The sequence below is a fragment of the Pseudophryne corroboree genome, chromosome 2, assembly GCF_028390025.1.
Source record: "Pseudophryne corroboree isolate aPseCor3 chromosome 2, aPseCor3.hap2, whole genome shotgun sequence".
NCBI classification, from domain to species: domain Eukaryota; kingdom Metazoa; phylum Chordata; class Amphibia; order Anura; family Myobatrachidae; genus Pseudophryne; species Pseudophryne corroboree.
The window spans coordinates 160,756,861-160,817,808 of record NC_086445.1 but is presented as its reverse complement, the minus strand read 5'-3'; the positions used below and the strand labels follow the sequence as shown (position 1 = coordinate 160,817,808).

Here is a 60,948-nt window from a genome sequence, read left to right as displayed (position 1 = left end):
TGTTTTGGATTCGGTTCCGCGGCCGTGTTTTGGATTCGGACGCGTTTTGGCAAAACCTCACCGAAATTTTTTTGTCGGATTCGGGTGTTTTTTTTTACAAAAAAACCTAAAAAACAGCTTAAATCATACAATTTGTGGGTCATTTTGATCCCATAGTTTTATTAACCTCAATAACCATAATTTCCACTCATTTCCAGTCTATTCTGAACACCTCACACCTCACAATATTATTTTTAGTCCTAAAATTTGCACCGAGGTCGCTGGATGGCTAAGCTAAGCGACACAAGTGACCGACACAAACACCTGGCCCATCTAGGAGTGGCACTGCAGTGTCAGGCAGGATGGCACTTCAAAAAAATAGTCCCCAAACAGCACATGATGCAAAGAAAAAAAGAGGCGCACCAAGGTCGCTGTGTGACTAAGCTAAGCGACACAAGTGGCCGACACAAACACCTGGCCCATCTAGGAGTGGCACTGCAGTGTCAGGCAGGATGGCACTTCAAAAAAATAGTCCCCAAACAGCACATGATGCAAAGAAAAAAAGAGGCGCACCAAGGTCGCTGTGTGACTAAGCTGAGCGACACAAGTCGCCGACACAAACACCTGGCCCATCTAGGAGTGGCACTGCAGTGTCAGGCAGGATGGCACTTCAAAAAAATAGTCCCCAAACAGTACATGATGCAAAGAAAAAAAGAGGCGCACCAAGGTTGCTGTGTGACTAAGCTAAGCGACACAAGTGGCCGACACAAACACCTGGCCCATCTAGGAGTGGCACTGCAGTGTCAGGCAGGATGGCACTTCAAAAAAATAGTCCCCAAACAGCACATGATGCAAAGAAAAAAAGAGGCGCACCAAGGTCGCTGTGTGACTAAGCTAAGCGACACAAGTGGCCGACACAAACACCTGGCCCATCTAGGAGTGGCACTGCACTGTCAGGCAGGATGGCACTTCAAAAAAATAGTCCCCAAACAGCACATGATGCAAAGAAAAAAAGAGGCGCACCAAGGTCGCTGTGTGACTAAGCTAAGCGACACAAGTGGCCGACACAAACACCTGGCCCATCTAGGAGTGGCACTGCAGTGTCAGACAGGATGGCACTTCAAAAAAATTGTCCCCAAACAGCACATGATGCAAAGAAAAAAAGAGGCGCACCACAGGTATAGTATGTAGATGGATAGTATACTTAATGACGACACAGAGGTAGGTACAGCAGTGGCCTTCCGTACTGCTATATATAGTATACTGGTGGTCACTGTGTCAGCAAACTGCAAAACTAAAATGCACCACAGGTATAGAATGTAGATGGATAGTATACTTAATGACGACACAGAGGTAGGTACAGCAGTGGCCTTCCGTACCGTACTGCTATATATAGTATACTGGTGGTCACTGTGTCAGCAAACTGCAAAACTAAAATGCACCACAGGTATAGAATGTAGATGGACAGTATACTTAATGACGACACAGAGGTAGGTACAGCAGTGGCCTTCCGTACCGTACTGCTATTATATATAGTATACTGGTGGTCACTGTGTCAGCAAACTGCAAAACTAAAATGCACCACAGGTATAGAATGTAGATGGATAGTATACTTAATGACGACACAGAGGTAGGTACAGCAGTGGCCTTCCGTACTGCTATATATAGTATACTGGTGGTCACTGTGTCAGCAAACTGCAAAACTAAAATGCACCACAGGTATAGAATGTAGATGGATAGTATACGTAATGACGACACAGAGGTAGGTACAGCAGTGGCCTTCCGTACCGTACTGCTATTATATATAGTATACTGGTGGTCACTGTGTCAGCAAACTGCAAAACTAAAATGCACCACAGGTATAGAATGTAGATTGATAGTATACTTAATGACGACACAGAGGTAGGTACAGCAGTGGCCTACTGTACCGTAATGCTATACATTATTATATACTGGTGGTCACTGGTCAGCAAAACTCTGCACTGTACTCCTCCTATATAATATTATACTGGTGGTCCCCAGTCCCCACAATAAAGCAGCACACTGAGCACAGATATGGAGTGTTTTTCAGGCAGACAACGTATACTGGTGGTCACTGTCAGCAAAACTCTGCACTGTACTCCTGCTATATAATACAGCTGCTCCCCAGTCCCCACAATTAAGCAGTGTGAGCACAGATATATGCAGCACACTGTGAGCACAGATATGGAGCGTTTTTTTCAGGCAGAGAACGGATAACTGGTGGTCACTGATCAGCAAAACTCTGCACTGTACTCCTCCTATATAATACTGCTCCCCAGCCCTCCCCACAATTAAGCAATAGTGCACAATCAAGTTCAACAATAACAGAGAGGACGCCAGCCACGTCCTCTCCCTAACATTTCCAATGCACGAGTGAAAATGGCGGCGACGCGCGGCTGCTTATATAGAATCCGAATCTCGCGAGAATCCGACAGCGGGATGATGACGTTCGGGCGCGCTCGGGTTACCCGAGCCATACGGGAGAATCCGAGTATGGCTCGGACCCGTGTAAAAAGGGTGAAGTTCGGGGGGGGTTCGGTTTCCGAGAAACCGAACCCGCTCATCACTAATATAGACTCATTACATGCAAAGTGAGATATTTCAAGCCTTTATTTGTTATAATTTTGATGATTGTGACTTACAGTTTAAGAAAACCCCAGATCCAAAATCTCAGAAAATTAGAATATTACATAAAATCAATAAAAAAAGGATTTTAAATACAGAAATGTCGGCCCTCTGCAAATGTCGTCCCTCTGCAATAATCATGCATATGTACCAAATACTTGGTTTGGGCCCCTTTTACATGAATGACTGCCTCAAAGCGGCGTGACATGGATTCTATCAGCCTGTGGCACTGCTGATGGAAAACCAGGACGATGCTTCAATAGCGGCCTTCAGCTCTTCTGCATTGTTCTGTCTCATGTCTCTCATCTTTCTCTTGGCAATGGCCCCTAGATTCTCTATGGGGTTCATTTCAGGCGAGTTTGCTGGCCAATCCATTACAGTAATCCCACGGTCATTGAACCAGGTTTTGGTACTTTTGGCAGTGTGGGCAGGTGCCAAGTCCTGCTGGAAAATGAAGTCAGCGGCCCAGATGCATCATCGTTTGGAAAGTGATAAATTGGAGAGTGAAAAAGTACCAGCCAATCAGCTCCTAACTTCCATGTCACAGGCTGTGTTTGAAAAATGGCAGTTAGGAGCTGATTGGCTGGCACTTTTTCACTCTCCATTTTATCACTTTCTAAGCAATGATGCATCTAGCCCAGCATCTCCATATCTTGTCAAGCCACTCCTGAACAACAAACAACATCAAAAAAGTCTTACCAGGGCTAAAGAAAAAAAGAACTGGTCTGTTGCTCAGTGGTCCAAAGTCCTCCTTTCTGATGAGAGCAAATTTTGCATCTCATTTGGAAACTAAGGTCCCAGAGTATGGAGGAAGAATGGAGAGGCACACAATCCAAGATGCTTGAAGTTCAGTGTGCAGTTTCCACAGTCTGTTGATTTGGGGAGCCATGTCATCTGCTGGTGTTAGTCCACTGTGCTTTATTAAGTCCAGAGTCAATGCAGCCATCTACCAGAACATTTTAGAGCACTTCATGCTTCCTTCAGCAGACAAGCTTTCTGGAGATGCTGACTTCCTTTTTCAGCAGGATTTGGCACAAGCCCACACTGCCAAAAGTACCAAAACCTGGTTCAATGACCGTGGGATTACTGTGCTGGATTGGCCAGCAAACTCGCCTGACCTGAGCCCCATAGAGAATCTATGGGGCATTGCCAAGAGAAAGATGAGCGACATGAGACCGAACAATGCAGAAGAGCTGAAGGCCGCAATTGAAGTATCCTGGTCTTCCATAACACCTCAGCAGTGCCACAGGCTGATAGAATCCATGCCATGCCGCATTGAGGCAGTAATTCATGCAAAAGGGCCCAAACCAAGTACTGCGTACATATACAGGATTATACTTTTCAGAGGGCCGACATTTCTGTATTTAAAATCCTTTTGTTATTGATTTTATGTAATATTCTAATTTTTTGAGAGTTTAGATTTGGGGTTTCTTAAGCTGTAAGCCACAATCATCAAAATTATAATAACCAATAAAGGCTTGAAATATCTCACTTTGCATGTAATGAGTCTATATAATATATTAGTTTCACCTTTTAAGTTGAATTACTTAATAAATGAACTTTTGTACGAAATTCTAATTTTCTGAGTTTCACCTATAGTAGCTGATGGGTTACTATGGGCAAATTCTCCACTTTGTCACTCTAACATTTGATACATCTCCCCATGTCTGCTGTGAGTGTGGATCTGAATGCTCAATCGGCAAAATCAGAGTATAGATCCGAAGTCTCTAGGTTGGAAACCTGGACTGGGATGTAATGAAGTCCGAGTTTGGCAGGGGGTGCGGGATGCCGGCTGAACTCAGGCGTTTCTTTACAGGGACAATCATGTACAAGGCTAAACCATGCATGGTACATCCTGCACGACCGCCAAACTCAGACTTCTTTACATCCCGCCCCTGGAGTCATGATAATCATTTGGTTTTAAATGTAAAAAAAAGACCAAGGAAATGATCGTAGATTTTAGGTAATCATAAAAGTAGGTTTATTGGGGGTCATTCTGACCCGATCGCACGCTGCAGTTAATTGCAGCGGTGCGATCGGGTCAGTACTGCGCATGCACCAGCGCATGCCAGCCGGCCGAAGGCCGTTGCTGCCTAGCGATCGCCTCTGGCAGAAGCGGTCACTGAGCGGGAGGGGGCTGGATGGCGACGTTAAGCCGCCGTTTAGGGGACGCGGTCCGGCCAACGCAGGCATGGCTGGACCATTGGGGGGGGGGGGGGGGCGCGGCAGCTGGGTGACGTCACATGCAGCCGCTGCGACCCGGGCAGCGAAGAGGTTCTCCCGGCCAGCCGCAGGAGCTGCACTGGCCGGGAGGTACTCCTGAAATGCAAAAGCATCACCGCTGTGCGATGCTTTTGCACTTCTGCGGGGGGAAGCCGGCACTGACATGTGGGGCAGACTAGCCCTGTGCTGGGCGTCCCCCCGCATGTCTGAGTGCCTGATCGTAGCTGTGCTAAATTTAGCACAGCTACGATCAACTCGGAATGACTCCCTCTGTTCTTTAGTCCTAAATAGTCAGGAAGCAGAGGTGGTGGCGTTCTTTACATTTTACCATTACTGTTACTAGGGATTTGTCATAGAGTGTCTACACTCAAAGCATTATTAAAAAGACCAGGGCCGGCGCTTCCATTAGGCAGCTTTAGGCAGCTGCCTATGGGCGCCAGGACCTGAGGGGGCGGTATGCTGAGGCTGTCAGGAGCCCTGGTCGTTTTGACTGTTAGCCGCCAACCGGCTCTCCCCCCTTCGCCCTTTACTAGCCCCCATGAAATAGCAGCAGCAAGGCACCCGGCGGCATGGAGACACATAGCAGCGCTGCGGGTAGTCCTGCAACGATGCTAATTTGACTGACAGGCAGCTAGACAATTCACTGCCGCACCGCTATGCAGTGGGAGCAGAGAGTTGGTTTCCCCCTCGGCCAGTCCCGTGTCCCCCATCTGCCGGGCCGGCTCCATAGCCTGCTGCTTGATGGGGTTTTTTTGGTGGATTTTTTTAATAAAAGGGGCGTGGCCACACCTCCGTGATTAGGCCACGCCCCCCGAGTATGCTAGGTCCTCGGCGGTCTTTCTATGGCTCTGCTGCCTGTTCTTTCAGACTTGCTCCTGTGATATACTGTAAGCTGGAGGTAACTACTGTGTGTGTGTGTGTGTGTGTGTGTGTGTGTGTCTCAGTATCAGTGTGTGCCTCAGTATGAGTTTGTCGTCTCAGTATGTGTCTCAGTATGAGTGTGTGTGTGTCTCAGTATGAGTGTGTGTCTCAGTATGAGTGTGTGTCTCAGTATCAGTGTGTGTGTGTGTGTGTGTCTCTAACTTAGTATTAGTGTCATCATACGCGGATTCAGGGGGGGGGGGGCACCAAGGCACGTGCTCCCCCTGTCATTTAGGAGGTGTTTTTTTTTTAATGCTGCACTGCACAATGAGGCCGCCGGCTGTCGGTCCCTCCTTCCTGTAGCAGCTTACCTAGGAACGAACAGCCCAGCTCCGCCTTCTGCATTCTGATCCGCGGGCTGGGCCTAATTCGGACTTTAGTGTCACCCTCTCCCTGGCTGCACTAGTACACGGGGGAAGAGGGGCTCCGCGCTACGCTGATTGCGGGGGAGTGAGAGCCGTCAATGCCGCCGCCTGTTAGATGGAGCAAGCTGCCGCCTGATGGAGCCAGCCGGACCCGCCACCAGGAGACAGATCCCTGCACAGAGTTGGCAGTGCAGGGGTGATTGAGCTGAGCTGGGGACCGAGGAAGCAGGTAGGGTGCAGGGACACGGGAAGGGCTACTGAGTGAGTGTGCGGTGCTGCACTCGCATGTGCAGGGCCAGACAGAAACAGTGCTCTCTCAGTGTCTGCTCCCTTCTCCAGCCTGGTGCCGCCACCTTTACTGCCCCTAGCCCCAGTGTCTCCCATCCTGCCAGCCCAATGTTTCCCCTTCCCTCCCCAACCAGCCCACTGTTCCCATCTCACTGCTCTCCCATCTAGAACCCCCCAGTGAGTCTAGACATACTGATCCCTCCTCACCAGCCCAGTGTTACCCCTTTCACTGCCCCCTTCCCATCCTGCCAAGTGCCTCCCCACTCATAGTGCCCTGGGCCCCCCAATCCAGCCCAGTGTCCCCCACCATCTCACTAACTCCCTTATCCCAGTATCTACCACCCTGTCTGCCCAGTGTCTCCCCTCTCCCAGCCCCCATCTCACTGCCCCTCAGCAAGGACATCCCCTCATTCAGCCCAGTGTATCCCCTTCTACAGCCTAGTGTTTCCCCCTCCCACCACCATCTCTCTGCCCCATTTCCATCTAGGCCGGTGTCCCATATATAGATCCCACTGCCTGTCACCTACTGCCTTTCTGTCTCCAGCTATCTCTCCCCATCACTTTTCTCCCGTTACCCATTGCCTTCTACTCTCAACCTGACATCACCCACTGCCTCTCCCCGTCACATTCTCCCTGTCACCTACTGCCTTTCTGTCTCCAACTATCTCTCCCCATCACTTTTCTCTCCTGTCACCCATTGCCTTTTACTCTCTACCTGACATCACCCACTACCTCTCCCCGTCACATTCTCCCTGTCACCCGCTGCCTTTCTTTCTCCCACTATTTCACCCCATCACTTCTCCCTCCTGTCTGCCTCTCCCTGTCACCCACTATCTCTCCCCGTCATCCACTATGTCACAAACAATCTCACATTCTGTGGCGTCACCCACTGCCTCATGGATATGGCATTCTCTTTGAAGCCACAACCATTGTTGCAAGGCCAAACCCACTTTTCTGGAGCACGTGCGTCTTATGTGCGCACTAAAGTACCTCCCCCTCATTTCCTCTGTCATGGTGCCCCCCCCCCCCCCCCCCCCCGTCATTTTGTTCTGGATCCGCCCCTGAGTGTCATTGTGTTTCTCAGTATGAGTGTACATGTGCCTCTACCTCAGTATGAGTGTCAGTGTGTGTGTCTCAGTGTGAGTGTCACTGTGTGTCTCAGTATGAGTGCCACTGTGTGTCCTTCCCAGTATGAGTGTCAGTGTGTGTGTGTCTCAGTATGAGTGTCACTGTGTGTGTCTCAGTATGAGTGTCACTGTGTGTGTGTGTGTGTGTGTGTGTGTGTGTGTCTCAGTATGAGTGTGTGTGGGCCTCAGTGTGAGTAGTTGTGTATGTGTTACAGGGCTCACTGGGAAACATCCAGTACCTGTAATGCTATACCTCACACTCTGTTAAAGGTGTGGCATTTGATATGCCGGCTGTCGGGATCCCAGCGCTCAGCATACCGACGCCGGAATCCCGACAGCCGGCATACCGACAACTATTTTCCCTCTTGGGGTGTCCACGATCCCCCTGGAGGGAGAATAACAAGCGCCACTGTGCCCGCAAGGGGCTCTTTTGTGCTCGCCCCGCTGCCGGTATACCAGCGGTCAGGATCCCAGCGACGGTATGCTGGGCGCTGGGATCCCTAGCACTGTCATACCGTAGTACACCCAGTTAAAGAAGTTCCCTGCACACATACTGTATCACAAAAGGCCTGCAGTTGCTGAGAGTATAGGCAGATTCAGTGGCAGCACCGAGCACTGAGCCCCCCCCCCCTCACAGCAACAGGCGTGCTGCACTGGAGGGAGGGGGGGGGATATGCCCCAGGCCGCTCCGTCATTTATGTCCTGGTCCGCCTCATCTACAGAAAGTGGACCAGTGGTTTATGCATCTGCAGCCTGATCCAACTGTCATTGTGGGACCAGCACCAGCATGTGATACTACTATAGACTTTTTTTTACTTTGTCCTACAGACCTACGGAAGACCTGTAGGTCCATAGGCTGTGACGGATGCCGACTGATTGCTTCTCCGTCTGACAGTTACTCCTTGCAAGTAAGTAGTGGAGTTTTTTTTCCATGCGTCAGCTGTAGCTGGTGTGAAACTACATTGTCCAGTATGCCCTGCTTCTTTTTTGGCAGGATATGCTGGGACTTGCAGTTCCACATTGGCTGGGGGTGCCACATTTCACCTATATTTGCAACATAAAAACTGTCAATGAACCAACATAGTATATCACCAGATATATAGTGTATGGCTGAACAAGACATCCGTACCTGCTGCTCAGAAAACGTATTTGTCAGTTTGTCGTGTTCTATTTTTTTTGCCATTTATCAGTACTGAAATCTAACTGCACACACTAAAAATAAGCTGCCCAACAACAATCAGAATCCTGATGCCGGAATCCCAAGAGTCAGCATACTGAATGTAAGTATGCCGGGGAGGGTTACAGTTAGGCTGTGGGGGGAGGGGGTTAGGGTTAGGCACCATGGTAGGGTTAGGTTGCAGGGGGGGAAATTAAAGTTAGACTGCAGGAAGGGAGGGTTAGGCGGCAGGTAGGGGAGGGAAGGGGGTTAGCATACTTTCCTACGAGGGGTTGGGATTATGGGGGTCATTCCGAGTTGATCGCTAGATTAAAATGTTCACTGCGCTGCGATTAAGTGAAAAAACAGCACTTCTGCGCATGCGTATGCACAAAGTACTTTCACAATGGCCGATGTAGTTTCACACAAGGTCTAGCGTTGCTTTTCAGTCGCAATGGCGGCCTCAGAGTGATTGACATGAAGTGGGCGTTTCTGGGTGTCAACTGACCGTTTCCAGGTAGTGTTCGAAAAAACGCAGGCGTTCCAGGAAAAACGCAGGCGTGGCTGGGAGAACGCAGGGTGTGTTTGTGACGTCAAATCCGGAACTGAATGGTCTGAAGTGATCGCAAGCGCTGAGTAGGTCTGAAGCTACTCTGAAACTGCACAATTTGTTTTTGCTGCCGCTCTGCGATCCTTTAGTTCGCACTTCTGCTAAGCTAAAATACACTCCCAGTGGGCGGCGGCATAGCGTTTGCACGGCTGCTAAAAACTGCTAGCGAGCGATCAACTCGGAATGACCACCTATAAGCAGCAGGATGCTGCTGTCATTCTTCTGACTACCGGCATCCTAAGCGTCAGGATCCCTTTCCCAAACTGCTGTAGGGTGTATTCTCTATACAGTCTGCAACATTTTTGATACGTTATTATCCAATTGGCGGAACAGTAGCATAGGGTAAGCATTACTGCCTCACAGCACTCAGGTCATGAGTTCAATTCCTGGTCATGGCCTGTCTGTGTAGAGTTTGCATGTTCTTTTTATGTTTCTATGGGTTTCCTCTGGGTATTCCTGTTTCCACCCACACTCCAAAAACATATGGTCAGGTTATGTGGATTTGTCTGTGTGTGTTTGCATTTTAGAGAGTATCACTCCCATTCCAGTGGAACAGGGAGAGATATGAATTCTGATGTTCTGTGTACAAATTAGTGGCACTATATAAGTAAATAATAATAATAATAATTTTGATATTAAGATAGGGCCTTGCACATATGTTGGAGAAGCCATCACGTTTTCCCTTTGTACTTAGCAGGAGCACATTAATTTGCTGTTCTGACAATAATAAAGGGCTATATGCAAGTTATGTACTGGGGAGCATTGTGTTTTGGTTTTTCCTGTCAGGGCAAATGTGTGTTTCTTTTACCCTGTGGAAGCCAATGTGTTTTTTTCTTTTTTTCCTGAAAGGGGTCATTGTGTTTGTTATTATTTGTTCCTGTGGATGCCAATGTGTTTTATTTTATCCTGTGGTGGCTGATAGGTGTGATGGTGGGGGGGTGGGGGGAGGCTGAAGTCTTGCCTAGGGTGCCGAGAAACCTTGCTCCGGCCCTGAAAAAGACCCAACAGCGTCTATATTTATTTCAAGGAAAATGCGGATGTTGGTAATAAGCAAGGACAGTTTAGTTAACTAGATTTGTCTCACACTAATTATGGGATGTTTTCTTTGTTGTCCTCAGATATGTGATAAAAATCAATATTATACAACCAGACGATTGAGAGGAAGCTTCTTTCCGACAGCAACAGCTATGTTGAATGGTATTAACTGTAGATAAAGAGGTTTTAGGTGATGATGTTCTTATGCTTTTATGGTTTCTGTATTTGTTCACATATAAATTGAATTGATTGTTCATGCAAGTAAGCCCTTAATGACAATAAAGTTCAAGTTCAAGAGAGCAACTGCCAGCAGGAAGCGACAGGTATCTTACCATGAGGTGGGAGAATGTGTACTTAGAAAACTCAGTTCTGTCACTTGGATATTATTATTATTATTATTATTATTATTATTAATAACTGTTATTTGTAAAGGTGCCACAGAGTGTACACAGCAACATACATTGTAAATATATATAAAGTATGGGCTTCATGGTTGGTGTAATGGCTAGCATTACTTCCTCACAGCACTGAGGTTATGGGTTTGATTTCCACCACAGCCCTAACTGTTGTTTGTATATCTCTGCGTTCTTGCATGGGGTTCCTCCGGGTACCCCAGCTTCCCTCACCAACCAAAGAGTATAATATCCAACACCGGACAAAATACCCAATGAGAAACCAGCATAAAGTAAAGGTTTAAAGAAAGGCAAAATTGAATCCCCATACATATCAAGCTGGAGGTGCTCCTAGGAAATGAATTTACATTACTCAAAATAAGCTGATATTGGCACAAACCAATAACAGAAAATATTTCTTTTTCATAATGAAGGTTATATGATAAATGTAAAACTTTGACTATTGAAAAATAAATTAGTTAGTCAACCCTTACAATGGAAAATGCATCTCATGTAAAACATAAATAAATATTTTTACAGCATGTATAAGGACACAAATCGTCTCCTGGTGAGAATATTGGTTTAAATTACCCATATTCATATACTTTAATTAGCAAGGGAGATACAGCGGTATATTCAATTAGTGCCGAATATTCCGTCAGTCGGAAAATCTGCACTAATTCGACCTCCGTGTAGTGAGCGTTTCTCCAGCAGGGTCCACAGGTTATCCACAGGATAACATTGGGATATAAGGTAGCGACTGCGGATTGGCACCAAACAATCAAAGCTATCGGCCTCCCAGCATGCAACGGGCCCGTCCCTATAGCCACACCTCCTAACTCAGGCAGATCAGTTTTTGGTTTGGTGCGGCAGGAGCCTGACCATGGTCAACGGGCTGCTGGTTTTTAGCAGCCATAAGCTTTTTTATCTTATTTTTATAGTCTTACTATGTTTTTGAGCGATCTTTCTAAAAAGCATCTTATACTGTATGTACCTTGGAAAGAGTTGCTCCAACAACTCCCCGCTGGGTCGCGACAACGCTTACCCACGTGTACAGTGCTGTTTCGGCGGGCGTCTGTGTAGGATGTACTAGTAAGTAGTGATGAGCACCGGAAATTTTTCGGGTTTTGTGTTTTGGTTTTGGGTTCGGTTCCGCGGCCGTGTTTTGGGTTCGAACGCGTTTTGGCAAAACCTCACCGAATTTTTTTTGTCGGATTCGGGTGTGTTTTGGATTCGGGTGTTTTTTTCAAAAAACCCTAAAAAACAGCTTAAATCATAGAATTTGGGGGTCATTTTGATCCCAAAGTATTATTAACCTCAATAACCATAATTTCCACTCATTTTCAGTCTATTCTGAACACCTCACACCTCACAATATTATTTTTAGTCCTAAAATTTGCACCGAGGTCGCTGGATGACTAAGCTCAGCGACCCAAGTGGCCGACACAAACACCTGGCCCATCTAGGAGTGGCACTGCAGTGTCACGCAGGATGGCCCTTCCAAAAAACACCCCCCAAACAGCACATGACGCAAAGAAAAAAAGAGGCGCAATGAGGTAGCTGTGTGACTAAGATAAGCGACCCAAGTGGCCGACACAAACACCTGGCCCATCTAGGAGTGGCACTGCAGTGTCACGCAGGATGGCCCTTCCAAAAACTACTCCCCAAACAGCACATGACGCAAAGAAAAATGAAAGAAAAAAGAGGTGCAAGATGGAATTGTCCTTGGGCCCTCCCACCCACCCTTATGTTGTATAAACAGGACATGCACACTTTAACCAACCCATCATTTCAGTGACAGGGTCTGCCACACGACTGTGACTGAAATGACGGGTTGGTTTGGACCCCCACCAAAAAAGAAGCAATTAATCTCTCCTTGCACAAACTGGCTCTACAGAGGCAAGATGTCCACCTCATCATCATCCTCCGATATATCACCGTGTACATCCCCCTCCTCACAGATTATCAATTCGTCCCCACTGGAATCCACCATCTCAGCTCCCTGTGTACTTTGTGGAGGCAATTGCTGCTGGTGAATGTCTCCACGGAGGAATTGATTATAATTCATTTTAATGAACATCATCTTCTCCACATTTTCTGGATGTAACCTCGTACGCCGATTGCTGACAAGGTGAGCGGCGGCACTAAACACTCTTTCGGAGTACACCCTTGTGGGAGGGCAACTTAGGTAGAATAAAGCCAGTTTGTGCAAGGGCCTCCAAATTGCCTCTTTTTCCTGCCAGTATAAGTACGGACTGCCTGACGTGCCTACTTGGATGCGGTCACTCATATAATCCTCCACCATTCTTTCAATGGGGAGAGAATCATATGCAGTGACAGTAGACGACATGTCCGTAATCGTTGTCAGGTCCTTCAGTCCGGACCAGATGTCAGCATCAGCAGTCGCTCCAGACTGCCCTGCATCACCGCCAGCGGGTGGGCTCGGAATTCTGAGCCTTTTCCTCGCACCCCCAGTTGCGGGAGAATGTGAAGGAGGAGATGTTGACAGGTCGCGTTCCGCTTGACTTGACAATTTTCTCACCAGCAGTTCTTTGAACCCCAGCAGACTTGTGTCTGCCGGAAAGAGAGATCCAAGGTAGGTTTTAAATCTAGGATCGAGCACGGTGGCCAAAATGTAGTGCTCTGATTTCAACAGATTGACCACCCGTGAATCCTTGTTAAGCGAATTAAGGGCTCCATCCACAAGTCCCACATGCCTAGCGGAATCGCTCTGTGTTAGCTCCTCCTTCAATGTCTCCAGCTTCTTCTGCAAAAGCCTGATGAGGGGAATGACCTGACTCAGGCTGGCAGTGTCTGAACTGACTTCACGTGTGGCAAGTTCAAAAGGTTGCAGAACCTTGCACAACGTTGAAATCATTCTCCACTGCGCTTGAGACAGGTGCATTCCACCTCCTATATCGTGCTCAGTTGTATAGGCTTGAATGGCCTTTTGCTGCTCCTCCAACCTCTGAAGCATATAGAGGGTTGAATTCCACCTCGTTACCACTTCTTGCTTCAGATGATGGTAGGGCAGGTTCAGGCGTTTTTGGTGGTGCTCCAGTCTTCTGTACGTGGTGCCTGTACGCCGAAAGTGTGCCGCAATTCTTCTGGCCACCGACAGCATCTCTTGCACGCCCCTCTCGTTTTTTAAATAATTCTGCACCACCAAATTCAAGGTATGTGCAAAACATGGGACGTGCTGGAATTTGCCCAGATTTAATGCACACACAATATTGCTGGCGTTGTCCGATGCCACAAATCCACAGGAGAGTCCAATTGGGGTAAGCCATTCTGCGATGATCTTCCTCAGTTGCCGTAAGAGGTTTTCAGCTGTGTGTGTATTCTGGAAAGCGGTGATACAAAGCGTAGCCTGCCTAGGAAAGAGTTGGCGTTTGCGAGATGCTGCTACTGGTGCCGCCGCTGCTGTTCTTGCGGCGGGAGTCAATACATCTACCCAGTGGGCTGTCACAGTCATATAGTCCTGAGTCTGCCCTGCTCCACTTGTCCACATGTCCGTGGTTAAGTGGACATTGGGTACAACTGCATTTTTTAGGACACTGGTGAGTCTTTTTCTGAGGTCTGTGTACATTTTCGGTATCGCCTGCCTAGAGAAATGGAACCTAGATGGTATTTGGTACCGGGGACACAGTACCTCCAACAAGTCTCTAGTTGGCTCTGCAGTAATGATGGATACCGGAACCACGTTTCTCACCGCCCAGGATGCCAAGGCCTCAGTTATCCGCTTTGCAGCAGGATGACTGCTGTGATATTTCATCTTCCTCGCAAAGGACTGTTGGACAGTCAATTGCTTGGTGGAAGTAGTAAAAGTGGTCTTACGACTTCCCCTCTGGGATGACCATCGACTCCCAGCAGCAACAACAGCAGCGCCAGCAGCAGTAGGCGTTACACGCAAGGATGCATCGGAGGAATCCCAGGCAGGAGAGGACTCGTCAGAATTGCCAGTGACATGGCCTGCAGGACTATTGGCATTCCTGGGGAAGGAGGAAATTGACACTGAGGGAGTTGGTGGGATGGTTTGCGTGAGCTTGGTTACAAGAGGAAGGGATTTACTGGTCAGTGGACTGCTTCCGCTGTCGCCCAAAGTTTTTGAACTTGTCACTGACTTATGATGAATGCGCTGCAGGTGACGTATAAGGGAGGATGTTCCGAGGTGGTTAACGTCCTTACCCCTACTTATTACAGCTTGACAAAGGCAACACACGGCTTGACAAATGTTGTCCGCATTTCTGTTGAAATACTTCCACACTGAAGAGCTGATTTTTTTGGTATTTTCACCAGGCATGTCAATGGCCATATTCCTCCCACGGACAACAGGTGTCTCCCCGGGTGCCTGACTTAAACCACCTCACCATCAGAATCCTCCTGGTCAATTTCCTCCCCAGCGCCAGCAACACCCATATCCTCCTCATCCTGGTGTACTTCAACACTGACATCTTCAATCTGACTATCAGGAACTGGACTGCGGGTGCTCCTTCCAGCACTTGCAGGGGGCGTGCAAATGGTGGAAGGCGCATGCTCTTCACGTCCAGTGTTGGGAATGTCAGGCATCGCAACCGACACAATTGGACTCTCCTTGTGGATTTGTGATTTCGAAGAACGCACAGTTCTTTGCTGTGCTTTTGCCAGCTTAAGTCTTTTCATTTTTCTAGCGAGAGGCTGAGTGCTTCCATCCTCATGTGAAGCTGAACCACTAGCCATGAACATAGGCCAGGGCCTCAGCCGTTCCTTGCCACTCCGTGTGGTAAATGGCATATTGGCAAGTTTACGCTTCTCCTCCGACGATTTTATTTTAGATTTTTGAGTCCTTTTTTTACTGATATTTGGTGTTTTGGATTTTACATGCTCTGTACTATGACATTGGGCATCGGCCTTGGCAGACGACGTTGATGGCTTTTCATCGTCTCGGCCATGACTAGTGGCAGCAGCTTCAGCACGAGGTGGAAGTGGATCTTGATCTTTCCCTATTTTTGGAACCTCAACATTTTTGTTCTCCATATTTTAATAGGCACAACTAAAAGGCACCTCAGGTAAACAATGGAGATGGATGGATACTAGTATACTTATGGATGACGAGCGACTGCCGACACAGAGGTAGCTACAGCCGTGGACTACCGTACTGCGTCTGCTAGTATAGACTGGATGATAATGATATAAAAAATATATATATATCACTACTGCAGGACAGGTATATATTGTATAATGACGGACCTACTGGACACTGTCAGCACTGCAGACTCCTAAACTACTAGTATGAAGAAGATAGAAAAAAAAAAAACCACCACAGGTAGGTATACAATTATGGACGAGCGACTGCCAGTGCCGACACAGAGGTAGCTACAGCCGTGGACTACCGTACTGCGTCTGCTAGTATAGACTGGATGATAATGATATAAAAAATATATATATATCACTACTGCAGGACAGGTATATATTATATAATGACGGACCTGCTGGACACTGTCAGCACTGCAGACTCCTAAACTACTAGTATGAAGAAGATAGAAAAAAAAAACCACCACAGGTAGGTATACAATTATGGACGAGCGACTGCCAGTGCCGACACAGAGGTAGCTACAGCCGTGGACTACCGTACTGCATCTGCTAGTATAGACTGGATGATAATGATATAAAAAAAATATATATATCACTACTGCAGGACAGGTATATATTGTATAATGACGGACCTGCTGGACACTGTCAGCACTGCAGACTCCTAAACTACTAGTATGAAGAAGATAGAAAAAAAAAAAACACCACAGGTAGGTATACAATTATGGACGAGCGACTGCCAGTGCCGTCACAGAGGTAGCTACAGCCGTGGACTACCGTACTGCGTCTGCTAGTATAGACTGGATGATAATGATATAAAAAATATATATATATCACTACTGCAGGACAGGTATATATTATATAATGACGGACCTGCTGGACACTGTCAGCACTGCAGACTCCTAAACTACTAGTATGAAGAAGATAGAAAAAAAAAACCCACCACAGGTAGGTATACAATTATGGACGAGCGACTGCCGACACAGAGGTAGCTACAGCCGTGGACTACCGTACTGCGTCTGCTAGTATAGACTGGATGATAATGATATAAAAAATATATATATATCACTACTGCAGGACAGGTATATATTATATAATGACGGACCTGCTGGACACTGTCAGCACTGCAGACTCCTAAACTACTAGTATGAAGAAGATAGAAAAAAAAAAAACCACCACAGGTAGGTATACAATTATGGACGAGCGACTGCCGACACAGAGGTAGCTACAGCCGTGGACTACCGTACTGCGTCTGCTAGTATAGACTGGATGATAATGATATAAAAAATATATATATATCACTACTGCAGGACAGGTATATATTATATAATGACGGACCTGCTGGACACTGTCAGCACTGCAGACTCCTAAACTACTAGTATGAAGAAGATAGAAATATAATGAATGACGGACCTGCTGGACACTGTCAGCAGAATGCGTTTATAGAATTAAAAAAAAAAACACCACACGAGTGTTTAACTTTTTCAGGCAGACAATATACTGGTGGTCACTGCTGGTCAGTCACACTGGCACTCTGGCAGCAAAAGTGTGCACTGTTAAATATGTACTCCTGCTATAACTGCTCCCCAGTCTCCCCCAGAATTAAGCTGTGTGAGCAGTGAGCACTACTCAGCACAGTCAGATATACATAGATGATATTATCATGCAGCACACTGAGGCTGAGCACAGATATGGTATGTGACTGTATCGTTTTTTTTCAGGCAGAGAATGGATTATATTAAATAATAAATAAAACTGGTGGTCACTAGTATAACTATCAGCAAAACTCTGCACTCTCTGAGTACTCCTAATGCTCCAGTAAATCAAGTGTCTCACTCTCTATCTAAACGGAGAGGACGCCAGCCACGTCCTCTCCCTATCAATCTCAATGCACGTGTGAAAATGGCGGCGACGCGCGGCTCCTTATATAGAATCCGAGTCTCGCGATAGAATACGAGCCTCGCGAGAATCCGACAGCGGGATGATGACGTTCGGGCGCGCTCGGGTTAGCCGAGCAAGGCGGGAAGATCCGAGTCTGCCTCGGACCCGTGTAAAAAGCGTGAAGTTCGGGGGGGTTCGGTTTCCGAGAAACCGAACCCGCTCATCACTACTAGTAAGTCCAGCAGACATTACCAGGCTATTGCCAAATCATGGGGAGAAGGTAAGGCATCGGTTCCGCTTAGTAGGGAAAACGCGAGACACAACCGCACTGTTTCGGGATTGATACTACTTAACAGTCACTGACCCAGCTGCCACCTCGGGTGCACCAGCGCTAGGCCTCAGGGATCTAAGGCTCCAGGGGTAGTATGAGGCCACGATCCCCCCGGTTCATGACCAGTTTTCTCTGAGTTTCCCGCCATGAACTGAGTTCCGTATGAGATGCTGTGTATCTAAAAGGACCCAGTCGCAGCATAGACAGCTGTATAACTGGTGCGTCGGTGTTCACTTGGGCGTCTGTGTTCACTGTAGGTTCACGGGGCGATTGTGTATACTAATAGCGTCTGGATCCACTCAGCGTTCACTAACGTATTGATCAATCCTGGAAGTGGGGTAAAGTCTCCCTGTATCCCACTCTCCTGAGCCAGGTATACAGCACTAAGGGGGTAATTCCAAGTTGATCGCAGCAGGAAATTTTTTAGCAATTGGGCAAAACCATGTGCACTGCAGGGGGGGCAGATATAACATTTGCAGAGAGAGTTAGATTTGGGTGGGTTATTTTGTTTCTGTGCAGGGTAAATACTGGCTGCTTTATTTTTACACTGCAAATTAGATTGCAGATTGAACACACCTCACCCAAATCTAACTCTCTCTGCACATGTGATATCTGCCTCCCCTGCAGTGCACATGGTTTTGCCCAATTGCTAACAGAATTCCTGCTGCGATCAACTTGGAATTACCTCCTAAGTCTCTTTCTACCTTTGAGTACGAATAGTTGATAAGTGCCTGATGCTTATGAGTCTGCAAACTATTACTGCTGTTTCTTTCGCTGTGCGACTGAATACATTTAAACTCCTATATAAGGTAATGCAGTAATATATTTCTCCTACATACTTGAAATGTATCTGTAGTTGATTATGTGCTCATACTGCTTATTATACTAATGTATAACCTGTGACTAATTGCTAGTGTTATTGCTAACTTATCTAATAATTCTGTCAGTCTTCTCTGTATTCCGATCCTCAATGCTGGTGCAAAGCAGGGAGGGATCGGATTGTATGTCACTTGAACAAAACTTAAAGTGATTGCAGTCACAAATTGTGTAGTAACACTGTACAGGTGTGTGATTTATTTATCATGTCAAAGAGAGGCAAGGGTAAGGAGGATACACTCTCCACAGCAGCACCAACAACACTCATGTCATGTTTGTCCTGAAAAGCTGGGTTAACCTCTCAGGATCTGGTTCAAAATGGATTATGTGCAAATTGTTTTAGCTTTCACGAAAGCCTCTTAAATAATCCGAGGCAGACACAGGTTCAAGTTGAACACCCATGGGCTACTTTTGCACAGACATTATCCAGTATAGCTGAGAGGATAATGCTATCTCCTATACCAGGGATAGGTTGCACTATTAACTCTTTCATGCAACATTCCACCTGGGGTTTATCACATCCAGCACAGGAATTGGCAGCCTCTCAACAAAAGCAGGCTGAAAGGCCGATGGTAAGTAAATCACATACACGTGAAATAACATCTTCACAGTCTACACATGTTTCAGATGAGGACTCGTGAGAGGATGAGGACTCATCGCACTCCAGGTCTGCATACAGAGACGAGGAGGAAGGCCTCAGCACAGTGGACATACCTGAGCATATTAGTGCTATGATAGCCATTCTATCCTTAGAGGAGGCAGCAGAGCCTTTGTTAAAATCAAAGGCACCTGTGTTTAAACGTCCCGAAACAGTTAGTTGATCTTACCCAGGAAACTCGGTACTATCGGAAATTATGCAAGAGGCCTGGGATACGCCCAGTAATAAGTTTAGGTTCCAAAGAAATGGAATTTCCATTATCCTCTCCTGGCTGGGGACTGTTTAAAAAGGGAGGTGGCTCCCAAAGTAGATACGCATGTCATTCGATTGGTGCGAAAATCTACATTACCTCTGCCTTCAACATCACTAAATGGGGTGGTATTCATGTGACCGCCGGTCTGCTGACCGACAGTCACATGACCTCCTACACCATCCCGCCGGCTCAGTATCCCGATGGTCAGCATGCCGACCAACAGGGACTATTTCCACTCGTGGGTGTCCACGACACCCATAGAGTGGGACTAGAACCCGTGGCGACCGCAGGTCGCCACCGAGCCCGCAAGGGGCTTGCTGCACTCGCCCCTCCCCGCCGGGATCCCGGCGTCGGTATGCTGCCGGGATCCCGGCGTCGGTAAGCTGACCGCCGGTCAGCCATACTACACCCCACTAAATGTTGTCACGGATAGGAAAATAGATGGTTTTCTAAAAAACATTTTCTCTTTGTCTGGGGCAAAACATAAGACCAGCCGTGGCTTCAGCCTGGATGGCAAAAGCAGTGGCAGCCTGCGCAAATATCCCATATTGCACATATCAGAGCAAAAATCCCATATTGCACATATCAAACAAGCGGCTATTTTTTATGGAAGAAGCAGCCTTGGATATGAGTAAAATTGCCTCTCAGGCATCAGCCTCAGCGATAGCAGCTTGCAGAGTGGTTTGGCTACGTACATGGAAAGCTGACTCAGAATCCAAGAAGGTTCTGGAGTCTTTGCCTTTTACTGGAGATATTCTTTTTGGTAAAGAATTAAACAGTATTTTGGAGTCAGAAGCAGATTCCAAGAAAGTAAAGTTTCCTTCCACACACAAACCCAAGTCTATATTTCCAGCTTTTTGGCCCTTTTCGGACTCAAGGAAAAGCAAAAGGAAAGGGTTATGGCAAACAGTCTCAATCTGACAAATCTGGTAAGCCTAAAAAGCATTAGGCTACCAGAGGACCGGCTTCCAAATCAGAAGATAAGCCATCAGCCTAATGGTACGGGCCTCCACCTGCGGAACCCCAGGGTGGGAGGCCGACTTCTTCAGTTTGCACAAATCTGGCAGCAGTCTACCACAGATGCCTGGGTGCAAGAAGCAGTATCTCACGGTTCTGTAATTGTTTTCAAGAAACACCCTCCTCAAAGGTTTCATTTTACCAGCCCATCTTCAGTGGAAATGAAGACCAGGGCTTTGCAAGAGGCAGTTCAGAAGTTGCTTCAGTCAGGAGTGATAATTCCATTTCCTCCTGCGCAACGAGAACAAGGTTTTTATTCCAACCTGTTTCTAGTCCAGAAGTCAAATGGGTCGTTCCGACCCATACTCAATCTCAAAGTGCTGAACAAGTACATTTGGGTGCCTCGGTTTCATATGGAGACTTTACATTCCATTATTTGGCTATGGAGCCGGAGGATTTTATGGTATCCCTGGATATCCAGGATGTTTACCTAGATGTTCATATAGCACTGTCCCATCAGCGCTATCTCAGGTTTGCTATCTCCAGCATCATTTTCAGCTTCAGGCCCTACCATTTGGACTGGCCACAGCTCCCAGAGTATTCACCAAAATTATGGTGGTAATGGCAGCTTATCTCCATCAACAGGGGATAATGATTTTTCCATACCTCAATGACTTATTAATCCTTGCACAATCTCAGGAATTGTTTCAGTGTCATCTGCATCAGACAATAGCTTGTTTACAGAGACATGGTTAATAGCTTGTTTACAGAGACACGGTTGGCTCATAAATTGTGCAAAGTCGGCCCTGGTTCCGTCACAACGAATGACTCATTTGGGGGCTGTGCTGGATTCAGGTCTACAGAGAGTAATTCTACCTCTGAACAAAATATCTAAAATTCAGTCAATGATTCAGGAGCTGCTACACAGTCAAAGGGTATCCATTCATGCCGCAATGCGTGTGATGGGGTTGATGGGGTCGATATTTGACATGGTGGAGTATGCTTAGTTCCATTCAAGGCCCCTGCAACGTCTGATCCTTTCCAAATGGAATGGTTTTCATCAGACATTAAAAACGCAGACTATGGTCCTTTCTCTGGAAGTAAGGAGGTCATTAGCCTGGTGACTACAGACATCCCATCTGGACAAAGGGAGACCCTTTTGGATTTCAGATTGGGAAATTCTGACAACGGATGCCAGTCTCCAGGGCCGGGGTGCAGTGTCAGGAAGGAGTTGCTTACAGGGGCGGTTGACCAAGAAAGAAAGTTGCCTGTCAATAAATATATTGGAACTTCGGGCCATATATATGGCACTTATTCAGGCAAAGGACATCCTTCAGGGAAACCCAGTCCAAATCCGCTTGGACAATGCAACGGTAGTAGCGTACCTCAGCCATCAAGGAGCAACTCGCAGCCAGAATGCAATGAATGAGGTAAGTCACACGTTAAAGGGGTAGAACTTCATCATCCAGCCTTGTCCGCAGTGTTTATTCTGGGAGTCCTAAACTGGGAAGCGGATTTCCTCAGTCGACACACCATTCATGCAAACGAATGGGCTTTATACCCAAATGTCTTCCAAATTCTGGTAGACAAATGGGAGTTACCAGAGATAGATCTCATGGCATCACATCAGAATAGCAAAGTTCCCGCATACGTGTCAAGAATAAAGGATCTCAAAGCGATCTTTGTGGATGCCCTGTCAGTAAGATGGGACTTTTTTTCTGACCTATGTGTTTCCACCAATTGCCCTGTTACCCAGGGTGAAGCGAAAGGCAAAACAATGAAGGGGCACCGTGATACTAATTGCTCTGGCTTGGCCCAGAAGACATTAGTACACAGATCTGCAGAGGATGTCGATGGATGCTCCATTCCTACTCCATCAACGCCCAGATCTACTGTCTCAGGGTCCATACTATCACAAGCACCTGTATCGACTATCTTTGACGGCGTGTCTCTTGAAACTTCCATCCTGAAAGCAAGAGGATTCTCACAACAGGTAATTCAAACAATGCTCAGAGCAAGGAAACCAGAGAAAGGACCCTACCCTTCACACTGTTAATTACAATACCGGCACGGGAAAAAGCCGTCCGGCCTTTTCCCGACCGGCAAAAGCCGGCACGTGTGCTTCAGCCCTAACCCTTGCTTCCGGACAGGGATGGACTAGGGCACCTCCATATTTCTTAGAAATGGGCACACGCAGCCTTCCTGGCTCTATGTGTGACCGAACCGGCCCACCGGCCCTTCTGGCATTCACCAGTAGTGCCAGATGGGCATTCCGGCCCTGCTTCCAGAGTTACAGCAATAATTGTAGTCTATTAGATCTTTGAAAGACCTGTGCATCTGGTGTGTTGATATTTCTAATACCCCTTTTCCACTGCTGTTAAAACCAAGGTTATTTCTGCGGCCTAATGGAAATGGATTAATACGGGTCCAGTGACCCATGAAACCTGGCTAACTTGCAGGGTTGGTCCCAGGAAGGACCTGGATTAAGGAGCAGTGTAAACGGGTAAAATGGGTCACCTGACCAGGCTCCCGTTTACAGAATGGTGAGATCCACGGTGGGGATGCTGCTTCCTGCAATGCTGACACACATCCAGGGGCAGGGCAAGTGATTTCAGGGGGCGGAGCCGGGAATCTCTTCTACTGCTGAGAGACTCCTGATGCTACTGCACCCGTGTGCAGTGTAAACTGCTCCAATTTGGGAATAATCCGGGTCGGAGCAGTGGTGGAAAGGGCTCAGTCCTGGGGTCTGCTCTGGTTTGGAACTGTGTGCTTATTCAGGTTTGTAAGCAAACTAAAAAAAAAAAAAGCTCACAACGCACTGCAGATTGGCCAGATGTAACGCGCAGAGAGTTTTATATTTGGGTGGGGTGTGTTCAAACTTAAATCTTAATTGTAGTGTAAAAATTAAGCAGCCAGTACTTATGCACAGAAACAAAATAACCCACCCAAATCTAACGCTCTCTGCACACCTGCCGCACCTGCAGTGCAACATGATTTTGCCCAGTTGCTTGCTTTTCTGAGTTCCAAATCTCGGGTCAGTCCCGGGACTTAGGTGGAAGAGGGGTATAAGTAATACTTTGTCATGTACCAAATTGTCACAAATTGTACTTGCTATTCCCTTGAATAGGGATGGCCATCGACCATCGATGATTCTAAATCAATGATGGTTTATGGCTGATGTAGAATACTTCTGTCATCGATGGGGGAGACCCAGATGGTTTCCCTCCATCGATGGCAAGGCATAACCATTTTTTTTTTTATACGAGGTGACGGGATTTGGAGCATAGCTCCGCCCCTTATTTTGATAGGCCCAGGGGCCAGTGAGTGAAAGAACAGGGATGACCATCAGTTGTGTAAACCATCAATGGTCGTAGTTGGCAGCCATCAATAGTTACCTGTCATATCGCCATTGATGGCAACCACACTGATGGCCATCCCTAGCCTTGAGAGTAGAAACTATGTGGGAGGTAGGACCCAGGCTGATCTACTCTGCAGACATCTCTAGCTGCTATCTGCAATCTACCTGCACTTTTCCATGCTCATTAGTATCCGCATTTGCTTATTCCTGTCTGTAATGTCAAGGATGAACATGGAAATGTTTGCAGCTATGCTTTCTGTATTAAACTGAAAATGAGTGATGATTTTAGGCAGATATAAAGCTGGGATAGAGATGCAGAGACAGCAACTAATATGGCTAATAGCTACCAGAATATGTAAATGTAACCCTGTGATGCCACTTGTCAGCCAACACTTTATCCTTCTGCAACAATTAGGCGTAAATTATATAAAATGTTCCTTTTCAGTATTTATTTCATCATTAAATTGCTTAACCCCAGTGCGCCAGCACCATCCCGCAGAGCAGTTCTGGGCATACCCACTGGCCCGCTACAGGATCTACGCTTGCTGAAAAGGCCATATGAACTGTCGCTCTCCTGTGGTCTTAATTCTCCAGTTCACAAGAACAATATGCCCTGCCAGGGAAGGATTAGCTATTGTACTCTGTGGCCTAAACCTGGACTGCCAGTTCAGTAACAGCTGAAGTCCTGCATGCCTGATCATTCCTGCAAATAGTACAGCTCAGTGTCTGCTGAGTCCTTCCCAGCTCCTGTGCTATTCAAGAAAGAACTTCTATATCCTTAACCTTTAATTATTGGCATTGCTACATATTAATTGCTTGGGTAATAAAGTAGGTAATAAAACACGGCAGGGTGTGTAATTATAGGAAGATAATTGCACAGCTCAATATGGAGCTACTTAGCACCAGCAATTAGTCCTTGACACCTTTGAGGTGATGTAGTGAAGCATATTCTATATAGCAGAGAGCAAAGAAACTCTTATTGTTTGTACAGAAATATAGATAATTGAATTCATTTTAGTATATAAATGAACACTCGCTATTCAAATGTAAATCAGCGGATCCATTTGAGGCTTTGCTGGTTCTTCTGATTTTGTCAGAGGAAAAAAAATATTATTTGAATGACAGTTTTTTTAAATTAGATTTATGTCACAGTAACAATAGGTGTGATAATAATGGGGCTCATTGAGGTGCGGCTGTTCTTGCTATCTTTTGCGAATATGGGCAGAAGCTAACCTGAGCATAGGGATGCCTACTGCTGTCACATCATTTCCGTCCGACGGTGTATAATTGCTGATACATCGGTACCAGTTGTTGCAAATCGGAACATGTCGCAGAGTCTGAGTGCTTCTGAAGACGCGCAGGCCGAGTTGCTCTCCCAGGACGCAGAGGGCTCTCTAGTAGCAATTAAGATTGCAACTGCTCATTTCTGAACGGCCATGACACGCCTGCGTTTGTCTGACCACTCCCCGTTACCACCCCCAAACGCTGTCTTCCTGTCACTCACTTTGCAACTAATTCCTTGGTGCGACTGCAATCGCAATTAACTTGCTGCGCATGCACACTGTGGCTAGATGCATGTGCAGTAAGAAAACATTGGGGTTGATTCCGAGTTGTTCGCTCGCTAGCTGCTTTTAGCAGCATTGCACACGCTAAGCCGCCGCCCTCTGGGAGTGTATCTTAGCTTAGCAGAAGTGCGAATGGAAGATTAGCAGAACTGCGAAAATAAATGTCTAAGCAGTTTCTGAGTAGCTCGAGACTTACTCACAAACAGCGATCAGTTCAGTCAGTTTCGTTCCTGGTTTGACGTCACACACACGCCCAGCGTTCGGCCAGCCACTCCCCCGTTTCTCCAGCCACTCCCGCATTTTTCCCTGACACGCGACATGCCTGCGTTTTTCCACACACTCCCAGAAAACGGCCAGTTTCCGCCCAGAAACACCCACTTCCTGTCAATCACACTACGATCATTTCAACGATGAAAAATCTTTGTTCGAGCGTGAGTAAATCTACTAAGTTTTGAGTTAAAATACTAACCGCATGCGCACTGCGAACCATGCGCATGCGCATTTTTGCCTTAATCGCTCCGTTTCGAAAATCGGCAATGAGCGCACAACTAGGAATGACCCCCATTGACCGATGTGCATACAATAGCCACTTTGTGACCACACCTGAATGAGCCTCAATATGTCTTTTCAGAGGGCTTACCTCCAAGGCCTGTCAGTATCAATGCTCTTTAAGTGGCCTATACATCAACAACCAATCAAACCAATTCTGTGTTTTCGGCAATGTTTAGGTGAATGAAATTGCAAATTCAGACGCAAAGTTATTGGAATCTGCATGTCGAGGATTTCTAATATGTAGCACCGGAGGACACAGTAGGAAGCCCCGATGACCGGCAGCCCTCCAGGAGCTCTAACCACCGATCCCTGTGTGTGGGTGAGTATGATCAGGGTTAAAGGAAGGACAATACCTCCCAACTGTCCCAATTTTCACGAGACAGTCCCATTGTTTTGGGACTGTCCCGCTGTCCCACCCGCGGGCCGTAGTGTCCCCCAGTGGACAGCTAGGCAGAGCAGCGGTGAACAGACACTGTGTGCTCATGGGAAACAGAGGGTCTGGGGGCATGCCAGCAGCATGGGGGAGTCACGATTGTGAGCCATGCCCCCTTTTCTGTAGGCCACGCCCTTTCGGCCTCAGCATGGCTTAGCCACACCCGGGAGTCCTGCCTCCCCATCTCTAAATGTTGGGAGGTATGGGAAGGACGGGGGGGAGGATGATCATTTGGAGCACAGTCTACTGGACACTTGTGTGCATGGTGCATTTAATATATAGCTGTTTAACAGTTCTATACCATTGTCCTTTATAGGTGAACAAGATCATGTATGTGCACTTATACTGCCAACTGTCCTGCACCTAGACCAATACTGAATTGCCCCAGTATTTTAACATCCATCACTGTAACTCAGAGTCAGAGCGTAGCATGGAGACATAACACCCGGAGCAGGGTCATGTCACGGCGCCCCCCACCACTACATGTATGTATGTATGCATGTATGTTGTGTGTATATATATATATATATATATATATATACATATACACACTGTTTTCATCCCTCGCTTAAGGCACCCCCCATTGTTCAATCTTACAGTGAAGAGTGTGGGTTCAAACAAACACACACAAACACACACACACACACACACACACACACACACACACACACACACATACACAAACATACACATATATACACACACACATACACATACAGACATAAACTCACACATACTGTATACAAAGAAATATACACATTACCACACACATATACATACATAAGCACACACATATGCACACACATATACACAGACATATACACGTATACACATAAACACACACATATGCATACAGACACACACACACACACACACACACACACACACACATAAACACATTTACACACAAAGACTCACATTTGCATACACACACGCAGTATACACAGACATAAACACATACAAATATACACACATCAATTCTCAGCATGAAGAGGGCAGCAGTTAATCGTTCTAGCCTGGAGGGGCAGAGCTTCTATGTATTCTATGTAATTGAAGTTCTTCTGATAAGCCTCCAAACCTCCCCTCTTCCCTAACAACACACCACACTGCACTGCACTGCACTTGACTCTATGCACTTCAATCAGTGACATGGAACATGCAGACAGTGTGGTGGCCACCCCTTCCCTCTCGGAGAGAGAATTGACTGCATAGGAAAGGAATGAGTTAAACATCTTGGGAGGGGTGGACCTAGCTGTGAGGAAAGTACAGCCTTTGGGAAAGGGGAGGGTTTAATATATATAGGGAAGGCTAGGCCATTTTGCTCTCTCTTGTCTGGTGATTTGCCTTTGAGTGGGTGAGTGCTGCAGTGCAGAATTCCTCACTTGATTCGGTTCCCCCACTGTTTTTGGGTGATTTTTAGTTCCCTGCATTCCTGCATATAGCTCCCCTGCATTCCTTTGTTAATATGGCTTCCCGCCCTCGTCGTTCCGCCGGGCCCCCAGCTCGGTACCGCGCTTCTGGCGGTGGAGCTGGACCGGGGGAAGGGGTGGCAGGCCTGGGGGACGGGGCTCCGTTCCCCGGGGCCTCCACGGGCTCGGGCGGGAGCACAGTGCGGCGGACCAGGTCGGCCCTGCCGCTGGGGGCCGGGCCGGCTGTGCCGGGCGGGCGCGGGCGGCGGGTGGGATGGAGGTCCGTTTAGGCCACCCGGAGGTAGACGGGCATCGGCCCTCGCCTCCGGGAGCAGCGGATGAAGCGGCGGTGTCCGGCGCCCGGGGGCGCGCGCATGCGCGCCGCGGCGGGCGCCGGCGGTGGATCCACGCTCGGCCTCTATCACTCCCCCCTTGCCGCGGCCGGCTGGAGGTGCCGGGCGGGGGGGGGGGGGATGCCGGACGGGGGTCGGCTGTCCGCCGCGCGGGGCTTGTTACGGAGCCTCGCGCGGCGGGTCTTTCAAGTGCGGCAGGCGGGAGCTCTGTGGCGGGAAACAGTGGGACGCGCGCACGAGGTGCGCGCGCACCCACACTCGCCTCCGGCGGCGCCAGCCGCGCATGTGTGCGCGCAGCGAGCTCCTTTGTCTCCCCAGATCACTCCCCGGCAGCCGGAGTCCAGCAGGGGCCGGGGGGGGGGGGGGAGAGGCAGGGGGGTGCAGCAGGTGCTGGCAGTGGAAAGGGGTGCAGCAGCAGGCGGTGACGGGGCGCGCGCACGGGATGCGCGCGAGCCCGTGCCCACTGCGAGCGGCGCCGTGGGTTTTCCCTGTCTCCCCAAAACACTCCCTGGAGCCGGCGTACAGCGGCCTGCGGGGGAGGAGGGGGGACAGGGAGGGGGTTGGTGGCCGCAGGCTGCTGCACGCGCTGCTTGGTCTCGCGGCGGGCCCTCCCCAGGGGCGGGGGATAGTTCCGATCCGCAGGGGGAGGGGGCGTATTCGGAGGGGGAGAGTCAGGGCAGCGCGGGTACCGACAGGGGTGCCCCCGCTTTCCCGCCGGGGCAGCGGGCGTCGGGTGCCCGGTTCACGCCTGTCGGGCGGCGGGGTCGCGCGCGGGCCCCGGCTGGAGGTCCCTCGGGGTCCGATGCCGCGTTTTGGGGCGGTCACGACCCCTCCGGAGCGCTGGCGTCGGCCCTGGCCACGGTGGTGGAGGCATTAGGGCCGCTAGCCGCGGCTGCCTCCCTGAGGGCGGCGGCAAGTTCCGGCGTGCCTGCGGGGACAGGCGGGCGGCGGGCTTCGGCGGCGCAGTGAGTGGCACGCGCCTGCCGGGAGCTCGGGGCGGCCGCTGCAGAATTGGAGCAGGGTCCGGGGCCGGACGCGCAGGGGCGCGCGGCGGCAACGCCCCCCTCACGTAGGGCTCGGCATGCGCCGCAAGTGCTGGCTGGGTCCCCCGCTTCTTTCTCTTTTACAGGGGATCACGGGGAAGTGGAGATGGCAGAGTACGAGGAGGAAGACGTCGGGGTGGCCACGCCAGAGGATTCCATGTCGGGGCAGTCGACGGCATCAGGTGAGGTGGTGCAGTCGGTATCGGGTTCCCCCACGAGCTCTAGTTCTCGTAGTTCTTCCTCTTCCTCCTCTTCATCTTCTCTGTCGTCACAGGCGTCCGCAGTCAGTAGCACGACTAGGGCAAAGAAGCGGGCGACGAAATTCGCCAAGAGGGCAGCGGGCCAGCAGAAGAGGCGGAAGAGGCGCAAGCGGCTTAGCGAGGAAGCTCGTAGGGCCAAGAAACGCCGCGATTTGCCCGGGGTCGTTCGCTGCGACTACACTGCCATAATGCGGGGGCTGCGAGATAGCTGCCACAGGAAGATTCGCAGGGGTGACTTCGTTGATGTGTTCGTCTTGACGAAGGACGCGAAGAAGGGCATCGGGGCTGAGGCATTCCGGACTTTCGATAATTGGCTGGCCGGGTTTTGGGTCTTCGCGGCGTGTTACCTGGAGGACAGGCCGGAAGAGCACATGAACATAATTCGGTACCCGCATCTCATACACGACATGCAGCGCACATCTTCAGGATCGGAGTGGCGTAGGTATGACCAGGAATTCAGGGAAAAGCAGGACGGTTTGCAGGTCATGGACTTTGGGTTCAAGGACGTTGAGGTCTGGCTCAAGGTCACTCGGGCTTCGCAACAGGCTGAGGAGCCCCGGAAACCGGGGGCGGACGGGCACCGCGCAGGGTCGTCCGCCCAGGGGTCCGGCGCGGACAGCGGATTGGCCAAGCCAGGTAGGGTGGCCGTCCGTACAGGGGGGCGAGCCGCCACAAAAGGAAAATGTTTCGCGTTTAACAACGCGGCATGTTCCTTCGGCAAGCAGTGTCGTTTTCGACACTCGTGCCTGCAATGTGGCGGATCCCACCCAGCCTCCTCCTGCTTCAAAGGCAGTCGGCAGGGTGCCCGGGGTAAGCAAACTTACCCCAGACAGGCCGCAGGGGGGAACGCTCCGCAGAGCTCCAACACCAATTAATTTGGAGACTATGGGCCGGTGGTTGGACTGGTATCCGAATAAAGAGGATGCAAAATTTTTGTTTTCCGGTTTTCAGTTTGGGTTTCGCTTGCCTGTTGCGAGCGAGGTGTCCGTGCGGGCCCAGCGGAACCTCCAGTCTGCCCGAACCTTGCCGTTAGTGCTGCGGGAGCAAGTGGATAAGGAGGTCGGGTTGGGCAGGATGGAGGGACCGTTTACATCGCCCCGGTGGATGGCTTGGTCATCTCTCCGGTGGGGGTGGTTCCCAAGAAGACTCTAGGCGCTTTTCGGCTCATTCAGCATCTTTCTTACCCGTCGGGGGCGTCGGTCAATGACGCGATACCGCCGGCTCATTGCTCGGTGGTGTATCAGTCGTTTGACGAGGCGTTGGAGCTGGTCCGCAGTTACGGGGCTGGGGCCCTCATGGCTAAGATTGATGTTGAGTCCGCTTTTCGGTTGCTGCCGTTACATCCGGACTCATGCCGCTTTATGGGTTTTCGGATAGGAACGGAGTATTTAATCGACAAATGTTTGCCGATGGGATGTTCAGTTTCATGCTCGTTTTCGAACGGTTTAGCACGTTTCTGCATTGGTGTGTGGAGTCTTCGTCAGGAGGTCACGGGGTTGCACATTACCTCGATGACTTCCTGTGTGCGGGTCCGGCAAATTCTTCACGGTGCGGCGACTTGCTCTTCAGCATCCAAGCTCTGTTTTTCCACTTCGGCGTTCCCGTGGCCGAGGATAAAACAGAGGGACCGTCCTCCTGTTTGTTCTTTTTGGGGATTGAGATTGACACGGTGGCGGGAGAGTGTCGGCTACCTCGGGACAAGGTGGCGAAGCTCCGCGTTGCCATTTGCCGGTTCGAGGGGTCGCATAAGGTCACGCTGCGGCATGCGCAGTCCTTGCTGGTCATGTTGAACTTTGCTTGTCGGGTAATCCCGATGGGCAGGGTTTTCTGCCGGAAGCTAGAAAGGGCGACTGCGGGGTGTGCCAGACCACACCTTTTCGTGCGATTGTCCTCCGAGATTAAGAGGGATTTGGCCGTATGGGCCTCGTTCCTGGAGGACTTCAACGGGGTGTGTATATGGCAGGCGCCAACGGTGGACAGCGCTAGGTTGCAGCTGTTCACCGACGCAGCGGGTGCCTCTGGATTCGGTTGCTATCTGGAGGGATATTGGTGCGCGGCCTCGTGGCCGGCGGAATGGCATCGCGAAGGTTTAACTAAGGACCTTTTGCTTTTGGAGCTTTTCCCCATTATGGTGGCGCTGGAGGTCTGGGGCGATCGGCTGGCTCATCGCAGCATCTTGGTTAGATGTGACAATCTGGGCGTGGTGCACGCGATAAATAACCAGAGAGCAAAGCCGCTGGTGGTTCTGCGGGGGCTGGGACAGTTGTTAGTGACGTGCCTACGTAGGAACCTGTTGTTCCGCGCGCAGCATGTGCCCGGTCTGGAGAACGGCATTGCCGACGCTTTGTCGCGAGGGCAGTGGGAAAGGTTTTGTTTGTTGGCACCCGAGGCAGACAAGCATGGTTTTCATTGTCCCGGTTATGTTTGGCAGGTGATCGAGCCGGACTGGAGGGTCTAGCGTTGCGGTCAGTCGCGCCAACCACGCTTAAGGCTTACGGACAAGCTTGGAGCGAGTGGGAGGAGTTTGTTCGAGGACGAAATCAACAAGGTAAGAGCGGGCATCGGATGATGCTTTCTTTTATTTGGCAGCTGTAGGTTTCGGGTAGGTCCAGAGCGGGGGTATCCCGGTACTGGGCTGGCATTTCGTTTTTCAGCAAGATAAAGGGCGTCCCTGACGTGACAAAAAGCGGGATTCTGCTGAAGGTAATGAAGGGATGGGCGCGGGTTGCGCCGACGGCGCCTGACAAGAGGCGGCCCATTGATGCGGCTTTGTTGCCGGCTGTCATCAGGGCGGTTGGAGGCGTCGCGTCGTCCGTGTTTGAGTCGCTGTTGTTCAGTTTGGCGTTCTCAATGGCTTACCACGGGGCCTTTAGGGTTTCGGAATTGGTGGCGCCTTCTAAGCGAGCAGATTCGCGCATGCTGGTCGGAGATGTGGTGGGTGAGAGGTCCTTGCTATGCAGATCGCGGCGCTCTAAGACGGACCAAGGGGGGAAAGGTCGATGGGTTACCTTGGTTCCGGCAATTGAGGAGAGCATTTGCCCAGTAAGGTTGGCAGTGCAGTATGAGGCGGTACGGCCCGACGGTCGGGGGTCATGGCTGCTGCATTATGACGGGCTGCCGGTGACGAAGTATCAATTTCGTTGGATGCTGGGTCGCTGTCTTGCGAGCTTGGGCCTTCCACCCGCTGCGTTCGGGACGCATTCCTTCCGCATAGGAGCTGCGACGTCGGCTGCGGCGGCGGGATTTTCCAGGGCTGAAATCCAGGCGGTGGGGCGATGGAAGTCGTCGAGTTACAGACGATATATTCGCCCCGTTGCATGAGATGTTGGCTTGCGCGCGTTTTTGTTTAATTACAGTTGTATAATCATGTTGTACAGTTCAGTGCGTTATGGTGTTGTGCGTCTGTTTGTCCCCCCCTTTTTTTATCCCACTCAGGGATTAGCTACTCGCCGTTGCTGGCATGAGCCGGCAGCGGGGGTCTGGAGTTCTTTTGCGATTTTTTGCCTGACTTGACGGACTGAATTCTAATCCACAATTTGGCTGATCATTTTCTAATCAAAGTCCCTCAGCAGGTTTTACGCTTTCACCTCCAGCTGAGTTCTTACATGTTTTTCCCATTTTATACCCCCCCTCCCCCCCACCACCCGTTTGATTTCTTATTTTAATTTGATTTTTCCCATTGTGTGTTCATGTTCGCTTCAAATTGGCTAGAAGCTTGTGCAGATCGGCTAGGCCGTGACTTCTGCAATAGACAAAAACTCACTTTTTTCTTTTTGGCAGATCCTTCAGGTTAATGCATTTAATAAACAAGATATTGATAATTAGTAACCAATTCTACCCCTTTTCCTCCTCTTCAGGTTGGTTTGAAGATGACTTGGCTATTTGGGTGGTTGGCCACTCTTATGTGTATTGGGCCGCCAAGTTTCTTGCCTCGGAGGGGGCTCAGATGTTTCCTAGGGCTCAGGGAGTTCGTTGGCTTGGTTGGCGAGGGATGATGTGGAAAGATCTGAGAAGTAGACTAGTCAGTCAGGCCAGCAAGCATGGAGTCCCTAGGGTGCTAGTTGTCCATCTTGGTGGCAACGACCTGGGGAAGAGGACGTCTTTGGAGCTGCGGTGGGCCATGATACAGGATCTGGTAAGTGTGGCCGCAACATGGACCAATTGCGTATTGGTGTTCTCCTTGATGGTGCCAAGGTTGAGTTGGCGAGGTGTGGCGGACGGACGCGTAATTGATGTGGCCAGGAAGAAGGTGAATGGGGCGGTGGCGAAGTGGGTGTTGTCCCACGGAGGCAAAGTAGTTCGCCACCCTAGGGTTCGGTTCCGAGACAGTCACCTTTTTCGGCATGATGGGGTACATCTATCCAATGAGGGGATGATGTTTTTCCTGGAGGATCTGTGTCTTGTGTTGCAGGAGTTAGGGTGAGGTTATGGTGGCGGTGCGAAGACTCTGGGGAAGAGTCTTTCGCTGTTGGCGGAAAAGAACGGCAGTTTGTTGTTGTATGGTAAGCTGTAGTGATTTACAGTTTGGTGTGGTTTAAGTGCACTCACCTCCATCGACTTAGTGGCCGCTCGACCACCCGTCCGGGAAGGCAGCGGCAGGGCACCCATCAGGGTGGGTAGTCACTGTGGGGGTTGAGTTGTCTGCTATTACCGATTTTGATAGTTCGTAGTTAAATTAGGATGGTTTTCGAATTTTAGCATTTTAAGGTTAGCGTTAGTTTAATAGAGCCGTTCTTTTTTCTGCCACCATATGCCGGCTGAATCGGCATCTTAATAAAATTTTCTATTACAGGTTTGCTATGGTTAGGGTCAGCAATTTTTCTGCCAAATTCAAGTCTCCGTGTCTTTATTTATTGGTATAGGGGTAACAAATGCTTTACTTTGAATGTAGGGGTCCACCGAATATCACTAGGATGTTTATTCCAGTCCTCTCCTCCTACTCTGAGTCCCTGCGCCCAGCTCTGTTACAGAGAGCCGGTGCCCTCTGTCCCTGACGGCGCCTGGAGCTCCAGCTCCACTCGCTCTGCCCCTGTGCAGAGTGCATCCATTGAGGAAAACAACATATGACAAAATCCTTTATTTATTGTCAGCGCCAGGACTGGATTAAGGGCCACATGGGCTTATGGCTGCAAATGTGCAAGGGCGTATACTTAGATGGGGGGAGCTGTGACCAGTGCTGTGTGGGTGTGGCCAGAATACCATGGGTGTGTAACCCCTACACTATCAGCCCATATGTCTCTCTATAAGAGAACATTTGCATAACGTTGTGAAAAACTAGAACTACAATATTAAAAATAAAGATTCAAAAACTTCTAATTTATGGGCAACTAGGCAGCTGGTCGTTATCATACTGCTATAATGATGGGTTTATTTTTATATGGAGGCCTGGAGATTTTGGTGGTCATTCCGAGTTGTTCGCTCGCTAGCAGTTTTTAGCAGCCGTACAAACGCTATGCCGCCTCCCACTGGGAGTGTATTTTAGCTTCGCAGAAGTGCAAGCGAAAGAATCGCAGAGCGGCTACAAAATAATTTTGTACAGTTTCAGAGTAGCTTCAGACCTACTCAGCGCTTGCGATCACTTCAGACTATTCGGTTCCTGTTTTGACGTCACGAACACGCCCTGCGTTCACCCAACCACGCCTGCGTTTTTTCTGGCACGCCTGCGTTTTTTCAAACACTCCCTGAAAACGGTCAGTTGACACCCAGAAACGCCCTCTTCCTGTCAATCACTCTGCGGCCAGCAGTGCGACTGAAATGCTTCGCTAGACCTTGTGTGAAACTACATCGTTCGTTGCAATAGTACGATGTGCGTGCGCATTGCGCCACATACGCATGCGCAGAAGTGCCGATTTTTTGCCTGATCGCTGCGCAGCGACCGAAAGCAGCTAGCGATCAACTCGGAATGACCCCCTTAGTTCCATCACCCCCATTGCTATTCTGGCCCTGGTCAGCACCAGTATATAATATCTCTTGTTTGCATTTTTTTAAATTTATTAAGTGTTGGTGAAACTTTAACAGTTATTTCTGTACAGGCTGCTGTTTCTTAAGGGCCGATTTATCACCATCCGCATCTGAGGATGCGGATCACATGTGATAATATCGGCCCAATCTGCAATGCGCTAATTGATTACATTGCACGGATGTATTAATTATTGCATGCAGGGACAGAGCTTGAGAGAAAGCTCTGTCCCTGCGATGCCTCTCCACAGCCAAATTGGGGTATTTTTCATGAAAAACACCCTGATTATGTGCTGTGCATGCCCTGCCGCCACTGCACCCTCTCCTCGTCGTAATGACACCCCCCCCCCCCCCCCCCCCCCCCTGATCATACTCACCAACACCCGGGGACCACCAGTGCTGTAAAGTGAGCTGCTGCTTTGCATCACTTTACTACACTGGGGGTCACAGGTGTGCAGGGAGCTTCAATGACCATCAACCCGCACCGGACCACCGATCACCGATCCCTGGGTAGGTGAGTATGATTTTTTTTTAACTGTCCATCGGACACACATAGCTGATCACACTGGCCAGGTCCCCAAACAGATTTCTCTGTCTAGGGGCAGAGACAGCTATGCAGAAGTACAGAACCTGCAGTGAGCCCTGCGATTACGCCATCTGACGCTGGCGTAATTATCACAGGGCTCACTGCAGTATCTTATTAACTTTTTTTTGGGTCCAGATCGCATTTCACATTATAAGTATGAGGAATGCGATCTGTTTACTAAGAAAATTAGAATGAAAGGGTTTGGAGCAGTTTCTTCACGAAAATGGCTCAAAAAGCCTTTCAGTACATTCAGGTGATACTAAAGTAATGTGAAAAGGGTGTGAAAACACTTTTTTTTAACATTACTTTAGTAAAAAAAAATTGTCAAAGAATATGCCCATTAGTGTAAAGTTTGGGTATTGATTCATATTAGTATTTAACCATGAAAATTGGAACACCTTATTGAAATTAATCAATTCTTCGACATGAGGGTATGCATTTTTTGGACCACTGGCATTAAGAAACATGGGCCAGTATTTACTAAAAATCCGAGTTTGCCCGATTTGTGTTTTTTTTTCTAAGTCCCAATCCGGGAATTCACTAAGCACCAATCTCGGCAGTGTTTGGACTATTCGTAATGGTTTGAATGACAGCGTTCACAAATACGAATGAATAGACCATCGGTCAAACGCGGCTGTTATTTCATAGAATACGGGCATTCACTATTCATTCGTATTTGGGTGTTAGTTTCTGAGTGCTCAAGTGCGGGTCTGTTTTTTTTTCGATTCGTTAAAAAAAGCAGCAATAAAATAGACCTGCTTTTTCCAGTCGAGTTTGGATAACCATACACGGATCAGTGAGATCTGTGCATGGTTATCTATGGGAAAGGGTCTGTTTAGTATAAAAACGGGGAAAAAAATTGTGTGGGGTCCCTCCTCCTAAGCATAACCAGCCTCGGGCTCTTTGAGCCGGTCCTGGTTGAAAAAATATGGGGGAAAAATGACAGGGGTCCCCCCATATTTAATCAACCAGCACCGGGCTCTGCGCCTGGTCCTGGTTCCAAAAATACGGGGGACAAAAAGCGTAGGGGTCCCCCGTATTTCTGAAACCAGCACTGGGCTCCACTAGCTGGGGAGATAATGCCACAGCCGGGGGACACTTTGATATCGGTCCCTGCGGCCGTGCCATTAAAACCCCAACTAGTCACCCCTGGCCGGGGTACCCTGGAGGAGTGGGGACCCCTTCAATCAAGGGGTCCCCCCCCCCTCCAGCCACGTACTTGGAAAAAAAAAAAAAACCCGCAAACCCGACCACGCACTGAAAGGGGTCCCATGTTTACACATGGGACCCCTTTGCCCCGACTGCCAGGACCCCCCCTGACTCCTGTCAAAGAGGGTCCCTTCAGCCAATCAGGGAGCGCCACGTCGTGGCACCCTCCTGATTGGCTGTGTGCTCCTGTAGCGTCTGTCAGGCAGCACACGGCAGTGATACAATGTAGCGCCTATGCGCTCCATTGTAGCCAATGGTGGGAACTTTGCGGTCAGCGGTTGACCGAAAGTAACCTCACCGCTGACCGCAAAGTTCCCACCATTGGCTACAATGGAGCGCATAGGCGCATGTGTAAACATGGGACCCCTTTCAGTGCGTGGTCGGGTTTGCGTTTTATTTTTTTGCCAAGTACGTGGATTATTCAACGGCCGGATTCTTCACTGGATTTTGTGAGTATAATTTTTTTTACAGGTACCCCTAGGATTCTACATGGAGAAGAGGACCGAGCCTCGTGCGAACATAGGTAAGTATGTGTGTATGTTGGTGTGCATGTATGGAATAAAGTTGTACTGTCACGGTGTGTGTGTCCTGTTTTTATTGGGGTATTTTTTTAGTAGTAGTACTACAGGTACCAGCGGGCCCGGTTTTCCACCGCATGCTGGTACTTGTGGTTCTCCAAGTACCAGCTTGCGGGGGAGGCTTGCTGGGACTTGTAGTACTGCTACTAAAAACAATATTCACAACTTCACACTTGGCTATCAGCCCCCCATCCGCCGCCCTTGGATGGGGGGGACAGCCTCGGGCTTCACCCCTGGCCCTTGGGTGGCTGGAGGGGGGGGGGACCCCTTGATTGAAGGGGTCCCCACTCCTCCAGGGTACCCCGGCCAGGGGTGACTAGTTGGGGTTTTAATGGCACGGCCGCAGGGACCGATATCAAAGTGTCCTCCGGCTGTGGCATTATCTCCCCAGCTAGTGGAGCCCGGTGCTGGTTTCAGAAATACGGGGGACCCCTACGCTTTTTGTTCCCCGTATTTTTGGAACCAGGACCAGGCGCAGAGCCCGGTGCTGGATGATTAAATATGGGGGGACCCCTGTCAGTCCCCCCCCCCATATTTTTTCAACCAGGACCGGCTCAAAGAGCCCGAGGCTGGTTGTGCTTAGGAGGGGGGACCCCACGCAATTTTTTTCAGATTTTAAAAGACTTTAATAAACTTTTTAAGGTACACAATGAAGCCCTGCACGGATCTCACAGATCCGGCCGGGATTCCTTGTGTTTTTTCAGGCAGTGTTTTACTCATCACTCCCGTAAAACACTGCCTGATATTACGAATCACATCGACATCGGAAAAAATGATTGTGCAAAACTCGGCAGCTTAGTGAATGATCGTATCAGGATTCAAAAAGTTGCAGTAAAATGCACCCGATACCATTCAAGTTCAAACACCCTTCAAAACGGCCAAAACACGAATATTAGTAAATATTGCCCATGCTCTCTTCCATGTACCACTTGGTTTAATTTCTCTAAGTGCAGGCACTGACTTCCTTTCTGCAAGAAGAGAAAGAATAGTAACTGTGACACAATGACCGTGTAATTATTCCTATAACTCTCAGAAAGTACTGAGGCTAAACTGTGATCTTACGTTTTCGGCTTCCATTACTGCTGTAGCTACAGTTATACACGTGGAAATGTGTGTAATCAGCCTTTTTTTTTAAATACATGGAAGAGGAAGTATCATATTAGGAGTATATGATACTCCTAATAAACTCTTTGTATAAACTGATGCACGATTTTAGTGTCACTATAGTAACTCAGTGCGTTGGAGACTAGACAATAAGCACGTTGCTAAGCATTAGACATTCATAAACCAGCTTTCACTTATGGGACACAAATTACTTGGAATCATCCGCTTCTTAAGAAATATAAAAGCAGATATAGGGGGTAATTCCAAGTTGATTGCAGCAGGAATTCTGTTAGCAATTGGGCAAAACCATGTGCACTGCAGGGGGGGCAGATATAACATGTGCAGAGAGAGTTAGATTTGGGTAGGGTGTATTCAAACTGAAATCTAAATTGCACAGTAAAAATAAAGCAGCCAGTATTAACCCTGCACAGAAATAAAATAACCCACCCAAATCTAACTCTCTCTGCAAATGTTATATCTGCCTCCCCTGCAGTGCACATGGTTTTGCCCAACTGCTAAAAAATTTCCTGCTGCGATCAACTTGGAATTACCCCCCATAGTTGTCCTGGTTCAGGCTCAGTAATATAGGTGTGCGATATCAGACCATGGAGTAAAATACTTCCAATATAAAGGTTTACATATAGCCGTGAAAATGCAGACCTTGAATATTTATAAGCATAAAAAAAGAGTGATATATATTTTTAAAAATGCCATATTATAATGACAAAAAACTCAGTAACATGATAGGACTAATTTGATCACATGACTGTGCATTGCATAGGCAAATGCAGGGGGGTTTCCGGTTGCCTGGAAACCCCCCTCCTCTTGACAAGTGACTCAAATTATGACAATAGAAATGGTATATAATATGATTACTAGAGCTGCAATCACATCATGCAGTTTAAGCGACAGAACAGAGCTGCTGCACATGCCCAGTGTTAGTAGCTTCTTCTACAAAGTTTGCTGTGTGTGTGGATCTGAGTCCTCAATCAGTTCTCTGGACCAGAGAGTAGCTGCCAGAAAGAAGAGATAGGAGCATTACCATAAGGTGGGAAAATCTGTGCTTAGAAAGTGCAGTACTGGTTCTATTGTGTTTGCGGATTTATTTATTATACAGGTTGAGTATCCCATATCCAAATATTCCGAAATACAGAATATTCCAAAATACAGACATTTTTGAGTGAGATTGAGATAGTGAAACCTTTGTTTTTTGATGGCTCAATGTACACAAACTTTGTTTAATACACAAAGTTATTAAAAATATTGGCTAAAATTACCTTCAGGCTGTGTGTATAAGGTGTATCTGAAACATAAATGCATTCTGTGCTTAGATTTAGCTCCCATCACCATGATATCTCATTATGGTATGCAATTATTCCAAAATACGGAAAAATCCCATATCCAAAATACCTCTGGTCCCAAGCATTTTGGATAAGGGAGACTCAACCTGTAGTATGTTTAACCTTTTTCTGACCACTTATTTATATTATTTAAATATGTTTGATACAACCTAAACTATAGACCATCTTTAGTGCTAAATATTAATACTTTATTCCCTGTCCCGCAGAGTGGGAGATTATGGATTACATTTGGAAACCCTCATCCAGAAATCCTGCGTTTGCCACTGCATAGGGGGGGAAATATAGCAACATTTTGAAATTAGATAAACTGTAGAGAGATAAAGCATCAGTAAATCAGACCATTTTTTTAAACACAGGACCTCATTCAGGCTGGATCGCTATTGAGACAGAAATTGTGATTTTCTCAGAACTACTTCTGCTAAAAAACGCATGTGAAGAGCCGGCTAGAAAGGTAAAAGATGCCCACCAGTGCATTTGCAAATTTGCATATGCATTCGCATAATTGCGATGCATATGCAGAAATCGAGTATAGTCGACAATTCTAGTTGACCCATGCATACACAGGATATATGCGTCTGCAGTCGCAATGGCGCCATATTTTTAATCGCAGCTGACAGTTGCGCGCCCTGATAGTGGCCATGACACACCTGCATTTTCCCAACCACTCCCCAATAATGCCATGTAACCACCCACAAATGATCACTTCCTGTCAATCGCTATGCGATTACACTTTTCTGGCCCTGTGATCACATTATGAATGCATTTCGGCCTTCGTGAACAAGCAGTAGAGTCATGCGCAGTCATCCGATAATCGCCCGATTTACGTATTTGCAATTTTGCAACTGAAGCTGAATAAGGCCAAGTCTGTAACATGCCAGTTAGGAGCTGAACTGCTTCCAACTCTCACCTTACCATCTATAAACAAATCCAACTGTAAACAACAGTATCACTCACAGAGAGACTACTGACAGAAAGGCAGCACATCGCTGCCTCGCTGTCAGGAGCACATCCCTGCCTCACTGACAGCAGCATGTTAATGCCTCCTTGATGACAGCACATCACTGCTTCACTAACAGCAGCACATCCCTGCCTCACTGACAGCAGCACATCCCTGCCTCACTAAGGGTATCACTAAATTAAGAATATCTTCCAGTACCCTTTTGTCAAGTCAAGAGTGGTTCATTATTGGCTTTTTGCAAGGTTCTCAACCAGATTGTCAAACCGAGGCATAGGGTAGGTATCGAACTGTCAGACCTTATTCAGTTTCCTAAAGTCATTGCAGAATCTTAGATCTCCTGAAGGCTTGGGTACCAGCACAATTGGGTTGTGCCACTCACTATTTGACTCTTCTATAACCCCTAGGTGCAGCATCTCCTCTACCTCTCGCTTAACCGCTGCCCGTTTAGCCTCAGAAATACAATAAGGCCTTTGTTTTATTACCAACCCGAGTGATGTGATAATATCATGCTGTATTATCTGGGTTTTCCAGGTCTATAACTTTCTGCTTTTGGCTGGGACTTAGGGGGACATTTACTAAGCAGTGATAAGAGCGGAAAAGTGAGCCAGTGGAGAAGTTGCCCCATCAACCAATCAGCAGCTCTGTATCATTTTATAATATGCAAATTATAGATGGCACTTCAGTGCTGATTGGTTGCCATGGGCAACTTCTCGACTGGTTCACTTCTCCGCTCTTATCACTGCTTAGTAAATGTCCCCCTTCATGAGGATTCAATAGGCACCTGACAGTTGGGAGTTTTAAGGGCCAATAGAGAAGGCTGGCTGGCACTTCACTTCCAAGGTTTGAATAAATGAACATGGTAAATGTGTACCTCTTTACATCTACCTTCTTGGCGTACTTTATAATTAACAGGCACTATTGCCTCCAAGATCTCATAAGGACCCTGCCAATGGGCATACAACTTCAGGGGGAACAAAAACCATGTCCCCTGAATTGAAGAAGCGGTTCACCACTGTAACATCATAATTACGCTTTTGACATTGCTGAGCCAAGTTCATATGTTCCCTTACAAGTGGCTCAAGAGGCCATACAGTTGAGACAGAAATTGAACTATAATAGGCTCTTGGGATGGTTGTTCTTCTCATCCTTCCTTTAAGATATCTAGGATTCATCTAGGTTGTCTATCATAAAGAAGCTCAAAGGGGCTAAACCCTATAGACATTAGATAAGGCAAGAGCTGGTCCCAATCTTTCTTATCCTGCGATACCTCTCACCTTACCATCTGCTGTAGGGGGTCATTCTGTGTTGATCGCTCGTTTACGTTTTTCTAAGCGCAGCAATCAGGTTACTACTGCGCATGTGTATGCACCGCAATGCACACGCGCGTCGTACGGGCACAAAGCGGATCGTAGCTGGGTGATGGATTTAACGAAGAATCCATTCGACCAGCCGATCGCAAGGAGATTGACAGGAAGAGGGCATTTGTGGGTGGCAACTGACCGTTTTCTGGGTGTATTTGGAAAAAAGCAGGCGTGTCCAGGTGTTTGCAGGGCGGGTGTCTGACGTCAATTCCGGGACCAAAAAAACTGAAGTGATTGCAAGGGTTGAGTAAGTCCAGAGCTACTCAGAAACTGCAAAAAACTTTTTCGTCCCGCTCCGCTGCACACGCTTTCACACACTTGCAAAGCGAAACTACACTCCCCTGTGGGTGGTGACTATGCGTTTGCGCGGCTGCAAAAAGTAGCTAGCGAGCGATCAACTCGGAATGACCCCCTAAATGTTTGGTTAAAGCATTCCTTTAATCCAGGGGTGGGGAACCTTTTTTCTACCAAGGGCCATTTGGATATTTATAAAATCCTTCGGGGGCCATACAAAAATTATCAACTTAATAATTAGCCTGCCCCATTAGATCTGCCCCCAGTAGTTATGCCCCAAGTCAGTAGTTATGCCCCCAGTAGATATACCCCCAGTCAGTTGTTATGCCCCAGAGGAAGGAGCCGGGCGCCCGCTATTAACAAAATCTCAGCGTGCGCCCGGTATCTCCCTCGGTTAGGTGAACATGGCCCGGCCGAATCAAGTGGCTCTGCGGGTCTTATACGGCCCCCGGGACTGAGATTCCCCACCCCTGCTTTAATCCGTCTGTTTGCTGATGATACACTGAGGTGTTAATTATCTCAACCCCAACAGACGACACAGATCTTTCATGAACTTAGACATAAAAGGGGTACCCTGGTCTGTCAATACCTTTTTTTGTAATTCCCAAGCATGTATACAAAATTACCAGTTCCCAGGCAATAGTGCTAGACTTAATATTTTGCAGTGGTATTGCCTCTGAATACCTGGTAGCGTAGTCAATTACTACTAAAATATTCTGATGTCTACAAGCAGATGTTTCCACCAGACCCACCAGGACCATACCAATTTGCCCGAAAAGCACAGAAATTACAGATAAGGGTACCAGAGGTGTTCTAAACTCTGTCCCAGGGTGATATCTTCTGGCACACTGGGCATTCCTGCCAATACTTTTGCACTGCGGCATAAATGCCTGGCCAAAAGAACCTTAATTGAATTTGTTACAGAGTTTTCTCCTCTCAGAAAATGTCCACCCCACAAATGCGTATGAGCTGCCCTCACGACCAACTGTTCATGTTTCCTGGGAACTAGCAACTATTCAACCTTTTTCCCTGTAAATAAGCAACCCAGTATAGTATAGTAAATCATTTAAAACATAAAATATGGTGTGCCTACAGGCAGAGGCGGATTATTGGGTTTACTGGGAAGTTTCCCGGTGGGCCGACGCACCTGCTTGGCCTATTTGTTTGAGGACATATAGTCCTTTTTATAGACATAATGAATAAGATGCAAAACACTTTGCATATATGAAAATTACTTTGCCACTTAGCCTGTGATTGCAGATGATCTAGTGTATGCTCTGTCTGCCTGCTTGGCTGACATATAAGACTGAGTGAATAGTAATTGGGATACGGTTAGTGTAATAAGCAAGAAAATATCTTTCTAAAGAATTATATAGTTTCCTAAATTCTGAAGATGTATCATATAATGTCCTCATAATATTTAATTTTATTTCTTTTTAACTTCCCCCTTGATGCTGGACATGCCAACTATCTGGAAAGTCTTGGGGGTATGGTGCTGCTGCCATGGCCCATGGCTAGACCTTACACCTCTGGTGCTGCCAATGTGGGGCCACTAGTACAAATTTTTCCAGGGCTGCTTTTTGTTCCCAATCCGCCCCTGCCTACAGGTTGCGCAGCAGATTTTATTTTACCATTTACCATCACCACATTCTCATATGCACCTATAAGATTTTCCTCATTCTGTGGTCACGAGCAAAGTCTTGTAAGGAAACATAACCAGTTAGTCTCTGTTCAACAGCCAAGGAGGGTTTACAGTTACAGCGCTCTGGCTCATCACGGTTCCCATTTCCTTGGACACCTCGCCCACTGGGTCTCTTCCGCTGTTGTGCGAAGTGATGACTTCTTGTAATAGTGGAAAATCACGTCACAAAATCACAGGACAGGGAGACCTTGGAGCTACTGCAACTACTGTTAAGTGGTTGTCCTTTTAGCAGTATCTGCATTTGTACACAAAGGTATTCCAGCACATCTCCATGGACACACAGCACCTTGGCCAAGGGTAAAACTTGGTCAGCCCCTTTTGGAACCAGGTTAGCTGCAGTAATAGATGATTTACTCCCTGTATCCACCAAAGCCCAAACCTCCTAGACTTCTATTTGGGTTGTTACCTGGAACAGAGTGGTTTCGGCTAGGGAAATATTCCCTGCAAACATGTTAACAACAGTGCAAGCTGTTTTACCCGCACTGCAGTCCATTGGCTTTTCCCAGTCTGGGCCGTCCCGGCGTACATGACCAGGGTTACTGCGGTTAAAACATATATTCGTGGACAAGTTATCCTTTTTAACAAGCAGAACTTGAATCCTGGGCTTTGGTACTGGTCTTAACTCTTGCTTATTTTTATTAATTTTCCCAAGGGTCAGATACTGTTCAACTACAACTAACTTCTCAAAGTTTGGGGGTCAGCCTGAAGAGTCCACTGTTGTACAGCAGGATCTAAACCCACATAGCATGATCTAATGCAACAACCTCCACTAGGTGTGTAGGATTTGGAATCGGACAAGGTCAGTTACAGAGTATGCTCCTAGCTAAAAATTACAAGATCTGTCGGCAGAACACACTTACGTTCAAGTCAGAATTGGTCCCATTGTGTTTAAATGAAAGCAAATGTTTGTATGCTTTGGCCGGTGGCTGTTGTATGCTTGTCCCCAAGGAGTTCTCCAAGGATTAATAAAAGGTGATGCGTGACTTATTTTTCACAAGTTACCGTCAAAATTTTTTCAATCTTACTTCATTTTATATAGATGTTACATTTTATGCTGATGACTACAGAAAATGGGTTGTAGTATGGTATGCCGGCGGCCGGGCTCCCGGCGACCAGCATACCGGCGCCGAGAGCCTGACTGGCGGCATACCGACAGCGTGGCGAGCGCAAATGAGCCCCTTGCGGGCTCGCTTCGCTCGCCACGCTTCGGGCACGGTGGCACGCTACACGCGCCACGCTATTCATTCTCCCTCCAGGGGGGTCGTGGACCCCCACGAGGGAGAAAATCTGTCGGTATGCCGGCTGTCGGGATTCCGGCGCCGGTATACTGTGCGCCGGGATCCCGACAGTCTGCAACCTGAAGACCACCCCAGAAAATGTCTTGCCAGTAGCCAAGTACTATATTTTTTGATAGGCCAGAAGAAGGTACTATGTAGTATATGTATGTGGTTTTTTTTTGTAATTAAATAAACCTCATATATGTGCATGCTTTGAATATGAGCCAGGTTATAATTACTGCATTAAGGGGTAAATTAAGGGAGGATTTTAAATCGATCTAAATTTATGGCCGCAACTAGGGGGGGGGGGGGCGCTAAGGGGGCATGCGCCCCGGGTTCAGAATCTGAGAGGGTGCAGAGATGATTTCTCTGCCTCTCCTCCTTCCTCTCAGCCCTGAGAGGCTACCTTCTGCCTGGTCCAAGAACCCTCATTGCAGGTACCCGCACCCCAGCACCACCAATGAAACTCCCCCCTCCCCAGCAACTAGAACGCTAATGAATGGGGCAGGGACAGTGTCCAAGGACTCTCCAGCTGCCCCCTTTAATTTCCCAAGCACTGGTCCATGGCCGCTCACACACTCCTGTGCCTGTGTAAGCGATGTCTGCCCCCAGGTCTGTTCCCCAGTGCCTCCCCCTTCCCGCACGCAGCTCCACCAGAGGAGGACAGGGCACTAAGGGGCTACCTACTGCCGTTTTCCAGAATCCTCTCTGCAGGTCACTGCTCCCCAGTACCACCATTGTGGACTCCTGGGAACCACCCCCGGCAACTAGAACACTTATGAATGGGGAGGGGGTGGCTGTTCACACACTCCTGTACCTGTGTAAACTACTGTATGTCTTCCTCCAGCCCTGTTCCTCAGCGCCTCCCCCTTCCTGCACAGCAGCTTCACCAGAGGAGGACAGGGCGAGAGGATGAAGCAGCACCCGATAATTAGTCTGGGCACTAAGGTGAGGTCTTTATACGCCAGGACAGCTGCTGCCTCCCAAAGTGTGGTCCTAGGTCCCAATTTACATGCAGGGATTTGTAGTCCTACAGCAGTTGGCCAGTTGGAGTCCTCCCCCCAGGTGTGTGATACAGTGATTGCATGGCTTATATCAGGTATATAACACCAGCCAGTCCTAGGGACTCCCCTCTGCAGCCAGGATAATTCACATTGTGTGTGTCCCCTCCCCAGAAAGTTGGTACTCCTCCTCTTTAATTGGTCCTAGCTCCTGACTGGCATACTGGGTTTTGTAATCCTACAGCAGTTGGCCAGTCAGAGTACCCCACAATACTGTATCTGCGGTACATGTTATTTTACTTTTGTTCCTATCCATTTTCCTAGGGAACGGGTGCTGGTTGTCACTTTGCCAACTGTTTATTACTGTGTTTTTGACATGGTTCCAAAGTGTGTGTGTGTGCATGGGGGGGGGGGGGGGGGGGGGAGGGTGCCAAATTACTGCCTTGTCCCGGGTGCCAAAAATCCTAGTTTCGGCCCTGCTAAATTTATGTTATGTTTCTGGGGCTGAAACACACATTTACTGTCATTTAAAAATTGATATAAAAAATTGTCTGTTAGATATACCTATTTTCCGCTGAAGTCCCGGGTCTGACCTGAGATTTGAAACACAGTTGCAAACCAAGTCAGAACCGGGACAGCCTCATTTTCACCGCGGCACCGGTTTGGGTTATTCCCGGATTTGCTCCGTTGACACCGCACGTGAATGTAGTGCCAGCGCTTGGGAGATCGTCTCTTTCCCCATTCTGTAAACTGGTCCCTAGTCGGACGACCCAGGTTACCTGTTTCAATGCAGTACACCCAGGCCCTTCCCGGGTAAAACCCTGCTATTTACCTGGGAAGAATTTCCCGATGACTGGACCCAGGACCCTTTTCCAGTGACCTAAATACTGGGATGCTGCGCAACAACATGGGATTTTTAGGTCAGTGGAAAAGGGGTATAAAAGTATTTATGACTGGAATTACTATACCTTCTAACATAGGGGGTCATTCCGACCTGATCGCACACTGCGGATTTTCGCAGCGCAGCGATCAGGTCAGAACTTCGTATGCGTATGTGCCGCAATGCGCAGGCACGTCATACGAGTGCAAAGTGGATCAGCGCCCAGCGATGGATTCTACAACGAATCCATTTGCATGGGCGTTTACATGGAGATTGACAGGAAGGGGGCGTTTCTGGGTGTCAACTGACCGTTTTCCGGGAGTGGTTGTAGAAACGCAGGCGTGTCCAGGCATTTGTAGGGCGGGTGTCTGACGTCAATTCCGGGACTGAACAGGCAGAAGTGATCACAGCGGCTGAGTAAGTTCTGAGCTACTCAGAAACTGCACAAATTATGTTTGCATCTCCCGGCTGCAAAAGCGATCGCACCCTTGCACAGCAAATATACACTCCCCTGTGGGCGAGCGATCAACTCGGAATGACCCCCATAACCCAATTACCCCTGGACATAATGTTGTTCCCTAATTTCTCAATTGAATTAACATTGGCTGGATTAAATAATTAAAGTTTGTATAACATCTGTAAAATCAATTATTTCATTCAACCTGTATTATTGCTGTTGAAATTGAAAAGTGCAGCAGAACTGTGATGAACTGGATCATGTTAAGAAACATAGATTATTGTGCATTTCAATTCAAAAGGTGTGGATGATGAGATATTTAATAATAAGGTTTGATTAAACCAACATATAGGGGGCTATAGTGCAGGTGGGGATCAAGAGAGTGGAGGGCCCTTCTACAGCATACATGTGAACCATTCCCCCCCACTGGCACATGTCCTCAGTTGACTTTGGCGCTGTTCAAGAGTTTATTGGGCATGCACCAATCTCTGGAAACTTGGCCCTTGCCTCATGTTCCCCTTGATATCTGCAGCGCCATCAGATACGCCCAAGCATTGGCAAACGCAAGGGCAGAGGTTGACTAGATGCCCAGCAACTCTAATAACTCAGGACCCCTGCTCTACTCGCCTCTGGGACACGTATCAGATATATCCATGGTAGTTCTGTCATAGATATAGGGTATCTGACTTATAACAAAAGGTAGCAACAGATAAAATGTATGTCATTCAATTAAAGCATACCTCCCAACATTGGATAGTTTGTAATAGGGACAAAGTGTGACTGCTGTATGCTGTGGCAATTGCCCCATTATAGCAGGTGTGGCCATAATCAGCAATGGGCATGGTGGCGGGGGCTGGTATCAACTGGAACTGGAACAGATTATTCCCTGTGAGGTGCGCAGTAACGTAATCATCAGACTGCGTCAGTACTGGATAGAAAACACAGGTACAGGGAACAGACAAGGAGCAGGACATAAGATAAACAGGAACTTAGAATTGCAATTTGCCTAGAAAATGCGCAAGAAAGCACAGTGGCTTAAACGCTGGAGTACGGTTTGGGCGCCAATACTTTGGCCAGGGCCTTCTATTCGTATGGGCTCAGTGGGCTCTTGCCCAAGGGCCCCAGGAGTATAAGGGCCTTGGCTGATAGCTGAGGGTCCGCTCTTTCCAGGGGTACCAGATTTTTGAAAATCGGCCCTGGGGAACCGGAGATATTCGACTTGAAAGCAGTGGTCCCCATCCAAGCCTGTTAATTCCTCTTCCCTGCCAGATATCTCGGGTTCTGTCTGACTTAGAGTTTTTCTGAGGATATAATCCAAAAGCTGTGACTCTCCCCTTTTGGTAGACACTGGCAGCTATGCCCAGAACCAGAGATATCAGCCTTCAAGCAGCTGGTCCCTGCTCCCGCTCCACACGCCTATTATGCAGTTTTACATTTTCGTTGGTGAATTGCTCTGGCTCCTGAACTCTGATCCCCAAGTCTCCAGAACCTTCTGAAAGGTGGGACTCTCTAGTTTTTTATCCCATTCAAAGCTAAGAAATTTATCTTCAGGAACGTGAGATATCTGCAGTCAAGCAAGATGTCCTCCCACTGTAAAAAATGGTAAATATTAAGCCCACTCCACTATCCACCCCTCCCCTACATATTAACTACCCCTTACCATCCTGGAAGTCAAGTACCAAGGCTTCTTCATTTAGTCCAATGCCCCCTTCTATAGTTTTGCCCCATCTGCGCATTACAGGGGTAATTAGCAGAACTTACTGCCCCAGGTCTTACATGCTGAGTGGAAGACAGAACACCTCCTACCATCCGCGGGACATCAAAGCTGCCGCTGATAGCACCCCCACACCCCTACCGCTGGAGGATGGGTAGGGGGCCGAGTGCATTGCTGTGCCCAGGGGTCTACACTGCTGTTAAGACGGCCCTGACTCTGGCAAAGGATAATGTCAAGGAACTTCATTATATAAGGTGAAGACTTGAATTTGGGGCTAATTGTGACTCACTTTCGCACCACTAGCCTTTTAAATTACAAGCAGAACTGTGCACACATCCCTATGGGAGCTGTGGCTGCCTGCAACCGGTGGGAGCAGAGCTGCAGTGTCTGGAGGAGGAAGCCAGCCATCAGAAAGGGGAAAATAGCCGGCCTGAGTGATACACTGCAGTGGGAGCTTTCTTAGTCCTGTAGTGCATGCAGGGGGGAGGGGGTTTCTGAGTACCCAGAAACCCCCCCTGACGGACCCATTGTTTTTTTTCAGAGGCGGAGATACCAATGTCTCCACCTCTGCACCAGCCCAGGGCCCACAGCCACAAACGGAGCTGCGATAGCCAGTTACAGCTATCAGCGCTTCTGCGTCAGGTGTCTTTCATGTCCATACCACATGACGCGGAGCGCCCACAACTAAACATGCAGCGGGCGGTAGTTCCAGCACACCGCAATTACAGCACCTCCCAACTTGTACAGAGAGAGAGGGAGAGGGGGGGTCGCTCCACTCGGCAGGGTCACGGAGGACGAAATCTGTGTATGTATGCTGTGTGTGTGTATCTGTGTGTATGTATGCTGTTTGTATGCATGCTGCGTGTTTGTAAGTGTGCTGTGTGTGTTTGCCCTGTGCTTGTCAGTGTGCTGTGAGTACGTAAAGTGTGTGTGTGTCAATAGATGTATATGGATGTGGATCATAGGGTCGACCAGACTTAGGTCGACCACTATTGGTCGACAGTAACTAGGCCGACACCTGAAATAGGTCGACACAAGCATTAGGTCGACGTGAACAAAGTTGACATGACAAAATGTCGAAATGTTTTTTTTTATTTTATTGGTGTTGTTTTCCTCGTAGAGTGACCGGGAACCCCAATTAGTGCACCGTGTCCCCTTGCATGGCTCGCCATGTTCCCAGAAGACTACCATTCCCGATTGTAGTCCACGTGGATCGTAAAGTATGAAAAAGTTCTAAAAATGAAAAAAAAGTGAAAAACTCATGTCGCCCTAAGTGTGGTCAACCTAGAGACCGGATACCGATGTATATATGCATAGATGTATATACAGGACACCCCCCCCCCTCCCCGTCCTGCGTTTGTCCCTGTATACAGTACTTTTTGGGAAATTACACTACTTACTCCTATATGGCAACATGTGCCATATTTTTATAAAAACTTTTTTTTTTAAATGCTGAAAAAAATTATCAATAAAGAGAAATAATAATTTTAATCATGCTGACATTTTTTCCTATGAATGTATTAATATATAATAGTTTATATGTAGTCTGAATTATTTTTTACAGATGCCTCGTTATTCCTGATTTACTGACTATTCTCTGCAATAATTGTATATCCTCTTGTTATCTTATGTAAAGGCTGACATAACTTCCACAGGGGGTCAGCATAGATTTGTGCTAGCATTGTATTGTATCAAACACAGACATAAAACTACCTACTTGGAACTGGAATGTCGTGTATTGCATTTTGTCCTGTTTAATAGTGCCGTATTTTATTTCTTTCTTCATGTTTTTTAGTACAGTCAATAAAGTATATACAATCCATTTACTGAGCACAATAGGTACCATAAGCATTCAGTGACAACCACATCACAAACATCTTTATAGAAAGCAGTGGCGTGCGGTGAGGTCAGTGGCTGGTGAGGCACTACAGCCATAATGTCCACCGGATCCTGCCGATGACCCCTACCGCCACCGAGCCAATGCCCGCTACTGCCTCTGAGCCAATGCCTGCTACCACCGCCAATGGCTTACAAACTTGCCTACCATCAACTTACCCAGCCCTCCACCACTAATTTGCATCTCAGTCCGATGCCGCCAATGCCCGCTGCCTGCCTGCTCATCATACTTGTGATATATTGTACATTTTTATAGAAAAAAAATAAAAATGAGTGTTTGGGACTGGGAAGGGAGTGGGAGGAGGACATGAATGCAATTTTGTTGTCCAGGGCTTCCATTAACGTAATGGAGAAGGGTCTTAATAGGTTAAAAAATGTTTAAAAAAAATGCGTGAGGTCCCCCCTTCTAAGCATAACCAGCCTCGGGCTCTTTGAGCCGGTTCTGGTTGTTTAAATACTGGGAAAAAATTGGACAGGGGTTCCCCGTATTTAGACAACCAGCACCGGGCTCTTAGACCGGTCCTGGTTCCAAAAATACGGTGGACAAAAGATGTAGGGGTCCCCCGTATTTTTAAAACCAGCACCGGGCTCCACTAGCCAGGGACATAATGCCACAGCCGGGGGACACATTTATGTAGGTCCCTGCGGCCGTGGCATTACCCCCCCAACTAGTCACCCCTGGCCGGGGTTCCCTGGAGGGGTGGGGACCCCTTAAATCAAGGGGTACCCCCCTCCAGGCACCCAAGGGCCATGGGTGAAGCCCGAGGCTGTCCCCAGCACCCCTGGGCGGTGGGTGCCGGGCTGATAGCCATAAGTGTGTAAAAAAAAAAGAATATAGGTGGTCATTCCGAGTTGTTCGCTCAGTAATTTTCTTCGCATCACAGCGATTTTCCGCTAATTGCGCATGCGCAATGTTCGCACTGCGACTGCGCCAAGTAAATTTGCTATGCAGTTAGGAATTTTACTTACGGCATTACGAGGTTTTTTTTCTTCGTTCTGGTGATCGTAATGTGATTGATAGGAAGTGGGTGTTTCTGGGCGGAAACTGGCCGTTTTATGGGTGTGTGTGAAAAAACGCTGCCGTTTCTGGGAAAAACGCGGGAGTGTCTGAAGAAACGGGGGAGTGTCTGGGCAAACGCTGGGAGTGTTTGTGACGTCAAACCAGGGACGAAACTGACTGAACTGATCGCAGTTGCCGAGTAAGTGTGGAGCTACTCAGAAACTGCTAAGAAGTGTCTATTCGCAATTCTGCTAATCTTTCGTTCGCAATTTTACTATGCTAAGATTCACTCCCAGTAGGCGGCGGCTTAGCGTGAGCAAAGCTGCTAAAAGCAGCTTGCGAGCGAACAACTCGGAATGAGGGCCATTGTTTTTTGTTGTGGAGCTACAAGGCCCAGCAAGCCTCCCCCGCTTGCTGGTACTTGGAGAACCTCAAGTACCAGCATGCGGGGAAATAACGGGCCCGCTGGTACCTGTAGTTCTACAACAACAAAAAATACCCAAATAAAAACACAACACACACACCGTTAAAGTAAAAAATTATTAAAACACACTTACACACTCACACATACTTACCTACATCCCACGCCGGTCACGTCCACTTGTCCATGTAGAATCCAATAGGTGGTTCCTGTAAAAATGAGAGAGAGATTACTTACCTACATCCCACGCCGGTCACGTCCACTTGTCCAGTAGAATCCAAAAGGGGTACCTATAAAAATGAAAATTATACTTACAAACGAATGAATGAATATTGGGGGTAATTCCAAGTTGATTGCAGCAGGAAATTTTTCAGCAGTTGGGCAAAACCATGTGCAGTGCAGGGGGGGCAGATATAACATGTGCAGAGAGAGTTAGATTTGGGGGGGGGTAATTTTGTTTTTGTGCAGGGTAAATACTGGCTGCTTTATTTTTATACTGCAAATTAGATTGCAGATTGAACACACCACACCCAATCTAACTCTCTGCACATGTTAAATTTGCCTCCCCTGCCGTGCAAATGGTTTTGCCCAACTGCTAAAAAATTTCCTGCTGCGATCAACTTGGAATTACCCCCATTATGCCCTCACTGACGCGGGAAGACATTCGCCCCTTGTAGTTGTGCCCCTTGTAGCTGCGCCCCTTGTAGCTGTGCCCCTGTAGCTGCGCCCCTTGTAGTTGTGCCCCTGTAGCGGCGCCCCTTGTAGTTGTGCCCCTGTAGCTGCGCCCCTTGTAGTTGTGCCCCTTTTACTGTGCCCCTTGTAGTTGTGCCCCTTGTACTGTGCCCCTTGTAGTTGTGTCCCTGAAGCTGCACCCCTTGTACTGTGCCCCTGTAGCTGCGCCCCTTGTACTGTGCCCCTATAGCTGTGCCCCTGTAGCTGCACCCCTTGTACTGTGCCACTTGTAGTTGTGCCCCTGTAGCTGTGCCCCTTGTACTGTGCCCCTTGTAGTTGTGCCCCTGTAGCTGCGCCCCTTGTACTGTGCCCCTTGTAGTTGTGCCCCTGTAGCTGCGCCCCTTGTACTGTGCCCCTTGTAGCTTTGCCCCTGTAGCTGCGCCCCTTGTACTGTGCCCCTTGTAGTTGTGCCCCTGTAGCTGCGCCCCTTGTACTGTGCCCCTTGTAGTTGTGCCCCTGTAGCTGCGCCCCTTGTACTGTGCCCCTTGTAGTTGTGCCCCTGTATCTGCGCCCCTTGTACTGTGCCCCTTGTAGTTGTGCCCCTTGTAGTTGTGCCCCTTGTACTGTGCCCCTTGTAGTTGTGCCCCTGTAGCTGCGCCTCTTGTACTGTGCCCCTTGTAGTTGTGCCCCTGTAGCTGCGCCCCTTGTACTGTGCCCCTTGTAGTTGTGCCCCTGTAGCAGCGCCCCTTGTACTGTGCCCCTTGTAGCTGTGCCCCTGTAGCTGCGCCCCTTGTACTGTGCCCCTTGTAGTTGTGCCTCTGTAGCTGTGCCCCTTGTAGTTTTGCCCCTGTAGCTGCGCCCCTTGTACTGTGCCCCTTGTAGTTGTGCCCCTGTAGCTGCGCCCCTTGTAGTTGTGCCCTTGTAGCTGCGCCCCTTGTAGTTGTGTTCCTTGTACTGTGCCCCTTGTTGTTGTGCCCCTGTAGCTGCGTCCCTTGTACTGTGCCCCTTGTAGTTGTGCCCCTGTAGCTGCGCCCCTTGTACTGTGCCCCTTGTAGTTGTGCCCCTGTAGCTGCGCCCCTTGTACTGTGCCCCTTGTAGCTGTGCCCCTGTAGCTGCGCCCCTTGTACTGTGCCCCTTGTAGTTGTGCCCCTGTAGCTGCGCCCCTTGTACTGTGCCCCTTGTAGTTGTGCCCCTGTAGCTGCGCCCCTTGTACTGTGCCCCTTGTAGTTGTGCCCCTTGTAGTTGTGCCCCTGTATCTGTGCCCCTTGTACTGTGCCCCTTGTAGTTGTGCCCCTTGTAGTTGTGCCCCTTGTACTGTGCCCCTTGTAGTTGTGCCCCTGTAGCTGCGCCCCTTGTACTGTGCCCCTTGTAGTTGTGCCCCTGTAGCTGCGCCCCTTGTACTGTGCCCCTTGTAGTTGTGCCCCTGTAGCTGTGCCCCTTGTACTGTACCCCTTGTAGCTGTGCCCCTGTAGCTGCGCCCCTTGTACTGTGCCCCTTGTAGTTGTGCCCCTGTAGCTGTGCCCCTTGTACTGTGCCCCTTGTAGTTGTGCCCCTGTAGCTGCGCCCCTTGTACTGTGCCCCTTGTAGTTGTGCCCCTGTAGCGGCGCCCCTTGTAGTTGTGCCCCTGTAGCTGCGCCCCTTGTAGTTGTGCCCCTTGTACTGTGCCCCTTGTAGTTGTGCCCCTGTAGCTGCGCCCCTTGTACTGTGCCCCTTGTAGCTGTGCCCCTGTAGCTGTGCCCCTTGTACTGTGCCCCTTGGAGTTGTGCCCCTGTAGCTGCGCCCCTTGTACTGTGCCCCTTGTAGTTGTGCCCCTGTAGCTGCGCCCCTTGTACTGTGCCCCTTGTAGTTGTGCCCCTGTAGCTGCGCCCCTTGTACTGTGCCCCTTGTAGCTGTGCCCCTGTAGCTGCGCCCCTTGTACTGTGCCCCTTGTAGTTGTGCCCCTGTAGCTGCGCCCCTTGTACTGTGCCCCTTGTAGTTGTGCCCCTGTAGCTGCGCCCCTTGTACTGTGCCCCTTGTAGTTGTGCCCCTGTAGCTGCGCCCCTTGTACTGTGCCCCTTGTAGTTGTGCCCCTTGTAGTTGTGCCCCTGTAGCTGCGCCCCTTGTACTGTGCCCCTTGTAGTTGTGCCCCTGTAGCTGCGCCCCTTGTACTGTGCCCCTTGTAGTTGTGCCCCTGTAGCTGCGCCCCTTGTAGTTGTGCCCCTGTAGCTGCGCCCCTTGTAGTTGTGCCCCTTGTACTGTGCCCCTTGTAGTTGTGCCCCTGTAGCTGCGCCCCTTGTACTGTGCCCCTTGTAGCTGTGCCCCTGTAGCTGCGCCCCTGTAGCTGCGCCCCTTGTACTGTGCCCCTTGTAGTTGTGCCCCTGTAGCTGCGCCCCTTGTACTGTGCCCCTTGTAGTTGTGCCCCTGTAGCTGCGCCCCTTGTACTGTGCCCCTTGTAGTTGTGCCCCTGTAGCTGTGCCCCTGTAGCTGCGCCCCTTGTACTGTGCCCCTTGTAGTTGTGCTCCTTGTACTGTGCCCCTTGTACTGTGCCCCTTGTAGTTGTGCCCCTGTAGCTGCGCCCCTTGTACTGTGCCCCTTGTAGTTGTGCCCCTGTAGCTGTGCCCCTGTAGCTGCGCCCCTTGTACTGTGCCCCTTGTAGTTGTGCCCCTGTAGCTGCGCCCCTTGTACTGTGCTCCTTGTAGTTGTGCCCTTGTTGCTGTGCCTCAAACACACACACATAAAAAAAAAATACACACACACATACTTACCGCTCCTGCAGCGCTGCCTCCGTCTCCGTCCGCCGGCTCCTCTCTGCTGTACTATGGGAGAGACGTCATGACTCACGACGTCTCTCCCACTGTAGCGCCGCTCAGACACTAGGGGTCAATTATGACCTCTAGTGTCAGTCAGCGGCGCCGGCTGCAGCGGGCGCCCACACAGCCCACGGCGCCTGCTGCAGCCGGGAAGGGGGATCGCTAGTGATTGGACAACGGATCCAGCACTGGATCCGCTGGGCCAATCACATCTGGGGGAATGACAGGGGCGTGCATTCATCGGGGCTGAATGCACGCCCCTGTCATTGAGGCATCAGTAAAGGTGCCGCTTCCCCGTTCTTTTTCAATGGGCTTTCACAGCCCATTGCTGCGCCCCGCCCCCTGCCCGCCCCCCGCTGCCCGGACTTTAATGTTAGGTGCAGGAGGCACCTCTCCCGCTGCCTCCCAGCCTAACATTTTCACGGGGGGGAGATTATTAAAATAATAAAAGAATATATTTATCACAGACTCTGTTATAAATATCTTCTTTTTATTATTTTAATCATTATGACAGGGGAGGCACTGCCTCCCCTGCCTCCCCTGACTGCACGTCCCTGATAGAAAGAGCTTTCAAGGTGCATTTCACTGGGGTCTGAGGCTCTGAGCACCTTACTTTTCTAGTACTCATCTCTTGCTCATCCGCTGCATCCTCAGTTTTAAAGTGGATGGAAGAGCCAATTAGCCAATCAGATCATCCGAATGTCCCCGCAGCAAGAGATGAGGGAGGCTCTGACTTGAACACTAATGGCATTATATACAGTCAGTGAGTAAAGGGGTGCAGTGCTATAATTTGAACAGGGATGGAAGAAATTGGGAAGTTATAGACTTAGGGGGAGATGTACTAAGCAGTGATAAAAGTGGAGAAGTCAGCCAGTGGATAAGTTGCCAAAGTCAACCAATCAGCATTGACGTAACATTTATAATTTGCATATTATAGAAGTATACAGAGCAGCTGATTGGTTGCCATGGGTAACTTCTCCACTGGCTCACTTCTCCACATTTATCACTGCAGAGCCGGCCCTAACCAATATGATGCCCTAGGCAAGATTTTGGCTGGTGCCCCCTAGCACCACCGCTGGTTCCGCCTCTGACCTTGCACCTCTTTCCCAGCACCATCACCCCTCACCCATAGCGGTCCTTATTTTGGTGTTTGTACCCCCTATATTTTAAATAGGAACAGTTCGCACATTTGGCACACAGCCCAAAAAGGGGTGTGTTTTTGCTGACAAGGGGCATGGCCACACAATAGTATCCCCAATTCCAATTACGCCACACAGTACTGCAACTATATTCACATTTGATCATGTGATAGTGTCCATAATTCATATTACATCCCACAGTAGTATCACTTTACCTTATAAACGTTACTCCTCACAGTAGAGCCCCTTATTCACATTACATCACACTGAATTGGTCCTTATTCACATTACACCACACCCTATTGCTCTTTATTCAGATTAGACGACACAGTAGTGCCCTTTCTATACGCAAGGCCACATAGTAAAGCACCTTATACATATAATGCCACACATTAGTAATGCATTTATACACATAATTCCACACAGTAATGCCCCTTATACATATGAGACACATTATTAATGTCCTTATAAACATAATGCACCTTACACATTATGACAGCCTTTATTAATGCCCTTTTACACATAATGTCCCTTACACATATGCCGCACATTATTAATACCCTTATACACATAATGACACACAAATAGTGCCCCCTACACATTTGCTGCACATTATTAGTGCCCCTATACACATGACACACATACAGTAGTACCCTGTTACACATATGCTGCACATTATTAACGCCCTTATATACATAATGACACACATATGTTGCACATTATTAATGCATTTTTACATGACACACATAATGCTCCTTACACATATTCCGAACACTACTGCACAACCAACCCACTCACATGCACACAGTCATGCCACTAACACTGTGACCTCTGTCTCTGCTTGGATACAGATGTGTCCTCATATATCTTGCCTCAATGCTAACGTTGGGCACCTTTTTTCTATTAAAATGAAACTTATTTGCATTGCTATGTGGCTAGGATGCACAAGCAGCTTCTGCTGATTAAAATGATATGCAGCATGCCTATATACTGTGTGAGACTGTGGCTGTATCTGCATATGAAATGCTACACACAGAATATAGGCATGCCGCATATCATTTTAATCAGCAGAAGCTGCTGATGCCCCTAGGCATATCAAATGCCCTAGGCAATTGCCTAGTTTGCCTATACCTATGGCCGGCTCTGTATCACTGCTTAGTACATGTCCCCCTAAGAGTAAAGTAGTGGAAGAAGTCAAGTACTCCTGCAGCACAGTGATGTGAGGCTACTAACAAAATCGGGGGAAGAATAACTGTGCTGTCAAACGCACTTCAAATAGGAAGCTAAATTCTTGTATTAAAATTGTATTTGAAGCCTGTAAAATATATGGACTGCAGCGCTGAATATGTTTGCTATATTCAAATATGGTCTAAGTGTTACTATTTTTGAGTATTTTTAAGGATTAGAGAAATATTCCTTGTCCAAGATAAAGTTTTATCCTCCGTACCATTATACTAGTTTTACATGCAGATGCCTAAATTGCACAGATGCACATAAACTGTCTATACGCTGCACAAGAGGGAAGAGGGCAGGAGCGACTGTCCAGTAATCTGAGCATTGCATAGACGTATGGAGGCAATTTCCCTTCACAGCCTGAAGTTGGTAGGACGATAGTCGAGTAGATTGGTCAGGTTTGAACAGGCCTGGCGACAGGGGGGAGGGGGGGGGGGTCAAAGGGGACACTCGTACTGGCCCCTGAGGGTCAAAGGGGCCCCAAGAATCAGGGACACAGAAAACGGGGCCTTTGCATCTAGTAATGCTTTTGAAACTGACCACTCTGTTCCCACCAATTAACTAAAAAAAAAAATAATTAACAGGCTGCATCCCCCTCCCCCAGTTACCACCATCAGTTGGTCCAGTCTCGGTGGCGCTGATGTGTCAATGTCATGATGCTGACACTGCACCGGCCCTTCCCTCTTTCTTTCTGCTGCCACCGCTGCCGAAAAGCAGCCCAAGACCGCCTCCTTCCGGCCACACTGTCACAGAGAGACTCGGTAGAGGACGTTTACAGAGAGCAGCAGCCGGCCGCAACCCCACCGCTGTCCCTACATACACTAGACATCCGGCCGGTGGTAAGTCACTCCTGGGTCCTGACACCCTCCATAGTTTAACGACAGTGAATGATTTTAGTAAAAAATTAATCATCAATGAATCACTTGAAAAAAAAAAATGTGTGTGTGTATGTATACACACACCAGTGACGTGCAGTGGGGTGAGGCAGGTGAGGCAGAGCCTTTCCTGTAATAAGAACGTTTGCGCTACAGTTTTGACTGTATAAAGTATATGAAAAATACAAAGAATATGTTAGAAATATCTTTGTATTATTCTAATAATTTTTATAGTCAAAATTCGGGAGTAAAAAGTCTATGGCAGGTGAACTTTTTTACGCACTTCTGTCTCTGATCAAAACTCACCAAATTTCCAGGAGTTTATACTGCTGCACCTGTGTATAATGCTCACATGAACCCTTTGGCTCACATATTGTGTGTAAATCTGGTTCTGGTACTAGACAGTGCCTCCTGAGCCATTTACCTCACCACACGTCCATGACACTCACATGTATTTACATAAGCAGGGCAGGGATGTTTGGAGGAGGGGTTGAGGTGGTCCCAGAGATATCAGTGAATGGGGCTCCAAGATTTCTGTTGCCGGCCCTGGATTTGAAAACCAAACCAAATGTATATATGTACCAGAGGTTCCCAAACGTGGTCCTCAAGGCACCCCACTGGTCCAGGTTTTAAATGTATCCATGCTTGGTCACAGGTGACTTAATTAGCACCTAAGTCAATTTGATTTAACCATCTGTGCTGAGCCATGGATATACCTAAATCCTGGACAGTTGGGGTGCCT

At 48.4% G+C, this 60,948-nt stretch overlaps 2 long non-coding RNA genes across 2 annotated transcripts; both read left to right on the top strand.

Moving 5' to 3' along the window:
* Positions 1-5,337: 5,337 nt before the first annotated feature.
* On the top strand, positions 5,338-10,644 carry LOC135050595 (uncharacterized). Its single transcript, XR_010241688.1, has 3 exons — positions 5,338-5,746; positions 8,378-8,457; positions 10,434-10,644. It is a non-coding gene; the product is annotated as an uncharacterized LOC135050595 (long non-coding RNA).
* Positions 10,645-26,424: 15,780 nt separating this feature from the next.
* LOC135050594 (uncharacterized) lies at positions 26,425-45,865 on the top strand. Its single transcript, XR_010241687.1, has 3 exons — positions 26,425-26,562; positions 40,894-40,988; positions 45,505-45,865. It is a non-coding gene; the product is annotated as an uncharacterized LOC135050594 (long non-coding RNA).
* The last annotated feature ends 15,083 nt before the right edge of the window (positions 45,866-60,948 follow it).